General features: G+C 36.5%; 1 protein-coding gene and 1 pseudogene across 1 annotated transcript; both read right to left on the bottom strand.

Moving 5' to 3' along the window:
- Positions 1–42,209: 42,209 nt before the first annotated feature.
- Positions 42,210–43,218, bottom strand: LOC150061413 (uncharacterized; annotated as a pseudogene).
- Positions 43,219–64,435: 21,217 nt separating this feature from the next.
- LOC150061412 (pancreatic alpha-amylase 2a5) lies at positions 64,436–71,877 on the bottom strand. The gene is made up of 10 exons (XM_090333685.1): positions 71,707–71,877; positions 71,227–71,373; positions 69,412–69,609; positions 68,807–69,037; positions 68,001–68,134; positions 66,781–66,903; positions 66,584–66,683; positions 65,804–65,922; positions 65,579–65,704; positions 64,436–64,675 (listed from the first exon to the last, which is right to left on the bottom strand). Exons 1-10 carry the CDS (start codon positions 71,872–71,874, stop codon positions 64,486–64,488), a joined length of 1,536 nt encoding a protein of 511 aa, XP_090189811.1. The 5' UTR covers positions 71,875–71,877; the 3' UTR covers positions 64,436–64,485.
- Positions 71,878–72,089: the final 212 nt, after the last annotated feature.

Raw genomic sequence — 72,089 nt, 5'->3', positions numbered from 1 at the left:
ATTTATCAGACAATTGCCTAATATCCATAATACTCAAAGAGCTCCAGAAACTAAACCAAAAAGAATCAACAACCCAATTAATAAATGGGGAAAGAAAGTAAATAGAGACTTCTCTGAAGAAGTAAAATTGGCCAAAAGACACATGAAGAAATGCTACCTCTCTTGCTATAAAGAAAATACAAATTAACCCATCATTCTTGTCACTAGATGACAATTGTAAATTTCACTGAGAAGGGTAGAGGTTGCTGAAGGTGTTCAAGAGTAGAGAAGTAATCCTGATAGGAAAATATTAGAATTAGAAAATATGAGGAACTTAGCCAGGATTAGTGGCTCACACCTGTAATCCTAGTTTCTCAGGAAGCTGAGATTTGACGATCTGGTTCAAAGCCAGCCCCAGCATTAAAGACCTTGATAATTTATCTCGAATTAACCACTACAAAGCAGGAATTAGTGCTGTAATTCCAGCGGGAGCTCGGGGACACCACCTAGGCCTAGAGTTCACACCCCACAACTGACAAAAAAAATTACATATATCTATATCTATCTATCTATCTATATATCTATCTATATATATATATATATATATATATTTAAAGGGGTTGCCATAATAAAAAAAGTAATTGAAAGACTTATAAAGATGAGTGAGTTTTTGAGATTATTAGTAGGTTTCAATTATTAAATTTCTAAACTTTATAACTTCAGGAGAAAAATCTTATATACGAACTTACATAAAAATCATACATAAAATTTAGCATTGAGTAAAGCTTCCTTTACAAGTCTAAGCTATATATATTTAAATTATTTTATATGCATCATTGTTTTCTAACTTATACAACAGAAAATATTTTGAACAATAAAAAGTGGAAACAATGTGCAACTGATAGAATAGAGTAAGTACTGATGGAAATCCACAGAGAAAACAGTAAAATCAATATGTATATTAAAAAAAGAAAAAAAATAGTCTCAGACAAAACACCTCACTTTATACCTTAATAAATCAAAAAATATATTGCTACTTTGGAGATTAGTTTTGGAGTGATTCAATTTTTTGAGCTGTTGATATATTTTAGATATGAGGCCTTTGTCCATTGTATAGTTGGTGAAGATCTTCTCCCACTCTCTAGGCTTCCTAATTAATTTACTAGCTATGTCCTTTGCCATACAAAAGCTCTGCAGTTCAATGCAGTTCCACTTATCCAGCCTTTCTCTGATTTGTTGTGATTCTTGGTCCTTATTAAGAAAGTTTCGACCTGTGCCAAGGAGGCCTAGTGTATCTCCTATTCCTTCTTGTAAAGTTTTCAGTGTGTCAGCTTCTACCTCCAGGTCTTTGATCCATTTGGAGTTAATTCTAGTGCAGGGTGACAAAGAAGGATCCAACTTTAGTTTTCTGCAGGTGCTTAACCAGTTCTGCCAGCACCACTTGTTGAAGAGGCTATCTTTCTTCCATTCTATTTTTTTGGCTCCCTTGTCAAAGATTAGGTGGCCATAGGTCTGTGGTTTAATATCTGGGTCCTCAGTTCTATTCCATTGGTCTTCAGGCCTGTTCTTGTGCCAGTACCAAGCTGTTTTGATGAGTATAGCTCTGTAATAGAGTCTAAAGTTTGTTATTGAAATTGCTCCTGCGCTGTTCTTTCTGCTAAGAAGTGGTTTTGCTTTATGGGGTCTTTTATTATTCCATATGAAATTTTGGATTGCCTCTTCTATTTCTTTAAAGAATGACATTGGGATATTGATGGGTATTGCATTGAATTTGTAGATAGCCCTTGCAAGATTGTCATTTTCATGATGTTGATTCTTCCAATCCAGGAGCATGGGAGGTTTTTCCATTTCCTTAGTTCTGCTTTAATTTCCTTTTTCAGGGTTTTAAAGTTTTCATCAAAAAGGTCCTTTACATTCTTAGGTAAGCTAATTCCTAGGGACTTTATTTTCTTTGAGGCTATTGTGAAAGTGTTGGGAGCCAGAGTGGAATCAAACTGTACCTTGATTTGCATCAGACAATGGCTTTATTGTCTTATTGTTTTCTGGCCTTATTCTGTTTAAATGACCTGAGATTTACCATATGAATGTAACACCTGGAAGTTCCCTGGGTTTCAAGAAGGGAGATGGGCCTGGAGTTGAATAAAGGAGGCTGCAGTTTTTACCTGAGCTGCAGACCTCCGGACCGATGTGTTTGTCTCTTTTCTATTTTTTCCAGTCCCTGCCCCCTATTTCAGGAACCCCAATTTGCTGCCGGTAGGCCCCGGCAACTGGCGCCTGAACAGGGACCCTGAAAAACTGGGACGAAGGTGGAGGACCCCGCTGTGGTGAGTAACACATCGTAGGACTATTAAGAGAGGATCTTAAGAGAGTGTATAGTCAGGAGTAAAAATTATGGGTCAGACTCATAGCCATAGGTCATATGTGCTGATCTTAACAGGCCTACTTGAAGCCCACGGAACGTGGGTGGAAAAAGGGGTGCTTCAGAGCTTCCTACAGTTTGCGAGGAGGCATGCCCAAGGTCTATAGAGGAGGAATTCCTAAAAATCTGGCAGCGGATAGGAAAAGGAATTGAAGATTATTATAGTGTATATGGCCCCGAAAAGACCCCAGTAGAGGCTATTAATGTATGGAATTTAGTAAGTGAATACATAAATCCTCAACATGAGAATGCTGAACTTAATCTTGAATTAAGGGAAATTTATGAATTAAAGGACCCTTCTGAAAAACCTGAGGCTGAGCCATATGCCGCAGCCCAAGAGAGTCTAAGTGAGATCTTGAAAAGGGAACAACAACCAGTAGATATTGAGTATCAGAATTCAGATCTGAATATCAAGGAGGAAAGTTATGATGAGCCAATGGAGGACCGGATATCTACGATAGAGAAGAAGTTAGAAGAAATCCTACATCTTCTATCGAAAATGGGGATAGAGCAGAGAGCCCCCCCCCGAGAAGTAGGAAAGAAATATGACCCTCAGGCCACTATGGTGTCTGATTCTAATCCTTACCCCTCACACCCACCGCCTCCGGCTGCAGCCTTACGGCCCCAATCCCTTTTTCAACCTTTAGGCAAGCCTAAAGGTCCTAGCAACAAGTGCCTCCTAACAGGCACTACAACCAGGCACAATGCATCCCAACTAAACTTGGCTCAGGCTGCTAAAAGAAGGGAAGATATTTCAGGGCCTCGATGCTTCCTCATTTTAGTTAATCATGATGCACAAGTATACCATCGACCTATTCCTTTTAAACTTTTACGGGACTTAAAGAGTGCCTGTTCCCAATATGGACCAACTGCCCGTTTTACTCAAGTAGCATTGGAGTCCATGCGTACTGACATTTTATGCCCAAATGACTGGAAGCAGCTTGCCAGAGCATGCCTTAGTGGGGGAGATTACTTATTATGGACAACAGCATTTACTAAACAGTGTCAAGCTATAATTGAAGCAAAAAGGACTGAGAATCTGCCTTATACTTTTGATCAATTGGTAGGAGAGGGAACCTATAGAAATACCAAAGATCAACTGGGCTATTCAATGGAAGCCTATATACAAATAAATGCAGCAGCAAAAGAGGCTTGGAAAAAATTACCAAATTCTAACCGTACTAAAAATCTAGTTGAAATTAGACAGGGACCTGATGAACCTTATCAAGAATTTTTGTCTCGATTGATGGAGACTGTCTCTCTTCTATTTTTTCCAGTCCCTGCCCCCTATTTCAGGAACCCCAATTTGCTGCCGGTAGGCCCCGGCATGAAAGGAGTTGCTTTCCTGATTGTTGCCTCGTTCCTCTCCCTGTTGGCGTAGAGGAAGGCAATTGATTTTTGAGGGTTAATTTTATAGCCTGCTACCCTTCCAAAGTTATGAATCAGCTCAAGATGCTTGGGAGTAGAGTCTATAGGATTCTTTACAGAATCATGTCATCTGCAAAGAGGGATAATTTTACTTCCTCTTTAACAACCATCCCATTAAAAGATGGGCCAAAGACTATATAATGAATGATTGTTGTCCTTAATGTACTATGTTATCTCTCATCTCTTTTGCTGTCCCTTGGTTATATCATATTGTTACAGTATCTTACTTTGTTATCTGATATATTGGATATATATGTATTTGGTTATTTGAAATTGTGTAGGGAAGGGGGGAAAACAAGATGAGGGGTGGGGGTGGGGGGGAGTGTAATGGGTACCAAGACATGTGAAAGGGTATCAATGTATGTGAATTAGTGCACCTTCTATTGGGCAAATAACATGTAACCCTTTTGTTAATCACAATAAAAAATATAAAAAAAAGATGGGCCAAAGGCTTAAAGAGAGTCTTCTCTGAAGAAGAAACAAAAATGGCCTATAGACACATGAAGAAATGCTCAACATCTCTGGTCATAAAAGAAATGCAAATCCAAACAATGCTAACATTCCACCTCACTACAGTTAGAATGGCCAGGATCAGGAAAACTAATAACAACAGATACTGGAGGGGATGTGGCCAGGAGGGATCACTACTACACTGTTGGTGGGAGTGCAAACTCATTCAACCACTATGGAAAGCAGTATGGCAATGCCTCAAAAGGCTAAACATAGAGCTCCCCTATGACCCAGCAATTCCACTACTTGGCATTTACCCAACCATCCAGAAACTAGGGCATACTAAATCCACTAGCACAACAATGTTCATTGCAATATTATTCACCACAGCAAAGATATGGAACCAACCCAGATGTCCCTCAGTTGATGAATGGATCAACAAGATGTGGTATACACAATGGAATTCTATGCTGCTGTCAGAAAAAATGACATCGCCCCATTTGTTAGGAAATGGAAAGACTTAGAAAAAATCATATTAAGTGAAGTAACCCAGACTCAAAGGAACACAGGCTCAATGGTTTCCCTCATTTGTCATAATCAGTAGAAACCTTGGGTTCTACTAGCAGAGATCTGCAATAGAGCAAACCCTTGATACATAAGGCCATATAATATGAAGCTAATTGAAAGGACCTCTAGGATATTGAAACAAAAGCCATATAATGAATGATTGTTGTCCTTAATGTACTATGTTATCTCTCATTTCTTTTGCTGTCCCTTGGTTATCTCATATTGTTACAGTATCTCACTTTGTTATCTGATATATTGGATTTATTTGTATTTGGTTTTTTGAAATTGGATACGGAAGGGGGGAAAACCAAGATGGGGTAGAGGGGGGAGGGAAATGGGGACCAAGACATGTGAAAGGTTATCAATATATGTGAATTAATGCACTTCTATCTGGCAAATATCATGTAACCCTTTTATTAATTACAATAATATATTTAAAAAATATATTGTACAAATAAAGCCCCAAATTATTAGCAGAAAGGGAAAATGTTTAGGGCAAAGCTAAAGACAAACAAGAAATAATTAGGAGGAATGGTGAAATGGGAAGCATTAATTTTTCTATCTCTGTTTAGACATCAACTGCACTGGCAGAATCTGACAATCCTTTTGGAATTCTCAAGTCCATTTGAAGGAATGTCACTTTTCAAAGGATAGATGAGAACCGAATATATAATGAACTAAGAGTCCCAGTGACCTGGCATTTGTATAATCAGTTTGTTCCCATCTTAATCCAAGGTTGGGTCCTGTGGATTGCCTTGTCCAGTGGGCCATTTACAAATATGATCCAAGCAGAGAGTTGACAAATATTTGCATGATGGAAGCTACCCTTTTGGAATACTCACAGTTGGCTTAGATATGTAAGACTGTATGGTAGCCTAGTTAAACTAAATTATTAAAGTCAATAGAGATTGGCTTGCTATTTAGGAAAACATTGGGGAAATTCCAGCTTATGTTAACTCCAGGTAAATATGACTACCTATCTAATACGAATACATCATGTAGAGCAAAAAACCATCCAGCTAAAAACAATCAACCCAGAGAGCTACTAGAAGCAATTACTGCTACTTTAAAATCTCTCATGTTTGCAGTGCCTTTTTGAAAAAGATCTAATAATTTATTTTGAGAACAGCTTTTTTTTTTTTACAAAGGTATTACTGGCTATCAAATTGTTTTAAAGAAGTATCAATAGGCAAATACTGTCGGGGTCTTCTTGCAAAGGTTTAAGAAAAAACAAATGCAGTTCCTCATGATATAAAGAGTACTTTCTTTTTTTTCTTGAGCAGCCTACACGAAGAAATTCATTTAATATCCATTATGTAATTACTTTCACTAACTCTACGGATGAATTGTGATCGATATCCCTAAGAGGAATGTTCATCCATCACCTCTTTGAAACACATGCCTAGCTATTCATTTGATCATATTCAGCCTAAATTGTGGTATTGCCATAGGAGGTACTATTGTAACTATATCTATATATTATAATTATTTTTTTAATATTTACTTATCATTTTATTGTACTCAGAAGTTCAGAAATTCACATTCTCTTTCTGCTTGTTTCCTTAGAGCTGGCATTCCCCCATTTAAGCCGAGTATCTTATTTCATAGAAATTTTAAAGAAATATGCTATTTGAAAATAAACAAATCTGTAAGGCAAGGGAAGATGAAAATAATGTTAAGAAGCAAAAGATATTCCCTGATATAAATTTTTTTCATTAGTTTTACTCCAAACATTAGAAAAACTGGGCAAAATACTTTTGTCACCATCCTATATTGTTGAATAGAATTCATTCAAGATGAATTCGGTTTTAAAAGAAGTATTATTGGATATGTTAGTAGACATCAATAATAACTTTCAGAGAAAGGGTAACTTCAGACAAGTGGAGTATTTAACAAATTTTTTGCCATTTCATTCATGTATCTACAAAGCAATTTACAATAAAGTATGTAAATAGTCACATTGCTTCATGCCCTTAATTTCCCTGGTTCCATTTGCACAAAAGTAACTTAAATATTATGACTGCTTTCACTCACCCTTCCTCACTCCACTCATTGGTGACCTCCCTCTTGACCTCATCTCCACGCTAAAATGCAAGTTTCAGGTTCCTGTTGCTCATTTTGTTAAACTGGAAGTTAGTTGTTCAAAGGAGTTAAATTGGAACCCTCCTCTGCTTGAATCATATTTTAGCTAATGTATTTGTGTGTCTATGCTGCTGAGTTTGTGTATGTTTTCATCAACATGTTTGAATAAAGCCCTCCTTCAGTATCCACAAGAAGTCTTTAGCCATTGCCCCAAACCTGTCAGAATCAGCAAGGCTTCCTTGCCGATCACCCGAGGTAAAGATGCCCCCCTTTTGAGGTGCAATTACCTCATGATGGGATATGAGTCTGCCCCTCAATTCAGTAACATTCACATCATGATAGTAACTAAATAATTCCCTCAATTGATAATTTTCCAGGACTTCAAAGAATCAGACCTGTTGCGACAATCAAGTAGACCACAGTTTGACTAGGACTGCTTAATTATAGACCCTTTTCCTCTGCCCCAAATCCTCCGGATTAAAGTAAAAGCTCATGCCATCACCCCATAAAACTGAGCTGACCTCCTTGGATAAGTATTAAAATTCCCTTTTTTTTTTTATAAAATTTTATTATAAAGGTGATGTACGGAGGGGTAACAGTTACAGATTCAGATTATGAGTCTATTTCCTTTTGAACAATGTCACACTCCCCCTCATTCTCTCCCAGTTTTCCCCCTTAAAACTTCTCACTGACATTGTATAGTTCATTCCCAATCTAGTGTCTGGTAGGTTTCACTGCTGAATTGGCTCACCTTTAGTCCCAAAATTTCTGTGCTTCCCCTTGCTCTCGCCAAATCAAATAAATAGATGTTTGAGTGTGTGCATGTGTAAGTGTGTGTGTATGCATATACAAGACAAAGAGGGTAGAAATCAAAAACAGTCAAAGGGTAATTTAAAAAAAGGAAAATAAAAAGTGGGGGAGAAGAACTGCAAACAGTACTTTACTTTATCATTACTATTTTGTGTTTGTTTGTTTGGCACAAGTAGCTTTACCTGGTTCGCTGAGATTCCCCAATTTCAGGCCCCTCTGATTTGGAACTCAGATAACAATAGTAATTTATGTCTCTATTGAGGACAGCATTTTCCATCTTGTATTACCATTGCATGTGTTTTCCTAAATTATAAACTGATATTTTATTTATTACTGAAGTCCAATACCCAAACCCAGCATCTAACACATACAAATGCACACACTTGTTCAATGTATGGACTGAAAAATTTTAATTTATCAGAGCATCTCTGCAAAGTTCCAACTTCCTCCCTTCCATCCATAAAGATAATCCCCATACCAAATGAACTTAATTGAGCAAATCCCTTGGACAACCTTCTGCTTTGCCTACATAACCTTGAGATTAACACTTCCAAGTCATGAAAATTTGGGAAAGCCACATAACCTTCTGTGCATTGCTTTTCTTATACATCTTACAAAAAAAATAACTGTGGCTTATATAATAATTTACATAGTATCCTGGGGGAATTAAATGAGTTATTTATACAAATGAGATAGCATAATTAAGAGACTGCTATCTTATATTAAGTTGGCTATAATTATTACTACATTATCCTCTAACAGAACTGATCCAAGTACAAATTAAATATAAGCAGAATCTTCTACTAGAAAATATATTTTTTTCAATAGATAATTTTTTAATCACAAGGTCTGGGCCATGGTTCCAGTAATGCTGTACCTGTTTGTCTTGACTTCTATCGCCAATATTCCAAAATTACAAAAATCCTGATTTAAAAAAGGTATTCATAAACACATACATGACCAAATGTTCACTTTGAATGAAAAATATATGATATTTAAAACAGAATTCCAAAAACATACCACACTTCAGTAAACTGACATAACTTTATTGGAAAATTAGCACTTTGTTGACATGGGATTAGCCAAAAAAAATCACTTCTATGGTATTTCTCTCAAAACTGTAGAACTTGACTGTAATGAGAAGCTAACAGACAACCAAGACATGAGGATAACTCTACTTCAGAAGTGGCCACTACTTTTTAAGATCATAGAAGTCACAAAGCAAAGGAAAGGTGAAGAATTACTGAAAGGAAACAAGAAAAATCCTAACTATACATACTGTATCTTCTTCTACTAGAAAGCTGGACAGAAAGTACAGTGATCTGAATCATTATGTCTCACCAAGAATGATTTGTTGAAATCCATAAATTAATATGAGACTTTTCAAAGTACCTGAATCATGAGGCTAGAGCATTATCGAGTACACTTTATGTTTCTATAAACTCTTTTGTTATCCCTTGGTTATTCTCATATTATTACAGTATCACAAAATTCCTTGAGATTCTAATCTCCAATTAACCACCAGAAAACAGGAAGTGGCCCTGTAGCTCAAGGGGCAAGGCGGTAGTCTTGAACTGAAGAGCTCAGGAACAGGCAGGACCAGAGTTCAAGCCCTACAACGGACAGAAAAAAAAAAAAAAAAAAAAAAAAAAAACAGAAAAAGAAGGAATAGCAATTTGCAACCCAGATAAAGTCTTTTCACCAGGAAACAAATCACCCTGATATTAGACTTCCTACCATTCAGAATCTTCTACTTTGCAACATTCAGTTATAGATAGAAACTAGCCCACAGGCCACAGGCAGGCATGAATGCATTCAGTATGAAGATGGTTGTTAAGAGAACTGGTGAAATGTGAATAGAGTATATAAATTTGTTGGTGGTATTCATGTTAGTTTTCTGATTTTTATGACTTTTCAACATCATCCTTATTTAGGGGATATTAATTCAAGCATGCAGTAGGAATGCTTATCCAAGCATGCAGAACGAATGCTTATTCAAGCATGCAAGTGGAAGGGTGACATGGCAACTTACTTTTAGTTGTTAAGGAATAAAATACTATATACCTAACTGTATATATTTATATATTTCCACCTATGTATATATGTATATGGATATATAGAGAAAGAAAGGTAAAAATAGGAAAAAAAAGAGGCAAATGGGAGGATAATATATGGCATTTAAGAAAGAGAAAAAGAAAGAGCGCACTGTTACTGGGGCTGGAGCCTGAGCTCTGAGTATTTTTGCTCAAAATCAAAATTCTATCATTTAAGCCATAACTCCACCACTGGATTTATAGCAGTTAAGTGGGTGTGAGTCTTAAAGACTGGGCTGGCTTCCAATCTAATCCTCAGCTCTCAGCCTCCTGAGTAGCAAGGATTACAGGTGTGAGCCACCAGCACTGGGCTTCTTGGATTTTCATTGCTTTGACTGATTTGTGTTTCTTTCTTTTCTTCTTGTACTTTACATGGCTAAATTACTTCAAAACCAAAATATTTATAATTCTTAGAGGAAGACATCTGTGATGGGCAGAAAGCACCTTGTGATACATAAATATTCAGAAAGTCATCAGAGTCCTTAGTTTCCTGTGCTCAAACTCTCTCAAGGCCTTCAGTTATTTCTTGTCTGATCATATGCTAAGACAGAAAAAGCTGCTCTTAAAATATTTTCCTTTCTTCCACTAGAAAAGAGAAAAATCCTACTGAGTTCTTTTCCTTTGATTATTCTCAGTCAATTCAAATGCGAGGAGCCATTTCCCAGGCAAAGAGTGAGGTTGACAGCCCTCAGAACTTTCCTACTGAGCTGCCTGTATTTTGCACTGATTTCCAGTACCTTTCTTTCCATCATCTTTTGAATGACTGCGTGGAGATGGGAAGAAGGGTAAGTGTTCACAGGAGACTAGCTTTTACTTAACTTTGGACATTGCATTTATGGACCCTTTTCTTTTCTAAACATTTTTTTCATGTTGAATTTATACAGGACGGAACCAAATAGCTATACACTGTAATTTTGCATTTTGAGGGAGCTTTCTTTATTACCTCTACTTCACTGCAAGTAAAACATTATCTACAGTGTAGTAGTGATCCCTCCTGGCCACATCCCCTCCAGCATCTGCAGTAATTAGTTTTCCTTATCCTGGCCATTCTAATTGGAATGAGGTGGAATCTTAGAGTTGTCTTGATTGCATTTCTTTTATGACCAGAGATGTTGAGCATTTCTTCATGTGTCTATAGGCCATTTTTCTTTCTTCTTCAGAGAAGACTCTCTTTAAGTCTTTGGCCCATTTTTTAATGGGATGGTTGTTATTTTGGGGATTAGTTTTGGAGTGATTCAATTTTTTGAGCTGTTGATATATTTTAGATATGAGGCCTTTGTCCGCTGTGTGGTTGGTGAAGATCTTCTCCCACTCTGTAGACTTCCTAATGAATTTACTAGCTATGTCCTTTGCCATACAAAAGCTCTGCAGTTTAATGCCATCCCACTTATCCAGCCTTTCTCTGATTTGTTGTGATTCTTGGTCCTTATTAAGGAAGTTTCAACCTGTGCCAAAGAGGCCTAGTGTATCTCCTATTTCTATTGTAAAGTTTTCAGTGTGTTCAACTTTTACCTCCAGGTCTTTGATCCATTTGGAGTTAATTCTAGTGCAGGGTGACAAAGAAGGATCCAACTTTAGTTTTCTGCAGGTGCTTAACCAGTTCTGCCAGCACCACTTGTTCAAGAGGTGATCTTTCTTCCATTCTATTTTTTGGCTCCTTTGTCAAAGATTAGGTGGCCATAGGTCTGTGGTTTGATATCTGGGTCCTCAGTTCTATTCCATTGGTCTTCAGGCCTGTTCTTGTGCCAGTACCAAGCTGTTTTGATAATTATAGCTCTGTAATAGAGTCTAAAGTTTGGTATTGAAATTGCTCCTGCGCTGTTCTTTCTGCTAAGAAGTGGTTTTGCTATACGGGGTTGGTGGGAGTGCAAACTCATTCAACCACTATGGAAAGCAGTATGGCAGTGCCTCAAAAGACTAAACATAGAGCTTCCCTATGACCCAGCAATTCCACTTCTTGGCATCTACCCAACCATCCAGAAACTAGGGCATACTAAATCCACTAGCACAACAATGTTCACTGCAGCATTATTCACCATAGCAAAGATATGGAACCAACCTAGATGTCCCTCAGTTGATGAGTGATCAACAAGATGTGGTATTTTTACACAATGGAATTCTATGCTGCTGTCAGAAAAAATGACATCATTTTCAGTGTGCATCTTTGGAGATAATCCTTCTGTCATTCAATAATTCATTCACAACTTTGAAGAATAGCATATTTGGCAGGACTAGGATTTGAACTCAAGACCTTGTGCTTAAGGCAGATGCTCTACCATTAGAGACATCTTCTCCATCAAACTTAATGCTTTAATTTTCAAAAAAATCTTCCTTTTTATGCCCAGAGCTGGCCTCTGACCCCAATCCTGCTGGTACTATTTATTCTTTGCCCATACAGAGGATGACAGCAAGTGCCACTGAACCCTGTTTTATACTGATTGAAGTGAAATCTTGTGCACATTTGCCTGCTCATAATTTTTACTGCAATTCTCTTAAACTTAAACTCTGTACTAGCTAGAATTATGGGCGTGATCCACCTTACGTGACTTGAATTACATTACTAAGAGAAGCTTATGGAAGAAAAAAATTTCCCTACACCTTAAACTCTAGTAAATAACAAAAATACAGAAATGATTCAGTTGTGGTATTTGTATAGAATGGAATTCTGTGCTGCCATCAGAAAGAATGGCATAGCCCCATTTGTAAGGAAATGGAAAGACTTGTAAAAAATCATATTAAATGAAGTAAGCCAGACCCAGAGGAACACAGACTCAATAGTTTCCCTCATTAGTAATAATTAGTACACAGCTAGGACTCTCCTAGTAGAGGATTACAATAGCTCAAAATGGATGTATATAAGGTCATATAGGATGAGACTAAATGAAAGGAACTCTAGAATATGGAAACAAGAGCTTTATCTTGTGTGATTGTTGTTCTTAATGTACCATGTTATTTCTCTTCTCTTTTAGTTAATCTCGTGTTGTTACTGTATCTGACTTTGTTGCCTGGTATATTATATATACATTTATTTGTTTATCTGAAGTAGGAAATGAAAGGGATGAAAACAAGATGATTGGAAGGGGGTGGGGGAGGGAAACGGGACAAAAATATGAGAAAGGGTATTAATATGGGGAAGGTAATGCACCTACTACCTGAGGAATGGAGCTGCAACCCATCAATAAAAAAGAAAAAGAGGTGGAAAATTCTGGCTCTGTACATAATTGTGAATAGATAATAAAAATACAATATGAGGACTTTGTCTCACATTACCTGGACTTACGACACTAGTTCTTAAGGCTCAAACATTAGCTGAAGAATTACAATAGACTTAATGTTTGTATCTGTTACTCTATAGGAAATAACAAAATTTCCTTAAAATACAATTAAAGGATCCAAATATTTTTTGCTGATAAAGTTTTAACAGATAATATGTAACCTTTATTTAGTCTTCCTTTTTCAAGAAATGAAATTTATGATTTTAGAAAATAAGATATGACTCACATTTTCAGAATGTACTGTACACTCATGACCTACTTATAAAAATGAAACTCTTCTACTATGTGGTCCTCTGTAATTCTAAGATGTCACATGCAGAAAATGTCCTTCATTTCTAATGCACTTTTTTCATATATTTTTATTGTAATTAATAGAAGGTTTACAGTATATTCAACAGATAGAAGGTGCACTACTTCACATACATTGATACCTTTCTCATGTCTTGGTCCCCATTTCCCTCCAGCACACCCCAACCCCTCATCTTGTTTTTCCCTCTTCCCTATCCAATTTCAAATAACAAAATATGCATTTATCCAATATAGCAGATAACAAAGTGAGATACTGTAACAATATGAGATAACCAAGGGACAGTAAAAGAAATGAGAGATAACATAGTACATTAAGGACAACAATCACTCATTATATGGCTTTTTTTTTATATCTAAGAGGTCCTTTCCTTTAGTGTCATACTGTATGGACTTATGTATCTAGGTTTTGCTCTATTGTAAATCTCTGCTAGGAGAGGCCAAGGTTTCTACTGATTATGACAAATGAGGGAAACCTTGAGCCTAGGTTCCTTTGAGTCTAGCTTACTTCACTTAATATGATTTTTTCTAAGTCTTTCCATTTCCTTACAAATGGTGTGATGTCATTCTTTCTGACAGCAGCATAGAATTCCATTGTGTATAAATACCACATCTTGTTGATCCACTCCTCAACTGAGGGACATCTGGGTTGGTTCCATATCTTTGCTATGGTGAATAATGATGCAATGAACATCATTGTGCTAATGGATTTAGTATGGCCTTGTTTCTGGATGGTTGGGTAAATGCCAAGTAGTGGAATTGCTGGGTCATAGCGGGAGCTCTATGTTTAGCCTTTTGAGGCACTGCCATACTGCTTTCCATAGTGGTTGAATGAGTTTGCACTCCCACCAACACTGTAGTAGTGATTCCTCCTGGCCACATCTCCTCCAGCATTTGTTGTTATTAGATTTTTTGATCCTGGCCATTCTAACTGGAGTGAGGTGGAATCTTGGAGTTGTTGTTTTTGAATCATCTTTTCTATCACTTTAACAGAAACACAAGTTAAAATTTCAAACCTCTTCAGAAATAATGGTATTCCTTAGTCAATGTAAAAACCAGTTTTTCACATTTTGTTTCAAAGACAAGAGCAAATGAATGGTTCAGAATAACAGGAGTCATTTCATTCTGTGCCTTCTTCCTAAAACCTAAGAATAAAATGGCAAAAAATCACGTTTGATTTTTCAGTGGTCGCAGTTTCCCACTGTCACATTTTTTTTATCCTCAACTTTAAATTTTTGGATAATTATAGATCCCACACATCATAGAAATGATACAAAGAAACCCTAAGTACTATTTACTCAATGTTTTCTAAAAGGTAACATTTCACCAAAGTTTATTTCATACTTGAAACAGAAGACGAACATTCATATGTCAAGGTCTAAAACATGTCTACAGCCATATGACTAAGCTTGCCATTTCTGTAACCAATTTAACACCTCAGTTGCCTTCTTATAGCCTGTTTTTTAATTTGTAATAAAAATGCTATGCAAATAACAAGACTATAATAGAAATAACTTTTTTCTCCTAGTTTAATTTTTCAGTGGTTTAGTCTGGTCCTGACTTTTGTTTTCAAGTAGTTTTCCATGCCATAAAATACTCTGTTCAATGAGCCCAATAGTCTCCCTCATTTGTCATAATCAGTAGAAACCTTGGGCTCTCCTAGCAGAGATTTACAATAGAACAAAATCTAGAGACATCAGGCCAAATACTACAACACTAAATATAAGGAACTCCAGGGTAAGGAAACAAAAGCCATATGAGTGACTGTTGTCCTTAATGTACTATGTTATCTCTCATCTCTTTTGCCATGCCTTGGTTATTTCATATTGTTACAATTTTTCACCTTGTTATCTGATATATTTTATATGTGCTTAATTGGTTATTTGAAATTGGATAGGGAAGGGAGGAAATCAAGGTAAGCAGGGTGGGGAGGGAAATGGGGACCATGTCATGAGAAAAGGTATCAATGTTTGTGAAGTTATGCACTTTCTATCTGGTGAATATAATGTAACACTTCTATTAATCACAATAAAAAAGTTTGAAAAAAAAAGAATTGGTAGAAATATACAAAAAAAGTATTCTGTTCACCTGTTGGACACTTGGGCATGCTTATACTTTATGAATTTGGGGAATAAATATTTTCTTTCTTTACAATATGTCTGTATAGGATTTGATGTCTCTTTTTCTCTGAATTACATGTGCAACTGCTAAATGGAATTCCACTAACAAAGTAAAGAAACTAGTAAAATAACTTTCCGGGACATTTTATATCCTGCAAATCTATAAGTGACTACTTCCGAATTGTTTCCAGTATTGTCAATAAACTTTATAGGAAAGTAATAGCAACTCATTAACTTTTGAATGTCCATTTCTCTTATGCTAATGATGTTGACCATCTTTTCCTATACTTGCCATTTATGTTCCCCTGGGTGAAATTTCTCTGTATGTCTCTCATCTCCTTTATAGGTCATCATGTTGTCATTTGAGGTAAGAATACTCATTCTTTTTTCCTCTCCTGAGGATGGAATTCTGGGCCTGGTCACTGTGCCTGAACTTCTGTGCTCAAGGCTTCTGCTCTACCACTTGAGTTAAAGCCCCACTTCTGGCTTTTGCTACTTTTGGTGGTGATAACCATGATCCTTAAATCACAGCTTCCTGATAACTAGGTTTATATGTGTGGACCACCGGCTCACTTGCCTATACTTCATTTAATGATGGCATTTTACTTTAGGGAGGTAGTAATAAAGTTTGTATTTGGCCTCTCACATTCTCAACTGGCTCTTTACTACTTGAGCCACACCTCAACATAGGTTTTACTAATTTCTTTGGGCAGAGTCTTCTGATCTTTTCTGCCTAGGCTAGGGTTGAAATACAATCCTTCAAATTTCTCCTTTCTGAATACCTTGGATAATAGATTTGAACCACTGGCACCTGGCTTTAGAAAAAAATCTTTCTTTGGTAGCTGGTCGACAACTATTTTCTGACATTTGTAGTTTCTGCAAATCTTTCCCAGTGTGCACTAGTCAGCTTTCTATCACTATGACAGAGTACCTGAGATAATCCAAAAGGACATATTTTTCATTGTCTTATCGTTTGTAATTCTTGATCATCATACACACACACACACACACACACACACACACTCACACACACACACACACACACACACACACACACACACACACACCCCACACTTTTTCTGAGTCTATAACCAAGCAGTAACATAGTGGGAACATGTGATACATATAGCAAAGTCGTAAGAGAAAAAATACACACAGGAAAAGACTAGAGTCCAAAATCTCTTTGAGAGCATATCCACAATGACCTAAACCTTTCCCATAAGGGCTCTGTCTTCCATAGCATCACCTAACAAGCCATTCCTTTACTGTGTGGTCCTTTAGGGGACATTGAACATACATACAAATCACCTCACAAAGCAAAAGTTGTAAATTTGGGTAAATCACAATTTTTCAAGTTTTATGTTCACAGACTATGCTTTTGGTGTTATGAATAGTAACTTTATGTCAAGCTCTCGATTCTGAAGAATTTTCTCCTTAACATTATCTAATAGACTCAGATGCACATTTTATCATGTGCATATATCATATATCCACATTGAGATTTTTTTATTCATGGATGTCCAATTGTTACAAGACCATTTGTTGAAAAGGGTGTTTATTCTGTTCAATTGCCCTTGCTCATTTAAAAAATCAGCCAAACATATTTATATATGTTTCTGAATCCTTTATTATGTTTTGCCAAAAAGGCATTAAATGTGCCCATTCTTTCTCTAGCTTAACAGAATGTTGATTAATAGAGTACATAAAGTTTCTTGAAGTCAGATAGATAATTATCCCACTTTGTCTTTATCTATCTCATTTGTCTTTCATACAAGTTTAGAATAATCTCATTTATTTCTATAAAATATATTGCTGATGTAGTATTATGTTAGTTTATCAGTTTGCAGAGAGAGGCAGGTTTATTGTTTGCATCTTGTGACCTATGAGTCTGGTGTGACACTTCATTCATTTAGATTTTTTTAAGTTGCTTTTATTTGCACTGTATAATGTTTAGCACCCCAGACTTGGATGTTTTGTTTTATTTATAAATGTGTATTTCTATCCTTATTTTCCTAATAATTATAAATGGAATCTGAAGTGTTATTGTGCACTTGTTTTTTATTAAGATAAAGGGAATAAATGTTTGTGTATTCCGTGTCTTGTTACTTGTTGAAACCATTAGTCGTTCCCAGATGGGAATATTATTTAATATTCCCAAAGCAGAAATAAGGACAATGTGTAAGAAAGAGTAGTTTTAGTTTCTTTTCATTTATGATCTATGTTCTTTTATTTCATGTTTGAATTTTTTAGCATATACTAGTAATACAGAGGGGACTTCATTCTGCAATTGCTACAGATATTCACAATTTATTCAGTCAACCTCACCCCTTCTATCACATTTCTTTCTCTATTTTCTCTTCTTAAACTAATTTTAACAGGTTTCATCATTCCATATTCATACATGCAAATGATCTATTTTGACATATGCATCCACTTTCCTCCTCTTGTTAGCCCAGTACCTTCTCATTGTCACCCCTTCACTAGAGCCTGCTTCTCTTTCTCTACCCATCTCCTGTTAACAAAGAGACTTCACTGAGGTCTATGATGCTTTCAGATATAACTGCAATGCATTTGAAATGACTGACCTTTTTTCTTTGTGCCCATCTATGTTCCTTTCCTTTTTTTGTTTTGTTTTGTTTTGTTTTTGGCCTTTCAAAGTTTCTTGCTTCGCTAAATTCACTAAAATACATACCACCCTCTTGGTAAGAACACCAAGAGTAAACCTAGTTGCCTTTCTCTGATTTAGGAGAAAATATTCTACTGCTTATCTTTAAGTATGTTATCCATGGATTTAGATACATGTTTGATATTAGATTAAAGAAGTTACCAGCTATGTTGTTTCCTGGGAGTTTTTTAACTTTTGTACATTTTTATTATTATTTCTGCATTGATTTGTATGTCTGTTAAGGTCCATGATCAAAGAAATGAGACTGACAGAAAGCAAAAGTTAAGCAAAGCTTTATTTTTTGCCATACATCGAGAATTACACTGACCAGTCAGGGTCCTCTACATGGAAGGAGTGACCCTCTTCCAGCCTCACAGGCTAACTTTTATAGGGCAAAACCACAGACTACAAGTTTATCAAGTTATATACCTGCTAAAGGCTGATTGGTTACAAAATTCACTTACACATATGCTTCTACTGATTGGATATCTCCAGCTGGCCTGACCCTGACCATGTTACTGGGCCTTGTTATTGAAAACTGACTTGTTTTTGGAACTGTTTTGTAAGCAATTTTTAGTCTTTTCATGGTCAGGTCAGTTTGAACTTACATAACAAGCTTTGTTGTGGTTTTCTTTTTCAGGCAAGGCCAGTTTGTACTTTTACATATATAACAGAATGGCAGTTCAAATAAGATGGAGTTACTCAGGATAAGAACTGGTCCTTAACAGGCTGAAGATGACGCCAAGACAATAGGGACGCTGCATAGCTCTCTCACAAAAAAGAGAGAACCAGGGAGTCCCACTAGCCAATTATCTTAAGAAATCCACAACAACAAACTCAAAAAGCAATAGAGAATGACTCAAAAAAATTATGCACTATGATCAAACAGGATTCATCACAGGGAGGCAAAGCTGGTTATCATGCGCAAATGAATTAATATAATGCAACACATCAACAGGAGCAAGGACAAAAATCACATGATTGTCTCAATAGATGCGGAAAAGGCATTTGACAAGATCCAACATCCCTTTTATGTTAAAAGCTCTGGAGAAACTAGGAATCAATGGAACATTCCTCAATGTAATAAAGGCTGTGTATAACAAACCCACAGCTAGTATTATACTTAACGGCGAAAAGTAAAGCCATTCCCTCTAAAATCAGGAATGAGACAAGGATGCCCACTCTCTCCACTCCTCTTTAACATAGTATTAGAATTCCTAGCCAGTTCAATAAAGTAAGAAATAAGCATAAAGGGGATCCAAATAGGGAAAGAGGAAGTGCAACTATCATCTTTGCAGATGACATGATTCTACATTTAAAGAATCCTATAGATTCTACTCCCAAGCTCCTTGAGCTGATTCAAAACTTTGGAAGGGTAGCAGGCTATAAAATTAACACTCAAAAATCAACTGCCTTCCTCTATGCCAAGAGGGAGAGGAACGAGGCAACAATCAGGAAAGCAACTCCTTTCACAATAGCCTCAAAGAAAATAAAGTCCTTAGGAATTACCTTAACTAAGAATGTAAAGGACCTTTTTGATGAAAACTTTAAAACCCTAAAAAAGGAAATTAAAGCAGAACTAAGGAAATGGAAAAACCTCCCATGCTCCTGGATTGGAAGAATCAACATTGTGAAAATGACAATCTTGCCAATGCAATACCCATCAATATCCCAATGTCATTCTTCAAAGAAATAGAGAGGCAATTCAAAATTTCATATGGAATAATAAAAGACCCCATATAGCAAAACCACTTCTTAGCAGAAAGAACAGTGCAGGAGCAATTTCAATAACAAACTGTAGACTCTTACGGAGCTATAATTATCAAAACAGCTTGGTACTGGCACAAGAACAGAACTGAAGACCAATGGAATAGAACTAAGGACCCAGATATTAAACCACAGACCTATGGCCACATAATCTTTGGCAAGGGAGCCAAAAAAATAGAATGGAAGAAAGATAGCCTCTTGAACAAGTGGTGCTGGCAGAACTGGTTAAGTACCTGCTGAAAACTAAAGTTGGATCCTTCTTTGCCACCCCGCACTAGAATTAACTCGAAATGAATCAAAGACCTGGTGGTAAAAGCTTGACACACTGAAAACTTTACAAGAAGGAATAGGAGATACACTAGGCCTCTTTGGCACAGGTTGAAACTTTCTTAATAAGGACCAAGAATCACAACCAATCAGAGAAAGGCTGGATAAGTGGGACTGCATTAAACTGCAGAGCTTTTGTATGGCAAAGGACATAGCTAGTAAATTAATTAGGAAGCCTACCGAGTGGGAGAAGATCTTCACCAACCAAACAATGGACAAAGGCCTCATATCTAAAATATATCAACAGCTCCAAAAATTGAATCACTCCAAAACTAATCCCCAAAGTAACAACCATCCCATTAAAAATGGGCCAAGAACTTAAAGAGAGTCTTCTCTGAAGAAGAAACAAAAATGGCCTATAGACACATGAAGAAATGCTCAACATCTCTGGTCATAAAAGAAATGCAAATCAAAACAACTCTAAGATTCCACCTCACTCCAGTTAGAATGGCCAGGATCAGGAAAACGAATAACAACAGATGCTGGAGGGGATGTGGCCAGGAGGGATCACTACTACACTGTTGGTGGGAGTGCAAACTCATTCAACCGCTATGGAAAGCAGTATGGCAGTGCCTCAAAAGGCTAAACATAGAGCTCCCCTATGATCCAGCAATTCCACTACTTGGCATTTACCCAACCATCCAGAAACTAGGGCATACTAAATCGACTAGCACAACAATGTTCATTGCAGCATTATTCACCATAGCAAAGATGTGGAACCAACCTAGATGTCCATCAGTTGATGAGTGGATCAAAAAGATGTGGTATTTGTACACAATGGAATTCTATGCTGCTGTCAGAAAAAATGACATTGCCCTATTTGTTAGGAAATGGAAAGACTTAAAAAAATTTAAGTGAAGTCAGCCAGACTCAAAGGAACTTAGGCTCAATGGTTTCCCTCATTTGTCATAATCAGTAGAAACCTTGGACTCTCCTAGCAGAGATTTGCAATAGAGCAAACCCTTGATACATAAGGCCATATAGTATGAAGCTAATTGAAAGGACCTCCAGGATACTGAAACAAAAGCTATAAAATGAATGATTGTTTCCTTAATTTACTATGTTATCTCTCATCTCTTTTGCTGTCCCTTGGTTATCTCATATTGTTACCATATCTCACTTTGTTATCTGATATATTGGATATATTTGTATTTGGTTATTTGAAATTGATTAGGGAAGGGGGGAAAACCAAGATGGGGGGGTTGGAGGGAGGGTAATGGGGACCAAGACATATGAAAGAGTATCAATGTATATGAATTAATGCACCTTCTATCTGGCAAACATCATGTAACCCTTTTATTAACTACAATAAAAAATATTAAAAAAAAAAAGAACTGGTCCTTACACCTTACATGTCTGCATGCTTTTCTTCTAGAGTCTTTTTAACCAGATGTCATATATTGATTTTGTTTGAGTTGTATTTGCTAATGCACTCATGTTTTATCCTACTTTAGTTAATGATCTACCCTCTCTGTATGGTGGTGATTCCATTAAATTATAACTGGAGTTGAAATATCCATCTGATCTCAATATGCGTGCATCACAATGCCAGCCTAAATGTATCCCAATTTCTTTCTTCCAATTCCATTCTACTAGGATTGGAGTTACAATATTTGAATTCTGAGGAGATACATTTATTCCAGGGTAATTCTTTTTGTAACTACTACACATGTATGAATGACATGTTTCATACTATTTTAGAACTTAAGTGTTTTTTGTTGTGAAAATATTGTATTAATGCACATGAGAGAAAATATCTTTACCCTCAGAGTTTTACACTGAGTTTGTTTAAAAAAAAATTGAAAGATTTGGAAGATCCAAATTTTGGAAGAAAGGTATGTACATAGGTATTTGAAGTACATAGGTTTATCTAATTGATTTTTCTACCTTTTGCATTATTTAAATATCTGTGCTAATTTTGATAAATGAATCTTATCTGCACTTGAATTATATTTTTCCCAGATCAATATACTCACTTGACACAGTAAATTACAATAAAATATTCATCTCTAAAGGATAATTTATACAGGGATTTCTATAAATACTGGGATATAATCAAAGTATTGTATGTTCAAATAAGTTTTAATAGATAAGTTAAAAAATAAGGATGGTAGGACTGCAAAATAAGAAATCCCAGAAACAAGAAACAAATCCTTATGTGGTTATTTTTCACAAAGTCCTTTTGTTCTTTAATTTACTTTGTCATTTTTTTCTATGTGAGAAATATCAGTATGACAACATAGTTGAGATATATTTAATGTGAACTGAAATCATCTGCTTTCCTTATTAAACTTTCATATAAATGGCCTGTCACCTTCAAATTGATGACCAAAAATGTCACATTGTAGTCTTGAACTTTGTATAAACTCATATTATGGGACATTTTATTATTTATTTATAATTTCTCCTGACCTTCCAAAGTAACAGACTTCCTACTGGCACTTTTTAGGGAATTTGAAAGAATATAGAAGGAATTTTAGATATTTCATCAGTCAAGTAATTGAAAGATCTACTCTTACAGATACAATCTCTGAGTTCCACAGAGACTGAGTGTGTTATTTTTTTCACCGTAGCATCTCCATGAAACTTTTTTGTGTTTTGTTTTGTTTTATTACTAGTAAGGCTTGAACTCAGAGCTGTTTTTGCTCAAGGCTACCATTCTACCACTTTGAGCCACAGTGCTACTTCAAGATTTTTGGTAATTGATTGGAGGTAAATCTCATGGACTTGACTGGCTTTGAACCAGGATCATCAGATCTCAACCTCCTGAGTAACTAGGACTACAGGTACAGACAACCAACAACGGGCTTTTGAGCCTTCTTTAGAAATACACTTCACCCATTCCATCCCAGTGATGTCTCCTTGTTCTTATAGAGTTGTATTTCACTCCAGGTAACAGTTGATTGTTTCAGAAGTGAAGAGTCTTTTGAAAGACTGTTAGTTGTTGTAATAAATTCTAAATTATAAACCATTACAAGTTAAGACTTACATCATGTAGAAAAAAATTTTGGCAGTGAGAGGGAGAAATGAAACCAAGAGAGAGGAGGTATGAGAATTATACTGAAATTTAAGTCTTTGCCTATTGAGTTTGTGAGCCTGTAGCTCCATTCCCACTTATCCCATTTGACATCTCAAATCCTCCAAATGAATTTCTTTTGGCTTTTCAGTAGTGAACAAACTGAAAAGCGGCTTATGTAACGAAAAGTGCTATAAAGTTTAAGTGTATTACCCATGTTTTCAATGGCAGAGAGACTGTTGTTTTCAAAGTCATGTTTTCTTATAACGCAGCAAGCAACAATAATAAATTCTTATTGAAATCAGATAAACTGTCATTCATCAAATATTTTAGGAATGTTTTATGTGTTTCATACCTACATGACATTTATTGGGGTGCAACAGTGACAGTTTCAGCTAATGAGATAGAACAATATATTTGTAACTTAATATTTTTAATACATCTACTGGAAATGACATTGCATCAGATTTGCTTCAATTACAGCAGCACAAAAGGTGGAAAGATGTCAGTATGTAAAAATTCATTAGAGAAAATGTTGATTGGTGATGCTGTGAGTGGGTAATTGGAGAGCATTATGCTTTCTACTCTCTTGCATTTTGGAATTTTTTTTCACTATAAAAATTACCAGTAAGGCTCGACATCTCTGGCCATAGAAGAAATTCAAACCAAAACAACTTTGAGATTCCACCTCACTCCAGTTAGAATGGTCATTATCAAGAAATCTAATTACAACAGATGCTGGCAGGATTGTGGCCAGGAGAGATCACTACTACATTGTTGGTGGGAGTGTAAACTCATTCAACCACTATGGAAAGCAATAAGGCAGTTCCTCAAAAGGCTAAACATAGAGCTCCCTTATGACCCAGCCATTCCACTACTTGGAATTTACCCAATCATCCAGAAACAAGGACACACTGAAGCCACTAGCACAATGATGTTCATTGCAGCACTATTTACCATAGCAAAGATATGGAACCAACCCAGATGCCCCTCAGTACATGATTGGATCACTATGTTAAATTTTTCACAATGGAATTCTATGATGTTTTGTTATCTGATATATGTATATATGCTTTTTTCGTTATTTGAAATCAGATAGGGAAGGAGGGAAAACAAGATGAGGGGCAGGGGTGAGGAGAGGGAAATGGGGACCAAGACATGAGAAAGGGTACCAATGTTCGTGAAGTAATGTACCTTCTATCTGGTGAATATAAAGTAACATTCCTATTAATTAGTGCTGAGGCTCAAGGAGTACAGTGGTAGCCTTGAGCTAAAGAGCTCAGGGACAGTGGGTAGGTCGAGAGTTCAAATCCCAGAACCAACAAAAATAAATAAATAAATAAATAAACTACCAATAAAAGTTAATCACAAAAGCTGCTTTTCCAGGTTGCTCTTTATCAATTTAGGGGAAAAATAAGAACAGTTTTAAGGAACATATTTAATAACCTTGGTTATATATGCTTTCTTGAATGTGTATGATGAAAGAGATTTTATGCTTCAGATATCTTAATAACTTGTTACAAATTCTTTCCATTTTGCATTTCCCATTCATCTGTAGGCCATCTCATCATTAGAGAAATTTCATGTAACTTTTAAAGGGGATTACTTGAACTAAGATTCTTACACACTCATTCATTTTTTTTTCTCTTGTGTTTAGTGCTCTACTACTTGAGGCATGCCTCTACTTCCACACTCTTTTATAAGAACAAGTGAAGGAAATCATTTGTTTGCAAGAATGGAATTTTTAACAATTTGAAATTTTTATCAATTTGCTTTGATACTGTTTTATGTCTATCAACTTTCTTCTTTAAGCTTTTATGTAGAGAAACATTAGTGAAATTGGAGAAATTTGTTGTTCAATTTTGTAGACACTGGAAAAGATAGTTTAGTGCCACATACAAATCATGCTTTATTATTTTTCTTCCATGTTTAATTTTCTTTGCAAGCAGAACTCTTCCTCAAATATTACTTAGGGTTATCAGTCTTATCCAACATATCACAATGTATAATTTAAGCCACTAATCAGGTCATATCATTCTGGAGTATCATCAAAGTGCTTTGATATCTAGATTTCTATTTCTTTCAATCATTCATGTTTTGTGCTGTATACATGTTCTTAAGTGTTATTTGTCAATGGACAATCCTTGCTCCAACTTAGGTTACAGAATCATTTCAGTTGAGAACTATCGAAACACAGCTTAAATTAGGTAGGAATCATCATCATAGAGAACAGAGCCCATTCCATTCTTCAAGAAGAAAGAAGGAAAAGGCCCCATGAACACGTATAGGAGCATTTAAATGCAGCTGACAAATCTTCAAATGCCTTTGATTGGCACAGGTTCTGATCAGGTCACCTCTAAGTTGCCTTGCTGGAATTTCTTCTATTATTACTGTCAACAATGATCACACAGGATATAGGCTCCTTCGTCAAACATGGCTCCTTCATAAGCTGGGAAGAAAATAGAAACGAAATGATACCCACTGAGCAAAAGGTACCAATAACCACACAACTTCTCAAGCAAGACACAGGAATAGACACTGACAATGCCATTTCCCTCATCTTTTTTTTTTCCAGTGGTGGAGCTTGAACTCAGGGCCTGAGCACTGTCCTTGGACTTTTCTCAAGGCTAGAGCTCTACCACTTGAGCCACAGCACCACTTCCAGCTTTTTTCTATGTATGTGGAACTGAACCCCAGTCTTTATGCTAGGGAAGCACTCTACCAATAGCCAAACTCCCGGCTTCCTCATCTCTTAAGCTTGTTGAATTCTGACATCAAAACACACTATTTTTCTAATCTGAGTATTTCCATTTCTTGTTCGAATCACAACCATAGACCAAAAGAACAAAGCCCCCAGTATAATACATAAGACATGGTATGACTATATGTAGAAAAGAGATCCTTATATCCAATTTACTAGCAATAAAATATAATAACAATAATAATAAGTTGAAACTGAAAGTGTGGTTCAAGTGATTGTGTGTCAGGTGTGCAAACAAGCACTTAAAGTTCCAATTTAGGTGCATCTCTGGCCCACACACCCATACACACATAGACACAGAAGATTTTCCAAAGTTGGACACACTTTCATTTGTCTCTCTTTACTCCAGTTATTTTCCTTTCTTTTTGTGTAGAAAAATCAGGTATACAAGGTATATTTTTGATCAGTAAATGCATATTACCATTGAAAAATGAAAGTCTCATACATGGAAACATGACGGAAAAAACCTTTCCCACCAGGGGCATAAAAATAAAGAAAATGGTTTTATATTCTACACGTTAAATATGATGTAATAGTAGCAGAGATACACTAAGATAAAATAAAACATGAAACATTTTTCCTTTGCTATTTGATAATCTGAATACGTGCATATTCTCCAACCTGAATCACTTATTTTTAAATTTATGGAAATAGTTTTCTTGATCCTGCCCATTCTAACTGGAGTGAGGTGGAATCTTAGCATTGTCTTCATTTGCATTTCTTTTATGACCAGAGATGTTGAGCATTTCTTCATGTGTCTATAGGCCATTTTTGTTTCTTCTTCAGAGAAGACTCTCTTTAAGTTTTTGGCCCATTTTGAGTAGGATGGTTGTTACTTTGGAGATTAGTTTTGGAGTGATTCAATTTTTTGAGCTGTTGATATATTTTAGATATGAGGCCTTTGTCCGCTGTATGGTTGGTGAAGATCTTCTCCCACTCTGTAGACTTCATAATTAATTTACTAGCTATGTCCTTTGCCATACAAAAGCTCTACAGTTTAGTGCAGTCCCATTTATCCAGGCTTTCTCTAATTTGTTGTGATTCTTGGTCCTTATTAAGAAAGTTTCGACCTGTGCCAAGGAGGCCTAGTGTATCTCCTATTCCTTCTTGTAAAGTTTTCAGTGTGTCAGCTTCTACCTCCAGGTCTTTGATCCATTTGGAGTTAATTCTAGTGCAGGGTGACAAAGAAGGATCCAACTTTAGTTTTCTGCAGGTGCTTAACCAGTTCTGCCAGCACCACTTGTAGAAGAGGCTGTCTTTCTTCCATTCTATTTTTCTGGCTCCCTTGTCAAAGATTAGGTGGCCATAGGTCTGTGGTTTAATATCTGGGTCCTCAGTTCTATTCCATTGGTCTTCAGGCCTGTTCTTGTGCCAGTACCAAGCTGTTTTGATAATTATAGCTCTGTAATAGAGTCTAAAGTTTGTTATTGAAATTGCTCCTGCGCTGTTCTTTCTGCTAAGAAGTGGTTTTGCTATATGGGGTCTTTTATTATCCCATATGAAATTTTGGATTGCCTCTACTATTTCTTTGAAGAATGACATTGGGATATTGATGGGTATTGCTTTGAATTTGTAGATAGCCCTTTGCAAGATTGTCATTTTCACGATGTTGATTCTTCCAATCCAGGAGCATGGGAGGTTTTTCCATTTCCTCAATTCTGCTTTAATTTCCTTTTTCAGGCTTTGGGAGCTTGGGAGTAGAGTCTATAGGATTTTTTAAATACATGATCATGTCATCTGCAAAGAGGGAATGTTTTACTTCCTCTTTCCCTATTTGGATCCCCTTTATGCTTGCTTCTTGCCTTATTGCACTGGCTAGGAATTCTATGTGGCCAGGAGGGATCACTACTACATTGTTGGTGGGAGTGCAAACTCATTCAACCACTATGGAAAGCAGTATGGCAGTTCCTCAAAAGAAAACATAGAGCTCCCCTATGACTCAGCAATTCCAATACTTGGCATTTACCCAATCATCCAGAAACAAGGACATACTAAATCCACCAGCACAACAATGTTCATTGCAGCACTATTTACCATAGAAAAAATATGGAACCAACCTAGATGTCCCTCAGTTGATGAGTGGATCAGCAAGTTGTGGTATTTGTACACAATGGAATTCTATGATGCTGTCAGAAAGAATGACATCGAGGAAAAGGAAGATGGCGCCGAGACAATAGCGACGTTGCCTAGCTCTCTCTGACGAAAAGAGAGAACCAGGGAGTCCCACGAGCCAACTACCTAAAGAAATCCACAACAACAAACTCAAAAAGCAACGGAGAAGGACTCAAACCGGAAAAGAAATCCAGATAAAGCTCACATCCAACTTTCTCAAAGAATTTGGAACACGAGGACCCGTCCCTCACCTCTCGCCGCCGGATCCAACCCGCGAAAGCCGCAGAAAGCCGCGAAAATCGGCAGCTGGCGCCAGATCAAGCCACGAAAAGCGGCTTGAGCGGGTGCTGGCTCCATGCTGGGAATGCGGCAGCGGGCGCCAGCTCTAATTCATGAAAAGCAGCGGCAGTGGAGGGCGCCAGGCTGGGAGCCCAACGGCTGCAGAAACCAGCACAGAACTGGGCCAGCAAACAGCGGAAGCAGCGGAACCCAGATGAGGAACCAGAACAGCAAGCAGCAGAACCCAGATGCAGAACACAGGCGGCAGCGGAGACCCGAGGGGAGTGAAAGACTCCCCACCACCGTGTAGCACCCGCAGATGGACGCAGAGGCGTGAGTAATACAGCGCGTCCCCAAACACATCGGGAAAGCGGAGCGGGTGCCAAGCAATAGAACTTAACTCAGACCCCAACACCCTGCATGAGAAAGACTGGCGGGAGCAGGGGGGCAAGGAATTTGGAATCCTGTCCCTTCCCTCAACAGCTCCCTCCCTCAGGCCATTGACTGGAGATACAGGCGGGTTACCCATAAGACCCAGCACCCCACCAAGGGAGGCAGGGCTGTCCCAAATCCCCCCCGCCTAACGGGCTCAACCCCCAGCCCTCTGACTGGAGACTGACAAGCGGGCGGACCCTAAGACTCAGCACCCCACCAGGGGAGGCGGAGCTGTCCCAGCTCCCACCATGCTCCTCTCCCAGGCCACTGGATCTGGAGAGTGGAGGGCGTTGGGACCCTGCCTTACAACAGTGGGTAGGGGGTGTGGGTAAATAGGAGCCAGCATCTGCCTCCCCTCAATTCTTGAGCGGGGCATCCTCCAGCTGGGAATCCTGAGCAAGACAGCACCGAGGGGCCCCCCACAGTCACAGACTCTGACAAAGCAGTGGAAACACAGCAGAGATCTGAAGGGCCAACCAGCAGCCAAGCTCCCCTTCTGAGAACCAAGAAGGCGCGGCTCTGACCTTGGAGCCCACGTCACCAGCTGGGCCCTGCCCCTGGGAACAGAGGGGTCTCCTGCTGGTCCTGCTGAGAGCCCCCGAAACTCTCAATCCCCAGACCCTTGGCTTGGGGCCGCCACTGGAAGCAGCACAGGAAAACGTCCGCCAACCGCGCTCAGACCGAAGCTCGCAGATCCATCCCACGGTCCACTGTGAGGCCACTGGTTGGGCTAAGAGCTAGTCATGCAGCAACACATAAGTTTTATTCTAATACTTTTCAAACTTTGTACTCAAATACGCTATCTACTTACCCCCTGACCTCTCTCATTCTATTTTTCTATCTCTGGATCTCTGCTCCTCTTTCAACCCTTATACTGCATGGATCTACACTTGATGGCTGTTGAGCAACACTGAATATCTAGGTGTTTAATTATTCTCTAGGCTCAGAGGGACTTAAAGACAATAGAGATTGGATTGAGAGGCTTATTGTTTTGGGTATAAATTGCTTATCAGTGGATTATTAGACTGGTCGGTAACTGCACAAAAAGAAAGAGTGATAACACCAATCAAAACTTGTGAACATCTAGAGTCTGCCAGCTACAGAGGTCTAGGTTGGTTATATCTGAAAAACAATAATCGTGTTTAGTATTAATCTTGCTCCCATTTTCAAATGGGCAGAACAAGAAACTCAAGAAAAATGTCAAATCAAGAAACAACATCCCCCACCCCCCCCACCCAATGTAAACAGCCAATGGAACAGTCACTGGCAAACCTAGAGGAGAGTCTTCAAGTGCTGTACAAATGCAATTGATAAACATCATTAATGAAAAATGTGAAAATATAAAGAAAGAGATAAGGGAGGAAGCCATAGCCGAACAACAGGAAACCATAAACAAGGTGATAGGTGAAAAAGGAGAAGCCATAAAGGAGGCCATAATAAAGGCTGTTCAAAGAAAGATGGATGAATTCATAGAATCCACAAATAAAAAGGTGACCGAACTCCAGCAAATGTTCAAAGAAAATAAAGCTACTGAGCTAACCACTCAAATGGAAATAAAGGAGCTAAAGAAATCCATACATGATCTAAAAGAAGAGATGCAAGGCATCAAAAATGAGCAATTAGAAGCAAGGGAGATGAAAAATAAAGTAGATAGCTTTGATAGCAGGTTAGACAATGCAGAGGAGAGAATTTCCGGGGCTGAAGATAATTTAGTTATTATAGAGAAAGAACATAAAATGAATCAATCCAAATCTAGGAAAAATGAGAGAGCACTTCAGGAGGTCCAAGATACAATTAGGAAGCCTAATGTAAGGCTAATTGGTATTGAGGAGGGTCTGCAGAAAGAGGTCAATGGGATTGGAAATATACTTCAGGGAATCATCTCAGAGAATTTCCCAAACATCTAGAAGGGTAGACCCATCCAGATACAAGAAGCTTTTAGAACCCCAAACAGACCTGACCAGAAAAGAACATCCCACCGCCACATCGTACTCCGAACTGGAACAATAGAAACCAAAAAAAGGATCCTAAAGGCAGCCAGGGAAAAGGGTTCAGTAACCTATAAAGGAAAACCAATCAGAGTAACCCCAGATTCCTCAGCAGAGACCATGCAAGCAAGAAGTGACTGGAAGCATATATGTCATGCCCTTAAGTCAAATAATTACCAACCAAGAATACTGTACCCAGCTAAGCTCTCATTCATAACTGAGGGAACAATAAAAACATTCCATTCCAGGGAAAAGCTGCAACAATACTTCACAACAAAACCAACACTACAGAGAATTCTGAAAGATGTTCTATACATAGAAAACCAAAATAAATGCAATATAGGGAAAGAAATGGCACCTAAACAGCATACCATCTAAGGACCACAAGAACTGTCAAGACACAGGCCCAAATAAAAGCTTTTAAAAATGGTAGGGCCTAATAAATATCTCTCAATCCCAACTCTCAATATCAATGGACTTAACTCTCCAATTAAACGGCATAGGCTGTCTAGTTGGATCAAAAACCAAGAGCCATCATTCTGCTGTATTCAAGAGACACATCTTACCCAAAAAAACAATCATCTTTTGAAAGTGAGAAGTTGGAATAAACTCTATCAAGCTAACGGCCCCCATAAACAGGCTGGAGTTGCCATCCTCATATCAGATAAAATAGACTTCAAACCAAAATTAGTAAGAAAAGACAAAGAAGGTTACTACATACTACTAAAGGGATCTTTCCGCCAGGAAGACATAATGATCCTAAATATTTACACACCCAATCCCGGAGCTTCAAACTTCATCAAGCAAACTTTACTTACACTGAAACCATACATAGATTGAAATACAGTGATTGTCAGTGACTTTAACACACCACTCTCACCTATGGACAGATCAACAAGGCAAAAACTCAACAGAGAAACCTTAGAACTGAACAACTATATAGACCAACTAGATCTAACAGACATCTGCAGAATATTCCACCCAGAAACAACAGAATATACGTTTTTCTCAGCAGCACATGGAACATTTTCCAAAATAGATCACATCTTAGGCCATAAAACAAACCTGGACAGATTCAGAAACACTGAAATTATTCCATGCACACTCTCAGACCACAAAGGCATCAAACTGGAACTGAACACACATCTCCACCAACGAAAACCCTGTAACTCATGGAGACTGAACAACACATTGTTGAATCACCAATGGGTCATCGAAGAGATCAGAACAGAAATTCAACAGTTTATGAAATTTAACAGTAAGGAGCACACAAATTACCAACTCCTTTGGGACACAGCAAAGGCAGTACTCAGAGGAAAATTTATAGCGCTGAGTGCCTACAACAACAAGTTGGAAAAATTGCAAACCAACAAGTTAATGTGTCACCTTAAGCTCCTGGAAAAAGAGCAACAAACCAACCCAAACCCCAGTAGAAGAAAGCAAATAATTAAAATCACAGCAGAATTAAATGATTTGGAATCCAAAAAAACTATAGAAAGAATCAACAAAACAAGGAGTTGGTTCATTGAAAGAATTAACAAAATTGACAAGCCCTTAGCAAATCTTACCAAAAAAAGAAGAGAGCATATTGAAATAAACAAAATCGCAGATGAAAATGGTAATATCACGACAGAAATTACCAAGATCCAGAATATCATGAGGAAATACTTCTCAAACCTTTATGCCAACAAATTTGAGAATCTAGATGAAATGGATGAATTCCTAGCCAATATTAACATACCCACACTGAACCAAGAAGAACTAAGCCAACTCAACAGGCCTATTTCAAGCTCTGAAATAGAAATGGCAATTAGAGAACTTCCACCAAAGAAAAGCCCAGGGCAAGATGGATTCACAGCTGAATTCTACAAGGTCTTCAAAGCAGAGCTCACACCAATACTCCTCAAGCTCTTCAACGCAATTGAAAATGAAGGTTCCTTACCAAACTCATTCTATGAAGCCAATGTAACCCTCATTCCCAAACCAGACAGAGATTCATCAAAGAAAGAGAACTATAGACCTATATCTTTGATGAACATCGATGCTAAACTTCTCAACAAAATACTGGCCAACCATCTATAACAACACATCAAAAAAATTATACACTATGATCAAACTGGATTCATCACAGGGAGGCAAAGCTGGTTCAACATACGCAAATCAATTAATATAATTCAACACATCAACAGGAGCAAGGACAAAAATCACATGATTGTCTCAATAGACACGGAAAAGGCATTTGACAAGATCCAACACCCCTTTATGTTAAAAGCTCTGGAGAAACTAGGAATCCATGGAACATTCCTCAATGTAATAAAGGCTGTGTATGAGAAACCTACTGCCAGTATTACACTAATGGTGAAAATCTAAAGCCATTCCCTCTAAAATCAGGAATGAGACAAGGATGCCCACTCTCTCCATTCCTCTTTAACATAGTACTAGAATTCCTAGCCAGTGCAATAAGGCAAGAAGCAATCATAAAGGGGATCCAAGTAGGGAAAGAGGAAATAAAACTATCCCTCTTTGCAGATGACATGATTCTCTATTTAAACAATCCTATAGACTCTACTCCCAAGCTCCTTGAGCTGATTCAAAGCTTTGGAAGAGTAGCAGGCTATAAAATCAACCTTCAAAAATCAACTGCCTTCCTTTATGCCAACAGTGAGAGGAACGAGGCAATAATCAGGAAAGAAACTCCTTTCACAATAGCCTCAAAGAAAATAAAGTACCTAGGAATTAGCTTAACTAAGAAAGTAAAGGACCTTTTTGACGAAAACTTTAAAACCCTAAAAAAGGAAATTAAAGCAGAACTAAGGAAATGGAAAAACCTCCCATGCTCCTGGATTGGAAGAATCAACATTGTGAAAATGACAATCTTGCCAAGAGCTATCTACAAATTCAATGCAATACCCATCAATATCCCAATGTCATTCTTTAAAGAAATAGAAGAGGCAATCCAAAATTTCATATGGAATAATTAAAGACCCCGTATAGCAAAAACACTCCTTAGCAGAAAGAACAGCGCTGGAGGAATTTCAATTCCAAACTTCAGACTCTATTACAGAGCAATAATTATCAAAACAGCTTGGTACTGGCACAGGAACAGGCCTGAAGACCAATGGAATAGAACTGAGGACCCAGATATTAAACCACAGACCTATGGCCACCTAATCTTTGACAAGGGAGCCAAAAAATAGAATGGAAGAAAGACAGCCTCTTCAACAAGTTGTGCTGGCAGAACTGGTTAAGCACCTGCAGAAAAATAAAGCTGGATCCTTCTTTGTCACTTTGCACTAGAATTAACTCCAAAGGGGTCCAAGACCTGGAGGTAAAAGCTGACACACTGAAAACTTTACAGGAAGGAATAGGAGATACACTAGGCCTCCTTGGCTCAGGTCGCAACTTTCTTAATACGGACCAAGAATTACAACAAATCAGAGAAAGGCTGGATAAGTGGGACTGCATTAAACTGCAGAGCTTTTGTATGGCAAAGGACATAGCTAGTAAACTAATCAGGAAGCCTACAGAGTGGGAGAAGTTCTTCACCAACCAAACAATGGACAAAGGCCTCATATCTAAAATATATCAACAACTCAAAAAATTGAATCACTCCAAAACTAACCTCCAAAGTAACAACCATCCCATTAAAAAATGGGCCAAAGACTTAAAGAGAGTTTTCTCTGAAGAAGAAACAAAAATGGCCTATAGACACATGAAGAAATGCGCAACATCTCTGGTCATAAAAGAAATGCAAATCAAAACAACTCTAAGATTCAACCTCACTCCAGTTAGAATGGCCAGGATCAGGAAAACGAATAACAACAGATGCTGGAGGGGATGTGGCCAGGAGGGATCACTACTACACTGTTGGTGGGAGTGCAAACTCATTCAACCACTATGGAAAGCAGTGTGGCAGTGCCTCAAAAGGCTAAACATAGAACTCCCCTATGACCCAGCAATTCCACTACTTGGCATTTACCCAACCATCCAGAAACAAGGACATACTAAATCCACTAGCACAACCATGTTCATTGCAGCACTATTCACCATAGCAAAGATATGGAACCAACCTAGATGTCCCTCAGTTGATGAGTGGATCAACAAGTTGTGGTATTTGTACACAATGGAATTCTATGCTGCTGTCAGAAAGAATGACATCGCCCCATGTGTTAGGAAATGGAAAGACTTAGAAAAGTTCATATTAAGTGAAGTAAGCCAGACTCAAAGGAACTTAGGCTCAATGGTTTCCCTCATTTGTCATAATCAGTAGAAACCTTGGGCTCTGCAATAAAGCAAAATCTTGATACATAAGGCCCTATAATGTGAAGCTAATTGAAAGGACCTCCAGGATATTGAAACAAAAGCCATATAATGAATGATTGTTGTCCTTAATGTACTATGTTGTCTCTCATCTCCTTTGCTGTCCCTTGGTTATCTCATATTGGTATAATATCTCACTTTGTTATCTGATATATTGAATTTATTTGTATTTGGATATTTGAAATTTGATAGGGAAGGGGGGAAAACCAAGACGGTTGGGGGTTGTGGGGGTAGGGAAATGGGTACCAAGACATGTGAAAGGGTATCAATGTATGTGAATTAATGCACCTTCTATCTGGCAAATATCATGTAACCCTTTTACTAATTACAATAAAAAAATAAATAAATAAATGAATACAAAAAAAAGAAAGAATGACATCACACCATTTGTTAGGAAATGGAAAGGCTTAGAAAAAATCATATTATGTGAAGTAAGCTAGACTCAAAGGAACTTAGGCTCAATGGTTTCCCTCATTTGTCATAATCAGTAGAAACCTTGGGCTCTCCTAGCAGAGATTTGCAATAGAGCAAAACCTTGATACAAAAGGCCATATAGTATGATGCTAAATGAAAGGATTTTCAGGATATAGAAACATAAGCCACATAATGAATGATTGTTGTCCTTAAGGTACTATGTTATCTCTCATCTCTTTTGCTTTCCGTTGGTTATCTGGTATTGTTACAGTATCTCACTTTGTTACCTGATATTGGATATATTTGTACTTGGTTATTTGAAATTGGATAGGGAAGGGGGGAAAACAAAATGAGGGATGGGGGGAAGGGAAATGGGGACCAAGACATGTGAAAGGGTATCAGTGTATGTGAATTAATGCACTTCTATCTTGCAAATATCCTGTATCCCTTCTATTAATTACAATAAAATATATTAAAAATAACATAAAATAAAATACAAAAAAACTGGTGGAAATATTTGTTATGATGCTTAACTTAAAATAAAAGAAAAACAGCTACCATATTAATTTAAAAAATTTGCTATAACTAAAAAAGCACTGAATAACTCCTAGCCAGTGTGCTGAAGTTTTATCTAATGAAATAAAAAATACTTCAAGAGAATTATCTTTTTTTCATGCAGTAAGTGAAAGAGGCAGATGTTAACCATTATTGTTTGAGTATTTTTCAGAAATATTCTGGTTCAAAATCTTGATATTTTAAATTACAAAAACTTGTATTGGGGGGGGCTGGAAGTTTGGCCTAGTGGTAGAGTGCTTGCATAGCAGGCAGGAAGACCCAGGTTTGATTCCTCAGTACCGCATACATAGAAAAATAGCTAGAAGAGGCAGCACTGAGGCTCAAGTGGTAGAGTGCTAGCCTTGAGCAAAATAAAGTCCTAGGACAGTGCTGAGACCCTGAACTTAAGCCCAGGACTGGCAAAAAAAAAAAAAAGCTTGTTTTGGGGCTGGGAGCATGGCCTAATGGTGGAGTGCTTGTCTAGCATGCACAGGGCCACAGGTTCAAATTCTTTGGTATCACATACACAGGACAGCTAGAAATGGTGTGTGTCTCAAGTGGTAGAGCTCTAGTCCTGAGAAATTCCAAGGACAGTGCTCAGGCCCTGAGTTCAAGGCCCAAGACTGGCCAAAAAAAAATGACCATATTATAGGTATGCACAAAACATCATGACAATATGGAGATAAAGTTTATAAATATATTTAGGGTTTTTTTTCATACCTCATCTGCTCTCTTCTATTTATCTTGTCCACTTGTTGAATATTACTCAGCTGTAAAGCTATTCTTAACAAAATTTCTATTGAATTGAAGCTCAATTATATGGCATCCATAACTGTCTTAGAATTATTTGCCGATATCCCTCATTCCACTTACTTCTATATACTTACTTGTTTATTGGCTTATATTCTACATTTGTCTTGCTATGACTATTTCTAAGGCTCATGACACAGTACTGGGCCTATAACAGGTGAATGGTGAATTAAAATGTGAATTAGTGATTGGATGATGGTTAGACTGATTTGTCAAGATGATCATTACAAGCCCTGTATCTAATGTATATAAAGCCATGGACGCAAGCCAAAATCTACAGAATCATATTCACATAATGGAAAATTCAGAAAATTATCCTAATTCAAAAACCCTTAATACCTTATTAACCAAACTATGAAATTTGCAGACATAATCTTAAAATGTAGTGAACGATTGTAGCTTATATTTTCCAACTCTCTCCATGGAATCAGACAGAGAAAAAGGTTGGCAGCCTTACTTAAGTCATGCCCAAGACAGAAACCTTTGTCTGAGTACATAACTTTCACACTTGTCTCTACTAGCACTGGCTGTAACATTCAGCCTCGCATTCCCATATAAGAAGTTTGAATTGATCATCTCAAGTTCATGTGTAGATACTAAAAATAATATTGTCTTGACTGGAAATATAGATTAAACAGAAGATTACCAACCTAGTAAGTGCTAGGACTTGAGTTTCCCTTAATCCTAATACCAGCAAACAAACTAAAGACAATTGCTGGCTCTATTTGTTGTAAGCGAAGGCTTGGGCGGTACAGCAGCTATCCAGCCACCATGAGACCATCAAGTCCAGTCTCCAGTGCCATGAAATAAATCATCATCTCACTTAATAAAAAGAATCAGTTTTAGTGTGTTTACACTGAAATTTGACCGAAAATACACCAAGTAAATTCTACTCAATAAGTCCTATTGGTATCCACAGCCCAAACATTCTGAAAGTTTCTTCAAATTGAATGTGGTTTCACATGTTCTATGTTGTAAATAAGCTTTATATTGGAAAATAGCACAGTCAAGGTTTCACACATCATCTAATAACACTTCTCAAAATTTATATCTATTCTAGATTGTTTATTTTTATAGAAAAGTAAGAAAGAACAACTGCAAGAAAGAACATGGTATGAGACTTCATCCACTTACTTCTATTGTGTGCTTAAAACATGAAGGAATTCTGTTCCTGTGGAGTTTACAGCCATGTGAGGGAGACAGAAAACATATTGGAAAGTAAAGCTGATTCAAGGGCAGACTCTCTAGCTAGAGGATATCAGAAGTAATCTCAAGATTTGGGAGCTTGCTTTCCCTTTCAGTGTAGAAACATTTAGTCCTCATTTTGTTCTTTTCTTTGTTCTACTAATTTCTAAGTAACTAATTTAATATTCAAGGCACTAGCTCCTTTGCAGATTAACTGAAAAAGATACACTGGTTAGATTTTGGCATCCTTTCTACAAATGATAGCACCAACAAATTTTGTGTTGGATTTAATTACATAAACACATCTATGGCAAGCAGGTTCGTTCAGGATTTGGGGGCTTAATTAATTATTCCTTGAGAACACACAATTTTCAGAGTGTTATTTAGCTGGGAGGCCCCACATACAATATTTTTTATATTAATTCTATATGTGTTCTTAACAGGAAGGTTGCTTTCAGTTTTTATTTTATTTCATTTTTATACCCATGAAGGTGACTGTTTGCCTTTGGCAAACTTTATTTTTATTACTCTCTGTAATAAGTACTACCTCCCAACTTCCAAAGCTCAGAAACTTTATCCGGAGGATTCTCTTAGTGTGTAAAATTTAAAAATGTCTATTATAAGCTACAATTGTAGTTATAGAGCCCACCATGATAAAATTAAAATTCAAAAATATTTATTGCAAGGAATATGAACATGTGATCTTATTATATTCAGTTTTCATTTCAAATTTATATATATGAGGCATACTTTGGTAATAACTTACATGATCCTCCTTTCTTCCCAAAAGGTTGAATCAGAATCTTATCCCCTTTATCTTTAAAGTAAACATGAATCCTCATCTGATGACTAGTTAGCAGACATAAGTTGGTTTTCATAACCAATAATGACAAGGTGTAATAAGAAATGAATAGTTCTCTGAGCACATCAATAACTAAATGACAGTAAAAAATAGAAGTATAATGACATGATATAGTTCTGACTGATTATTCCCCCTAAACTTTAAGAGTTTTAGACTGGATTAGGATATCTCAATGCAGTTGCTTGCTTCATACTGACAAATTCACAGACCTTGGTGGAAGAGAAAACAAAAACCCTATGAAATTATAACCAGTAGATAGTACTAATTGTGACTCCTTCTTGGTGTATATTGATCTGAAATATAAGATGCTTAAGGTACTATGATAGTTTCACAAAAGATTTTGACATTTTCAATAATTATCCTTCAACAAGAAAAACATTGGCATAGCCTCATATTTGAAACATCAGTGCCACCTTGTGACAGATATTTAAATGTAATTCTGCTTCACTTTCTCAGATTCATAGTTCCATTGACCTGGAACATTAAAAAAGTGAAGAGAATAATACTATGATTTTTGTCTTTATGACACTTGAAAATTACTTGTTACACACTAAAATATCAACTTTAACTTATGAAAAATAAGAGCAATGTATCAATATTTTTATTGTAATGTGTAGAAGAGGGGTTACAGTTATATTCACCGGGTGGTAGGTGCATTACTTCTCACACATTTATACCCATTCTCATGTTTTTGTCTCCATTTCCCTCCCCTCTCCCAATCATCTTGTTTTCGTCCATTCCATTTTCTATTTCAAATAAACAAATAAAAGTATATACAACATACCAGGTAATAAAGTCAGATACAGTAACAATATGAGATTAACCAAAGGGCAACAAAAGAGAAGAGAAACAACATAGAACATTAAGAACAAAATCACAGGGGCCGGGAGTTTGGCCTAGTGGTTAAAGTGCTTGCCTTGCATGCATGAAGACCCGGGTTCGATTCCTCGGTACCACATACATTAAAAAAAAAAGCCAGAAGTGGTGCTGAGGCTCAAGTGGTAGAGCTCTAGCCTTGAGAAAGTCCAAGGACAGTGCTTAGGCCCTGAGCTCAAGCCCAGGACTGGCAAAAAAAAAAAAAAAAAGAACAAAATCACACAGATAATGCTCTTGTTTCCATATCCTGCAGATCCTTTCATTTAGCCTCATCATACATGAACTTATGTATCTAGGTTTTGAGATATTGTAATCCTCTGCTAGGATATTCCTAGATGTGTACTAATTATTACAATTGAAGGAAACGTTTGAGCCTATGTTCCTTTGGGTCTGGATTAATTCACTTTAGTATGATTTTTTTTCCAAGTCTTTCCATTTCCTTACAAATGGAGCGATGTCATTCCTTCTGATGGTAGCATAGAATTTCACTGTGTATAAGTATAACATCTTCTTGATCCAGTCATCTACTGATGGGAATCTGGATTGGTTCCATATCTTTGATATGGTAAAAAGAGCTACAATAAACACCATTGTGCTGCTGGCTTTAGTAGGTCCTTGTTTCTGGACATTTGGGTAAATGCCAAGAAGTGGAATTGCTGGGTCATAGGGGAGCTCTACATTTAGTTATTTGAGGAACCACCTTACTGCTTTCCATAGTGGTTGAATGAGTTTATACTCTTATCAACAGTGTAGTAGTGATCCCCCCTGGCCATAATCCTGCCAGCATCTGTTGTTATTAGATTTCTTGATCATGGCCATTCTAACTGGAGTGAAGTGGAATCTCAAAGTTGTTTTGATTTGCATTTCTTTTTTATTTGAAAGTTGCCAAACCGTTTAATATTAACAAGAAACAGTTGTGTAACATTTTCCCCCATAGGACGTCTGTGGCCATTCTCACTTGCCACTATGAGGGTACCTGAGGATTGGTCTCTTCTGGATATTTCTTATAACTCTAACTATATAACATGGTCACTCATATTGTCTTATCTCATTGAGAATAATGTTTTTGAAGGTTTTATCTTTTAAATAATATCTATATTTTAGTAACTTTAAAGATTTTATTTCACAAATTGTAATACAATAGCATGAAAATTGGGGGACTTTTTTCTCTTATGTTCACTGCTCCATGATTTAAAAAAAAAAAAGTAACATGCTAGAGAGAAATACGTTCATGAGGGCATTGTATAGGGAAGGAATTCTGACTCTCCATCCCCAAACTTCTAGCTAGAAATATGACAGAGAAGGCCCAGCCTAGGCAGGTATCAGGCATGGCACTTTCTGAAGATCAGTTTCTTTAGCTTTAAAATACGGCTGGGAAGGCTAACACAGATAAAAGGCACTTGCTTAGCATTAATGGGGCCCTTGAACAGGTCCCCAGCATAACAAATAAATTATGGTTAGATTGTTGGTGGCCCCCACCCTTCTTTCTCAGCAATAACACCCTATGACAGGAGTAACAGGATGGTAAGTCAGAGAATGAGTTCAGTTATACGAAAGGCCCTACCAAATAGAAAATCATCAAAGTGACTTCTCAGTTCAGTTCCTTTTAACCTTTTTTCTAAAAAATGAATACCAAGTTTGAAAGGAACTTCCTTACCTTTATTTAAGCTCTAAAAATTTCTGAGATGAAGATTTACAGAGGTTTTTTTTTGGTTTTACCAAATTTGAAGAATTTCTGTCATATACACTCTCTGATATGCAAGAGTAGAATGTATGCAAGACTTTCCCACATTCAATAATTTCTCAGATTCTAACTAGTAGAAGTTCTCTGGTATTTATAAGGGGATGAGATGTGGCTGAAGGCTCCATATCCACCATATTTACAGGGCTTTTCTCAAGTATGATCTCTCTAGGGAGTGGGCTCTGACTGAAGGCCTTCCACATTTACAGTTTTCATAAGATTTCTTCTAGAATATGTTCCTGACATTTACTAAAGGAAGGTGCTTTCATACTTACAGAATTCTCTCCAGGATGAGTTGTCTGGTTTGTGTTGTTAAGGACAGATTTGAATAGAATAAGCTTATACTATATTCATGCCAGTGATAAGGCAATAAACTTATGTTGAATGTATGACTTCTGCTTGAATGTTTTCTACAACCATGACATGTGCATGGCTTCTCAGTAATATGGCTTCTCCAATGTTTGATAGAAAGGAGTGTGACTAAAAGAGCATCTCTTTAGTATGTACTGTAATTTGAACCAAGATGTATCCACAACTCCAAGTCTTCCAACATAAATTATCCTTCTACTATCTCACTCCAGTAGAATCTCTGAGGTTTGGTGATAGGTATACTCCTACTGAAAGCTCTCCAATATTTACTAAAGGCATAGGGTTTTTCCCAGCATGACTTTTCTCATGCTTAATAAGGGTTGCAGTATGAGCAAAGGTCCTTTCACATTTGTTACATTTGTAGCATTTCTCTCCAGTATGAAATATATAATGTTGAGTAAGATATGAACTCTGGCTAAAGGTGCTCCCACATTTATTACACTTGTAGGGTTCTCTCCAGTATGAAATCTATAATGTACAATGAGAGGTGAACTCTGACTGAGAGTTCTTCCAAATTCATGACCTTCATAGGACTTTTCTCCAGTAGGAGTTCTCTAATATTTAATGAGGGAAGAAGTATGGTCAAAAGCATGTCCACATTCATTACTTTTGTAGGGCTTTCACCAGTATAGAAACTATAGTGGAAAACAAGAAATGAACATTGGCTGAATGGTCTCCCATATTCACTGTAACCATGAGGCTTTTCTGTGGTGTGAATTCTCTGATGTCTACTAAGGGATGAAATAAAGTCAAAACATTTGTGGGGCTTTTCTCAAGAGTGACATCTCTTGATGAGGCTTCAATTCTGACTGGAAATGAAAGGCCTTCCTACAGTTACTATATTTGCAAGATTTCTTCCCTGGGTAGGTTCTCCGAGAATTGCTTTGCTTTGATGTCTGTCAGATCTCTGTAACACATTGGTAAGATTCTTCTCCTGTGGGAACACTGTGTGGAGGTTAGATTTAAGGATTGGTCTTATGTCTAAACTCCCAAATTCACTCCATTCAGGATCTCTTCTAATAGTAATAGTAGTTTAATGAGTGATGGGCATTTCTTTCAGAGATGTCTGTTTTGTAGGCCACATCTCTAACCCATAGTCATCACAATCATAGGCTGCTTTCAGTTTTGAAGACAAGAGTTAATCTCAAATGTATTCTTCTACTGATACTACTTGGAATAATGCTTTAGAAGTTCTCTGCCTTGGCATCAAGTCCTTGGGTTTAAGCCTTCTTTTACAGTCATGTCCCACAAAATCAGCAGCTCCAGCCTCTTTCGGACTTGCAATTCTTTTATGGCCAGAGATGTCAAGCATTTCTTCATGTGTATATAGGCCATTCTTATTTCTTTTTCAGAGAAGTCTCTCTTTAAGACTTTGGCCCATCTTTTAATGAAATGCTGGTTTCTTTGATAATTTGTTTTAGAGAGATTCAATGTATTTTAGATATGAGGCTTTTGTCTGTTGTATGGTTAGTGAAGATCTTCTCCCACTCTGTGGGCTTTCTATTTAACTTGCTAGCTATGTCCTTTGCCATACAGAAGCTCTGCAGTTTAATGTAGCCCCACTTATCCAGACATTCTTTGATTTGTTGTGTTTCTAGGTCCTTATTAAGACAGTTCTAACCTGTGCCAAGGCGACCTCATGTATCTCCTATTCCTTCTTTTAAAGTTTTCAGTGTATCTTCTTTTACCTCCAGGTCTTTGATCCATTTGGAGATAATCCTGGTACATGGTGACAAAGAAGGATCCAACTTTAGTTTTCTGCAGGTGCTTAACCAGTTCTGCCAGCATCACTTGTTGAAGAGGCTGTCTTTCTTCCATTCTATTTTTTTGGCTCCCTTCTCAAAGATCAGGTGGCCATAGGTCTGCGGGTTGGGTATCAAAATTCTGAAGCAACCACTATATTATAATATTTTTTCCTACAGCTTCATAGAAATTTTTAAAAGGTGGTCCTTGGCTTTGCAAACTGCTCTTGAAAATTCATAATCAAGTAGAAAGACTGACAGAACCATGCTAACAATATAAAGTTTTATCCAGTTAATTACTATCCTAAATAGAGGTGGATTTTTCACCCTATCAATCTCCAACTAGGAAGGAAACATGGAGAATGAAAACATAGCCATTTTCTCACAATTCTTTACTTAGAATATCACAAATAGTTTTAGCACAGGCTGGTTGCAGAATTCATTTCTTCAGATTATTTAATATTCTTTCTTGTCTTAATTTTTTTCAGTCCAGAGGCTAAAGATGCAAATATTTTGCAAAGGTCACAGACAGTAGCAGATAAAGCATCTTGGAAGAAAGTTGGTCACAAGAGCTATACTGTGGAAAGTTGTAGGGTTTGGGAATTTAGCTCAGCAGAAGAACTTGCCTGGCAAGAGCAAGGCACTGAGTTTCGTCCTCAGCTCAGGGGGGAAAAAAAGCTATAAAAGACAAAAAAAAAGTCAACTGTGGAAAGTTGTATTCTTATCTCTCTCCCATCCCATTTCTTCCTAGCTACCATTAGTTGAGCATTTTTTAAAAATTTATTAGTGTGTGTGTGTGTGTGTGTGTGTGTGTGTGTGTATGTGTGTGTGTGTGTGTGCGTGTATGTGTGCTGGTCCTGGGGCTTAAAGTCTAGACCTGGCTACTGAACATTTCACTGAAGGCTAGCTCTCCACCACTTGAGTCTCCCCTCCACTTCTGGATTTTTATTTTTTGGATGGTGAAGTGGAGATAAGTTTTTTATACTCTTTCCTGCCCAGGCTAGCTTTGAACCATGATCCTCCAATCTTAGTCTCCCAAGTCGCTGGGATTAGCTCGGGTAGTGATATTGTTTTACCACCCTGTTTTTGCCATTTTGTTTTGCTTCTTCATGACTCTGAAAAAAGAGACAAGTAAATATGAATTGAAACCTCTGAAACAGGGATCCAGTACAAAACCTCCCTCTCAAATGGATGCTCTCAGGCATTTTTTTTACAAAGATGAAAAATGTGACAAACCCAAATGCCCATCATAACATTTAAAAAATAGAAAATTTATTTTGGCTTCTTATATACAGGTTGTTTTGATGAAATTCTGGCTGATAATGTTCTGTTCTTCAGCCCTATAATGCCTCTGATTTTAAGAGTAAAAGGATAGGAAAATAAAAAAATAGTCCTTTTAATTTTTTCCTTAATGTTTAAGGTACTCAAAAATGAAGAATCTTGTTCTCTGTGATCTTGTATACGCCTAAAAACAGAAAGATTCTTTGAATTCAATGTTGTTTTTCCATCAACAGTCTTAGTGTCAGTATAATTCAATATTCTTGAAATCCTTTCATTATGTTGGAAATAGAAATATTCAGCTATCATATGCTTTGAAGAAAATTGTATTACATCTTTTAAATGATTCTCTTACATAGAGAGAAAATGACTTTGTCTTATATTGGGTTGTCTTACAATTCATCCAAGATCATAATTTTAAATAATCTAGGAACACATTTTCCTCTAATGACTATTAAATACCAACTACTTCTCTATATGCTGTAGTATTTTATAAAGGAAAATTAAAAAGAAATATTTTTTTCCTTTAGGCTACATTAAGTAGAAATGAGAGAGATTTAAAAGAATACTCATTAAGAAAAGAGGATATTTTCCTCTAGATATTTATATGAGCCACTGTTTCTCTTGATAGTGCAAGATATTGCAAATTAATGAATAGGGTGAAGAATTGGAACTGAAAAAAAACATATGAATATGGTGAAGAACTAGAACTGAAGAAATATTAGGTATAGTATAATTAATTCATTTCAGAGTTCTCCATTATTCGTTGACTTTTTAACTTATTTCTTCATTATATCAGACAGCATTCCACATGTTTCAAACATAAACAGGCAATGTACAAACTTCAGAATTTTGAAATTAAACTACAATTCAACAAAAGAAGTAAACAAGCCTGGCACAGTGGCTCATGCCTGCGATCCTCCTACTCGGAAGGCTGAGATCTGAGGATTGTGGGTCAAAGCCAGCCCAGGCACTTAGAAGTTCATGAGACTCTTACCTCCAATTAATCACCAGAAAAATGGAAGTGGCCCTGTGATTCAAAGGGTAGGGTGGTAGCCTTGAGCTGAAGAGCTCAAGGACAACACCCAGACCCAGAGTTCAAGCCCCACAACTAACAAAAGAAAAAGAAAAAAAAAGAAGTAGACAAATATTTAGGAGTGTGGCTAAAGAGGTAGAGTGCTTGCCTATTAGGCATAAGGCTCTGAATTCAAACTTCAATACTACCCCCAAAAGATATGATATATATGCAATATAAATTTTAAAACAATACATACTACAAATAACACCAAAATTTAACCAGTCAAAATTGGCAGATGTGAATGATGAATTTGATGTTAATGTGCAGGAGAGTTTAACAGACCTTGAAATCTGTCCATTACGCCACTCTCTGTTCATATTGCTGCTCATGTATCCATCCCAGAAAGCAATTTTACTCATAAAATGAAATTGGGGTGGATAATTTAGTGATAAATTCTTGCTCAAACATAAACAGCATATTAGTTTTGAGTCCCTCAACAAAATGATTGGGAATTAGTATATCTATCCACACACTTTTTAAAAAGTAAATAACAGATTCAAATGCAAGAGGTGGATAAAGCATGATCCTGAAAAAAAAAGAGAGAAAGGGGATGAATAAGTATAAATATACTCAAAGTGTTTCGTTATAGATGTGAAAACAGAATGACATGTTGAAATTCATTCATGGAGTAGCCTGGAGTAGAGTGATAGAGAGTGAAGTGGATTGGGGTATTTTGTGTACAAGTTTTGAAATATCACAGTGTAATATCTCTTCTGAGACTAATGTATGCTAATAACAACTTCATCTTCTGCTCCTACTTTCTGACTGACAACATACTCTTTACTACTATGAAGCGAAGGTTTTCTTTACTAGCAGCTTGCATTGCCAAACTACTAGGATGAATTCTATTTTACTTTATAAGTATATATTAAATAGCTCATATAATTAAAAGTTATTAATTAACTGCAAATCTTCTTATGGAAAATGAAAGCCACTCTAAATAATTCAATGCAGTTGTTGAAAAATAATCAGTAAACTTACAACATGTGAAGAATATGTGAGAGACTTTTATGAACAGTATCAATAAATATATATTGATAAGCTACACATGAACCCTAGTTTCACATTTTAACTTGTAAGAATAAATGGTGAAGTTTGTGCCATAGGCTCACAACTGTAATCCAAACTAGTCAGGAAGCTGAGATCTAAGGATAAGCCAGTCCAAGCAGTAAAATTTGTGAGACTCTCACTCACATTTAACTACTAAAAATCTATAAACAGAGCTATGGCTCAAATGGTAGCATACCATCCTTGAGCAAAATAGTTAAAGACAGCATTCAGGCTCTGAATTCAAGCCCAGCACTGGGTAAAAAGGTGCAAAAGTAAATAAATTTTAGGAGTAAATTATTTGGAGAAAACGATTTTCTTTCAAAGAAGGGGCAATGGATGGAGAAGAAGACACAGCAAACTAGTAAAGGGATAAAAATAAATTTAACCTGTACATTAGAAACAATATTTTTAATGTGAACAAAATGTCTGTTTCATTAGATCAATTTCAGATACAATTTTAGTATATTTTATCTTAAAATTTAATGAGATCCCCAATATTGTAAACTAGAAATTGAATAATTGTTACTTTAGTCATTCTAATATTGCAATGACAAGATTGAATCCATCCATATATATTCTCATGAGTGATTCAATTCTTACTTTTTCCCACTCCTGTATTTAAAATTCATTCAATTTATCAAGAGCACTTAAGATAGTGCATTATTAACACAAATTATGATAGTGCTAATTGTTGAGAAGAACATCAGAAAAGTGCTGTCAGCTAGTACACTGCACAGTTCACTTTGCACTATCACATTCCTGTTTAATTAATTCTGCCATGACAAATATAATGAAGCTCTAAAAGCTAGAACACAACCAAAGTGTTTAGATATTCAGAGTTTTCTTTCCTGAGAATTATCTGGTATTGTAAAGAAAGGAGGAGAGAGCAGGATGTGGGTATAAAAGAAGATCTGAATGCAGAGAAGGAAGGATCGTACCTTCAAAGAAAAAAAAAAGCAAATGAGATTGAAGTTCATAAATTGATATAATAGCATCACATGAGGAATTTGAAAGGTCTTAGACTTAAGATGAATGGTTGAGATACAGGTGTGCCTATTTGTCCTAACTCTGCAGCATTTCAAGTACCAAAGCACAGATTTGCATTTCTCAGACACAATAATCTAAACACTAATGAAGTAAGTGAAGTTATTAAGGTGAGATAGTAAACTACCATCTTGTTGTCTATAACCAGCATCAACTTAGCCTAATATTAATCAGAATTATATAACTATAGGCAGTATGCATTGAAGAAGAAATCTGACCTTGTTATCTGATATATGGTATGCATGTTTATTTGTTTATTTGAAATAGGAAAGGGAAGGGGAAAACAAAATGAGGCGAGTGGGAGAGAGGGAAACAGGACAAAATCATGAGAAGGGGTATCAATGTGTGAGAAGAAATGCACCCTCTATCTGGCTAATATCACTCTAACCCCTCTATTAATTACAATAAAAATGAGAGAGAAAAAAGAAATTATTTTAAAGTATTATAAACAAAGATCATGATTAAAATAAAATGTCTGGGCCTCCATTATCATATTGGACATGTTCGTTGTATTCTAAATGGTTTAGAGCAAGCCTAAATGAGGTTTGTCTTCTCATAGTTTTTCTCCTGAAATAGCAAATGAATGGGACTATGTAGTAGTTCTAGGAGGCTGCAGCCACATCAATATGCTCCTATCCAGTTTACAGTGCACAGTTTCTAGCAAGTTTCTTCTTTACAGAACTAGCAGGAAGGGAATGGGGAGCCTGTATTAACTAAATGTACTTTGTCTTCAGTAAATTTAATTTCAGTCTTGATAGAGGCCATATGGAAAAGTCCCCTATAATATGTTTCTTCAGAATTCAAACTTCCATCACCATGGCAGTACGACCATCACAAAAGCACTTTCTACCATGGTTAACCCATTAGCCCTACACTCCTTAATAGTGCACTGCCTTCACATCCAAATAAACCAAATCATGGAATACAATGGAAATATCGGACAGAAAATACCAAGATACAGAGCACCATAAGGAATACTTTTCAAACCTTTATGCCAAAAAATTTGAGAATCTAGAAGAGACGGATGAATTTCTAGCCAGTATTAACATATCCAAACTGAACCAAGAAGACCTAATCCAAGTAAACAGACCTATTTCAAGTACTGAAATAGAAACGGCAATAAGAGATCTCCCATCCAAGAGAAGACCAGAGCCTGATGGATTCACAGCTGAATTCTTTAAGGCCTTCAAAGCAGAGCTCACACTCCTCAAGCTCTTCAATAAAGTTGAAAGCGAAGGCTCTTTGCCAAACTCATTCTACGAAGCCAACATAACCAGAGAGGGACTCATCAAAAAAAAAAGAAAAAAAAAAAAAAACAGAACTCTAGAACCATTTCCTTGATGAATATTGATCCAAAACTTTTCAACAAAATACTGACCAATGGTCTTCAGCAGCTCACCAAAAAACTTATACACTATGATCAAACAGGAGTCATCACAGGGAGGCAAAGCTGGTTCAACATTATCAAGTCAATTAATATAATTCAACACATCAACAGGAGCAAGGACAAGAATCACATGATTATCTCAATAGATGCAGAAAAGGCATTTGACAAGATACAACACCCCTTTATGCTAAAAGCTCTGGAGAAACTAGGAATCCATGGAATATCCCTCAGTATTATAAAGGCCATGTATGACAAATCCACAGCTAGCATTATACTTAATGGCAAAAAGTTGAAGCCATTTCCTCTAAAATCAGGTACAAGACAAGGATGCCCACTCTCTCCACTCCACTTTAACATAGTATTAGAATTCCTAACCAGAGCAATAAGGTAAGAAGCAAGCATAAAGGGGATCCAAATAGGGAAATAGGAAGTGAAACCTGATTCTCTACTTAAGGAACCCTATAGACTTCTCTCCCAAGTTACTTGAGCTGATTCAAAACTTTTGCAAGGTAGCAGGGTACAAAATTAACCTTCAAAAATCAATCACCTTCCAGGGCCGGGAGTATTGCCTAGTGATACAGTACTTGCCAAGCATGCACGAAGACCCAGGTTTCATTCCTTGGCATGACACACATAGAAAATAGCCAGAAGTGATGCTGAGGTTCAAGTGCCAGAGCTCTGGCCTTGAGAAAGTCCAAGGATAATGGTAAAAACAAATCAACCACCTTCCTATAAGCCACCAAGGAGAGGATTGAGGCAGCAATCTGGAAAGCAACTCCTTTTGCAATAGCCTCAAAGAAAATAAAGTACTTAGGAATTAACTAAGAATGTAAAGGAAATGAAAACTTAAACCTTTCATGCTCCTGGATTGGAAGAATTAACATTGTGAAAATGGCAAACTTGCCAAGGGCCATCTACAAATTCAATGCAATATCCCAATGTCATTCTTTAAGGAAATGGAAGAAGCAATCCAAAAATTCATTTGGAATAATAGAAGACCCATATATCAAAAATAATTCTTAGCAAAAAGAACAGCGCTGTAGATATATCAATATCAAACTTTAGACTCTATTACAGAGCTATAGTAAACAGAGGAGCTTGGCCTAAGGACCAATGCAATAGAACTGAAGACCAGGAAATCAACCTACAGATCTATGGCCACCTAATCTTTGAGAAGGAAGCCAAAAAAAATAGAATGGAAGAAAAATAGCCTCTTCAACAAGAGGTGCTGGCAAAACTGGTTAAGCACCTGCAGAAAACTAAAGTTGGATCTTTCTTTGTCACCATGTACCAGGATTAACTCCAAATGGATCAAAGACCTGGAGGTAAAAGCAGATACGCTGAAAACTTTAAAAAAAGAAATAGGAGATACACTAGGTCTCCTTGGCACAGGCTGAAACTTTCTTAATAAAGACCCAGAAACACAGCATATTAAAGAAAGTTTGGACAACTGGGATAGCATTAAACTGCAGGGTTTCTGTATGGCAAAGGGGATAGCTAGCAAGTTAAATAGAAAGCCGACAGAATGGGAGAAGATCTTCACTACCCATACAACAGACAAAGGCCTCATCTCTAAAATATATTGAGAGCTAAAAAATTTGAATCTCTCCAAAACAAATCATCAAAGAAACCAGCATTTCATTAAAAAATGGGCCAAAGACTTAAAGAGATACTTCTCTGAAGAAAAAATAAGAATGACCTATAGACACATGAAGAAATGCTCAACATCTCTGGCCATAAAAGAAATGCAAATCAAAACAAATTTGAGATTCCACCTCACTTCAGTAAGAACAGCATGATGTGCTTGATTGGTTAATTGAAATTGGGTAGGGAAGGGGGAAATCAAGATGAGCGGGGTGGAGGAGGGGAGGGAAATGGGGACCATGTCATGAGAAAGGGTATCAGTGTTTGTGAAGTTATGCACTGCCAGGGCCAGCCGACAGCAAACCAGGGTTCACAGATTGGGGTTCCTGAAATAGGGGGCAAGGACTAGGAAAAAATAGAAGAGAGACAGATACACCGGGTCCGGGATATCTGCAGCCCAAGTAAAGACTGCCTCCTTTATTCAACTCCAGCTTCTCCCTTCTTGAAACCAGGGAACTTCCAACTGTTACATTCATATGGTAAATCTCAGGTAATTTAAACAGAATAAGGCCATAAAACAGTAGGACAATAAAGCCATGGTCTGATGCAAATCAAGGTACAATTTGATTCTACTCTGGCTCCCAACAATGCACCTTCTATCTGGTGAATATGATGTAAACCTTTTATTAATCACAATAAAAAAATTTTAAAGAAAAAAAAGAAATTAGTAACAACAGATGCTGATGGGGATGTGGCCAGGAGGGATCACTACTGCACTGTTGGTGGAAGTGCAAACTCATTCAACCACTATGGAAAGCATTAAGATGGTGCCTCAAAAGACTAAACATAGAACTCCCCTATGACCCATTCTTTGGCATTTATCCAAATATCCAGAAACAAGGACATACTAAAGCCACTAGCACAATAATGGTCAATGCAGCACTGTTTACCATAGCAAAGATAGGGAGCCAATCTAGATGACCCTCAGTTGATGAGTGAATGAACACGATACGGTATTTATACACAATGGTATTCTATGCTGCTATCAGAAAGAATGATACCGCCCCATTTGTAAGGCAATGGAAAGACTTAGAAAAAAATCATATTAAGTGAAGCAAGCCAGACCCAAAGGAATATAGGCTCAATGGTTCCCCTCATTTGTAATAGTCAGTACATATCTAGGACTCTCCTAGCAAAGGGTTACAATAACTCAAAACCTAGGTACATAAGGTCATATAGGGTGAGACTAAATAAAAGGAACTCTAGGATACTGAAACAAGAGTTTATCTTGTGTGATTGTTGTTCTTAATTTAGTATGTCATTTCTCTTCTCTTTTGTTGCCCTTTTGATTAGTCTCATATTGTTACTTTATCTGACTTTGTTACCTGGTATATTGTATATATGCTTATTTATTTATTTGATATTGGAAAGGGAAGGGGGGAAACAAGATGTTTGGGAGGGGTGGGTGACAAAAACCATGACAAGGGGTAACAATGTGTGAGAATTAATGCACCTACTACCTGGTGAATGTAACTGTAATCCCTCTCTACATTAACCCAATGATAAAAACAATAATGAGCTTCCTTTTAATATTAGTTATATTTCATATTAAATTTACCCAGTTGAAATGACACTGTTTTCATTATCTCTTGAGTATATTCTGGATGATGCAAATACATAGGATAATGAAAATAAACATAAAGCAATCTCTCTACTAGAAAAAAATGATAGCATGTGGGAAAACAAAGACAACATCAGTAGTACCCATGGAAATATAGCGTGCCATTAATAACTTTCCTTTTAGTTTTTTGTTTTGTAGCTACCTGATTTTCTATATATCATCTATCTATAATACATCTTCCATCAATTATTTTTCACCTATCACTTATCTGTATATCTATCTATCTATCTATCTATCTATCTATCTATCTAATCTATCATGTCTGTCTTCATCATCATCATCATCATCATCATCATCATCTATCTCTATCATCTATGGTTTAGGTATTATTTCTTCCCAAAGGATCCACATGTTTTGGTCTCTTCTGTGGTGATGGGGAACTTGCTCTAACCTTGAAGAGGTGATGTGCAGAGTATGAACTTTTTTGAGAATACCAGTACACACACACACACACACACACACACACACACACACACACACACTTCTGAACTCCAATTAGTTTCCAGGAAAGCATTTTTGTCCTAAAAGGGGACTAAGCATTTCTTATGCATCTCCTGGGAGGATTATTATAAAAGCTGAAACCCAGACCCACTCAGCTTCTCTGTATTTTTACTTTTGAGTATCTGTCATATTCTCACATAGTCCTTTATGTCATATTACAAAGTGGTCTGAGCCATACCATCTGAACTTGTCAGCTTCCAAAATGGTTAGATAATAAAACTTTTCAAGATCTAGACTACTTCAGAGCCTTTATATTTTGAGATGGTAATGTAAACTTGACTAATGCAATATCTATTTATCCTTTTTGTAAAGTTGTTACAAAGCTGCCTTTTCCCAAACTTATACTTTGAGAAACTTTGCTTTTTGAAATGACTGTAATGAATCACAACAAAAGTTCAATTGAATTTATTTAACTCTTTTGTTCTTCATAAATTCAGTTGACTACCAATCTCTAAGCCTTTAAATAATAAAAATACTTACTTGAAAAAGAGAACTTATAAATAGCTTCATAACTATACTAATTTATTCTGAGATAATTGATCCTCCCTCTCTCAAGATTTGGCAACAAGTCTTAGTGATAAATTTTTGGTTTTATATGGGAGAATGAACTTCATGAACTCTGACATCTATTTTCAGTAAAATATCTCATCAGGAATAACACTATTTTTTTCCTATTTTTAGTCAAAGATATTTAAAAGTCTTATAAAATCCACTGGTTCTATGCTTCTTAAAAATGATCCCTGTAGCTAAATATGCTAATATTTCAGCCTTGTATGTTTTCATACAAGGAGCTCTGCATTTCATATTGGAGCTCTGCATTTATTACCCCCACTTGTCATGTGTTAATTTTTTTTTCAAATAATTGATTCCTCACCTGAAAAATCATAAGTTTGAGGTTACTAAGAGGAAACCCATAGGTTACATAATACAATCATTATGTCATTAAACCCTGCCTCACCAAAAGTTCAGATGCTTGTTTCGATCTACAATTATCTAAAATTCAATAGATACAGTCAACTACTGCAACTGACTTTTCTGTCACATAATAAAAATATCCAGCAGCAACAACAAAAACAAAAGCAGTTTTCTTTTAGAGTAGTTTTTATGTACAACAGCTTCTATGATTTTTCCTCTTCCCTTTTGCAGTTACCTAAATATATCAAATGTCTGAATATACACTAGCATCATATATCAAGACAAATCACTTTCTTCTGTATTACCTTTCAGGTAAGAGCAAAAAGTAGATTTTAAAGTCACATTTAGTGTGATTAGATATATTCATAGCCAGGCTTCAAATCTCTTAAAGTTATTATAAATCATGCTGTACTACTTCCTCTGACAGGTTGTGGAGCATTTAAATGGAATTATGAGAACTTAAGCTCTCTGTTTCAATTCACCTAGGAATTTTACAAAGCTTAAATATATAAAACCCTTAGGCAGCAGATGCTGGTGGTCCACACCTATAATCCTAGCTACTCAGGAAACTGAGATCTGAGGTTCAGTTTGAAGTCAGACTGAGCTGGAAGTACTTGTGATTCTGATCTCTGATTTACCACCAGGAAAACAAAAACAAAAACAAAAATATAATTGGAGCTGTGGTGCAAAGTGATAGAGTTGTAAGCCTTAAACAAAAAAAAAAAAAAAATCACAGTGACAGTGTTCCAGTCCTGAGTTCAAAACCCTCAATCCACTAGAAAGAAGATAGGAAGATAGACAGACAGACAGACAGACAGATTAAAAAATCATTTTTTCCTAGTCAATCAGATCCTAGTGGCTCACAACTATAACCTTAGATACTCAGAAAGCTGAACTTTGAGAATTGAAGCTCAAAGCCAACTAGGTCAGAAAAGATCTCAAAACTCATGTCTCTAACAACTAAAAAACCAGAAAAGAGGAGATGGATCATGGATCAAGTGGTAGAGCTTCAGACTTGAGAGAGGAAAAGGGCGGGGTGAGGAAGGGTGGCCAAAGTTCAAGCCACAGGACTAGCACACACACAAAAATAATACATAGCCAAGTGCTATGGCTCATGCTTGTAATCTAGCTATTAAGGAGGCTGAGATCTGAGGATCAAGGTTTAAAGCCATCGAAGGCACAAAAGTTCCTAAGACTCTTATTTCCAATTAACCTCTAGAAAACGGGTAGAGGGGCTTTTTCCAAAGGTAGGGTGGTAATCTTGAGCTGAAGAGCTTAGGGACAATGCCGAGGCTTGTTCATGCCCCATGACCCACAAAAAAAAGATGATGCATGGATACATAGACAGACAGATAGATTTTAGATTGATATAGAAAAATATATACTTATCTACTTGCTACTGAATGTCACTATATTTTTAATATTTATTTAATTAGGCTTGTATTCACTGGAATTTATATAATTTCATTACTTTTCTTGTCAGTCAAGATAACATTTGATCTGAATAACTACTATAATTTGTTGCACATTCATTAGTGATTTTCATTTGACTCTACTCCCACAACTTTTCTGTAAGTTAGGTGCTATTACCTAGCATTAGCTAATCAGTATAGAAAAGTTTTAAATTATCCAGAACTACACAATCATATAGGAGAGACTAAATTCTATTCAGTTATGCCCAACCTGGAGCACATATGTTGGTTGCTATGATAAAAATTGAATATTCGGCCAGGAGTTTGGCCTAGTGGTAGAGTGCTTGCCTAGCATGCATGAAGACCCAGGTTCGATTCCTTGGTACCACATACATAGAAAAAAGCCGGAAGTGGTGCTGAGGCTCAAGTGGTAGAGCTCTAGCCTTGAGAAAGTACAAGGACAGTGCTCAGGCCCTGAGCTCAAGCCCAGGACTGGCAAAAAAAAAAATTGAATATTCCAGCTGGGCAAAGGTGGTTCACACCTATAATCCAAGCTACTCAGGAGGCTAACATCTGAGGATTATGGATCAATGGCCTGAAAAAGACTGTGAGACTTGTAATTCCAGTAAGCTACTCAGAAAAAGGCAGAAGTGGCTCTGTGATTCAATGTTGGGAGCCAGAGTGGAATCAAATTGTACCTTGATTTGCATCAGACAATGGCTTTATTGTCTTATTGTTTTATGGCCTTATTCTGTTTAAATGACCTGAGATTTACCATATGAATGTAACAGCTGGAAGTTCCCTGGTTTCAAGAAGGGATATAAGCCTGGAGTTGACAATAAACAAGGCTGCAGTTTTTACCTGGGCAGCAGACCTCCCGGACCCCATGTGTTTGTCTCTCTTCTATTTTTTCCAGGCCCTGGCCCCTATTTCAGGAACCCCAATTTGCTGCCGGTAGGCCCCAGCAATTCAAGTGGTGAGAATGCTATACTTGAGCAAAAGGACCTCAGGGACAGTGCTCCTACATAGAGTTCAACCCCCAAGACTAGCAACAAAGAAAAAGAAAGAACAAAAAGGAATATTTACAGTATTATTGAACTGCTTTTATGAATAAGCTTATTTTCGAAGGCTACATAATAATATCAAAGGAGGACATACATTTTCCTTGCAATTATTCTCTCTTTATTGTGTTCAACTAATTAAAATCCACTTCATAACAGAGAGCAGAGGAGATGTTAAGATTTTAAGTTTCCCTTACAAGGAAATAGCAATTTGAAGAATAAAGAAGTGTCATTGGTAATATTTTTTTAATTTTTTTAAATTACCATAGCATTTATTAAAATAAATAAATTATTATCTGTGTGATAGTACATTTTTTTTTTTTTGCCAGTCCTGGGTTTGAGCTCAGGGCCTGAGCACTGTCCTTGGACTTTCTCAAGGCTAGAGCTCTACCACTTGAGGCTCAGCACCACTTCCGGCTTTTTTTTTCTATGTATGTGGTACTGAGGAATCAAACCCAGGTCTTCATGCATGCTAGACAAGCACTTTAACCACTAGGCCAAACTCCTGGCCGTGATAGTACATTTTTAAAGCACTTTTCTTAAAAAATTCAAGATATGTTTCCCTTTGGAAATTTTGACAGCTTCTCCAATAAGAGTTTGCCTTCAAAATCTTCACAAAATGCGAACATGTATTTTCCTGATCTGTTCATGATTCACAGTTCCAATTACATGGAACAGAGTTTTCTAAGTCCTAGCCCTTCTAACCTTCCTCATTACACTGACCTTATTCAATATTTGACCTTACTCAATATTTCTACTGGCTTAATATTCATCACAAAGCAATAAAATCTAGGACAAGGGTGGTAAGAAAACTGTACTTAATTGGTAGCATTTCAGCATTTTCCTGGGTGCCATGAAATGACTGACATTTCTGACTCAGGAACATGTAAAATACATAATGTGGATTATTTAATTCTATGAGCATCTACTGGCTCCAGAATAAGTGATTTATTTTTCTCAAACTAAACATGCTGCCATATATTAAAATTCCAAATCCCCTTTTGCTAGAATAAAGACTACACTCTATTAATCCGCTAAGTAATATAAGCCTGTTTGGATTTTACTCCAATGAGTTTTCTGGAAGACAGGAAGTCAAAATCAGTAGGCATCCCTTGAATTTACCTTAATTTGTTTGTTTGTTTGTTTGTTTGTTTGCCAGTCCTGGGCTTGAGCTCAGGGCCTGAGTATTGTCCTTGGACTTTCTCAAGGCTAGAGCTCTACCACTTGAGCCTCAGCACCACTTCTGGCTTTTTTTCTATGTATGTGGTACTGAGGAATGGAGCCTGGGTCTTCGTGTATGCTAGGCAAGCACTCAACCACTAGGACAAACTCCCGGCCCTGAATTTACCTTAATTTGTATGTCAGCTTCTAAGTGAATGCAGAGAAAAACTCTGGGAATCAGCAAGGGCCTCCATATTGGGCAGGGCATATACTTTATCTGAGACACATACTAATTCTTACCAATTATTCAGCTTTTTGCTTTATGTCTCTGATTATGTCAGGAATGGCCTTATTTTACAAATCTGTTTGTATCTGATTCTCTATAATTTTAACCTCCTTGTAGTACTGTGAGATTTCAATTTGCCTTGAGCAGCACTTCTAGAGCAGCTGGATAAGGCTTTGTCATAATGTTGGTAGTAGGAAGTAAAGTCTAATAATTCCTACCATCTCCTTAATGAAGTGTTGAATTCTTGATGCAATCTTCCAAATCTCCAATATCAAAGCATTTTAATATTATTTATACAGTTATGGAACAAATGACACATTTGAATTTGTTAGAAAGTAGTCTTTCTCTGGTAAAATAAATTTAAAATTTTGTGTACATAATTGTACCTGACAAGGAAATCTTAGCTTTTTTGTGCCTCTAAACAATATTTGCTGCAATTATTGTTGCAATTAATAATACAAAAATGTAAATAAGAATGTTCCTCTCCTTAATTCCTCAAGTCATTTAACTGTCTCTATTTCCCACTGTGTAGTCAGAGAGCTTTGAGGTTCACTCAATAGAGCTATTTTTTATGGAAGAGAAATTTCAAATTTGTTTATAGCAGTAACCTGAGTTCTAGGCTTCCTACCTCCAAATGGTTCTTCTGGTACTTAACTAGGTTTTCGATAAATAGCACAATTATTTCTCCCAACAAAACGAGTACAATTGTTGTAAAGTGATACTAAAAGAATGTGCAAATTGAGATTTACAATAGAAGAAAACCTAGATGCATAAGGCCATATAGTATAACACTAAATGAAAGGACCTCCAGGATATAGAACCAAAAGCCATATAATCAGTGCTTGTTGTCCTTAAAATTCTATGTTATTTCTCATCTCTTTTGCTGTCCCTTGGTTATCTCATATTGTTACAGTATTTCACCTTGGTCTGTATGATTATTTGGTTATTTGAAATAGGATAGAGAAGGGGGAAAACAAGATGAAGGGCGGGAGTGGGGGAAGGGAAATGGGGAACAAGACATGAGAAAGGGCATCAATATTTGTGAAGTAATGCACCTTTTATCTAGTGAATACAATGTAACCCTTCTCTTAATTACAATAAAAATATATGGGAAAAAAGAATGTGCAAATTATTGTTGTTTTAAAGTTTTGTACCAAACATCAATTAAGCTTTAAGGAGGCCATAAAGAACTCCATTCCCCAGAGCTATATCCTGTATCTTCCAAAACCATCTCTTCAGAGGTAACATACAATTTAAGTCCCAACTATAGTGACTTCATAATTGCTGCATCAAACATTTACAAGGGCTCAACACTGGTGGCTCACATCTGTAATCCAAGGTGGTCAGGAAGAAGAGATCTGAAGATAAACTTCAAAGCCAGCTCAAACATCTGTGCAATTCTTATCTCCAATTAACCAAAAAAAAATAATTCAGAAGTAGAGCTATGGCTCAAATGATAGAGTGCTTGCCTTAAGGTTGAAAATTTATGCAAGTTTGGGAGATACTTATTCCAAGCTCCAGTATCGGTGTGTGTGTGGGGGGGGGCGTTAATGATCTCTCTCTAAGTTTCTTAGATTAAGACAGTAGTGTTCTGTACCAATTGCTTCAACAAGCTCTCTCTCCTAATACCATTATCTCTGAGGGTTGAAGTTTGACATATGAATTTTAGTAGAATGAAAATACTTGGATCATAGAAATGTCTGATTTTGGAATTATCTTAATGACTCTCAGATTTAAAAGTTACTTTTAGGTTCATTGCAAATCCTGAACTATGTTTGTTTACCTATGGAGCACATGCCAGGTTACTTTTTTTTTCATATATTTTTATTGTAACTAATAGAAGGGTTATATTATATTCACCAGATAGAAAGGTGTATTACTTCACATACATTGATACCTTTTCTCATGTCTTAGTCCCCATTTCCCTCTCTCCCCCGCCACCCCTCATCTTATTTTCCTGCCTTCCCTATCCAATTTCAAATAACCAATCAAGCATGTATACAATATATCAGATAACCAGGTGTAATACTGTAACAATATGAGATAATCAAGGGAGAACAAAAGAGATGAGAGATAACATTGTACATTAAGTATAATAATCACTCATTATATGGCTTTTGTTTCTATATCCTGGAGGTCCTTTCATTTAGCATCATTCTATATGGCCTTATGTATCTAGGTTTTGTTCTATTGTAAATCTCTGCTATGAAAGCCCAAGGTTTCTACTGATTATGAAAAATGAGGGAAACCATTGAGCCTAAGTTCCATTGAGTTTGGCTTACTTCACTTAATATGATTTTTTTCTAAGTCTTTCCATTTCCTTACAAATGGGGCAATGTCATTCTTTCTGACAGCAGCATAGAATTCCATTGTGTATAAAATATCACATCTTGTTGATCCACTCATCAACTGAGGGTCATCCGAGTTGGTTCCATATCTTTGTATGGTAAATAGTGCTGCAATGAACATTGTTGTGCTGGTGGATATAGTATGTTCTTGTTTCTGGATGATTGGGTAAATGCCAAGTAGTAGTAGTGGAATTGCTGGGTTATAGGGGAGTTCTATGTTTAGTCTTTTGAGGAACTGCCATACTGTTTTCCATAGTGATTGAATGTGTTTGCACTCCCACCAACAGTGTAGTAGTGATTCCTCTTGGCCACATCCCCTCCAGCATCTGTTTTTATTAGATTTCTTGATCCTGGCCATTCTAATTGGAGTGAAGTGGGATTTTAGAGTTGTTTTGAATTGCATTTCTTTTACATGCCCAGGTTATTTTTTTTTTAATTACAGATACGTCTCATGACTTCCAGCCTGATCCTCAGATCTCAACCTCCTAAGTAGTTAGGATTACAAGTGCGAGCCACCACAATATAGCGTAATGGTATTCTTTACCATGAGAATTTTATCACTCAAAAATTATTTAAATCAATAGCAAAAAATAAATGAGTTGCATTTTGTATATGTGCAATAATCAGGAAAATCAATTTTTACTTGCATTCAAGTCTAAATGACTATTTGTACCTCTCTCTGCACTCTCAACATATTTACTTCTTCCTCAAAAAAGTATGTACAGATCATCTGTGAGCTACACTTTTATTGTTCTAAGATTATGTTCAAGGAAAACATTAGCAAACACACTGTGTATTTGTCCACCTGTTCAAATTCACACAAAATGCCTTCAAAACTCTGTTAAAATTCAACTTACCTGTTTTTTTTTTAAAGTATAGCTTTCATTGAAGCTCTTAAATGCATTCTTCTAAACCTTTATTGTTTGATGAAGTAAATTGGAAGCTACCTCTGTTATATTTCTACACTTTCTCTTACATCAGTATATTGAGGAAACTTGAGAAGGTAAACATAAACAGAAGAAAGTTGTTTTTTTAAACCAAATGATCTCTAATTTTCCCATCATCTTCAAAATAATTAAAATATTTCAGTTTACTTTTTTAAAGACAAGATGGTAATATTCTAAATTTTGGATAATATGATTTAATTAATTTTGGTTGTTTTTGTTTTCTTAGGTGATGACAATGGTGGGAAAGTCAAATATTGGGGTGGTAGCACCCTGTCATCTTTTCAGGATTTTTAAATCATAGAAATAGTCCAAATTTTCATGCACTATGTTCTTGGTAAGTCAACTGTTCTCAAAACAATACTAGAAAAATAATGCCATACTAGATATAATAAGTTTGAAATGCATTTTACTATATCCCTAGAGTTTATAGCACAATCTTGCTTGCAAAATCTTGTTAGCAGTTGACATTTGGAATTTAAGTCTTATTTGTAATTAATATTTTATTTTATTTTATTTATAAATTCTCTCTGCAAAACTGCTGGGTGTCTTAACTTCTCGGTGAAGATGAAAACAAGTACTCATAGTAACAATTATCATCATGCATAATTAAATTTTCATTTACAAGTTAAAAATGATAAATTTGTATTTGTCAATAAATTTGCATTTGTCAACTTTAAAGGTGAGTTGAGACAAAGAGTTTGTGAGCACAAGCAGATTATTCAGTCTAAAATGAAGATGTCTACCAGAAAAAAGCAGAAATTACAGGGAACAGTATTTTTATTCATCGTCATCATATCATCATCATTATCATCATCGTAATCATTTGGCAAACTGAGAGTTTGAACTCAAGAAATTCGAGACTTCATTCTTGCCAGGCAGACGAGTTTAAGAACATCCAGTAAAGTCCTCGAGTTAAAAAATAACGTAGGTTATATGGTTTCCCTCATTGTGGTAACTAGAATATACCAATGAATAAACACATCGATTGGTAAAAGAAAAAAATACTGTATTATGATAAATTATGCAGGTACCTGAATATTCATACAGTAAGACCAAAGAAGGATATTCATAAGATAGGATCACAAAGGCTCAATATCTATGTGCATATGATCATATAACATAATATTTTTCTAAATGAACTCCAAGAAAAGGAAACAGAGTTTTGTTGTTGCTGCTGCTGTTACCTTTTCCTCCATTCTGTGCCATATACAATACATCCTTGTCTACATTCTACTCCCTTCCCCATTCATATTTCTAAGCTGTTTCCCCCATACCTGCCCACGTTTTTGAGCACTCATTTCCTTTTTTTGCCAGTTGTAAACTTTTCTTAAAGCTAGAGCTCTACCACTTGAGCCACAACTCCACTTACAGCTTTTTGGAATGTATGTGGTATCAAGGAATCAAGCCTGGGTCTTCCTGTATGCTAGGCAAACACTCTACCACTGGGCCAAACTCCGAGCCTTTGAGTACCCTTTTCCTGGTACTTATTTTGTTGGATTTTGACTTAGTAGTTCTAAAGGATTATACAATTTGCACCGTCTGTAGAGTCTATTTTACTTCAATTAATTCATTTATAACCACTCTCATGCTATGTACATAGTTCTGTTTACTTATAGAGTTATTAAGCACATTCCAGCTCCCTTTCCTGAGGGAATCCATGAAACCTGTATTTCTCTAGGTCTGACTTGCTTCACTTAACATAATTTTTTTCCAAAATATTTTGAAATATTTTTTATGAATGGTAACATATCATATCATATCCATCATCCAGTTGGATGAGTTGAATTCCATTGTACATAAATGACTAATTTTCCTGATCTATTCTTCCATTTAGGAACATTAGGCAGATCCCATATCTGTACTATGATAAACAAAGCTGCAACAAACACCAACAAACACTGTTTTGTTGGAGGCTTTAGTGTATTCTTAGATAAATGCCCAGAAGTGGAATTCTTGTGTCATAGGTAGTTCTACATTTAGTTTTTTGAGAACACTGTTTTCCAGGGCAGGTCAACAAGCTTACATTCCCAACAGTGTGATAGTGTGCAAGAATGTGATTTCCATTGGGTTGAACACTCACTAGCATTTGTTATTGTTTGGTCTTTTTTTTTTTTTGTCAGTGGTGGGGCTTGAACTCTGGGCCTGGGCAGAACTCTTCAGCTCAAGGTTAATGCTCTACCACTTGAGCCACAATACCACTTCTGGTTTTCTGGTGGCTAACTGGAGATAAGAGTCTTACAGTCTTTTGTGCCTGGGATGGCTTCGAACCCAGGTCTCAGCTTTCTGTGTAGCTAGGATTACAGGCATGAGTCACTAGTGTTTGGCAGATTTCTTTGTAATAGTAATTTCAATAATGGTGAGGTAGAATCTCAGCCTTGTTTTGATTTTCATTTTCTTTATGGCCTGAGATGTGCCTATTGGCTGTATTTGTTGTTTTTTTGTAAGAAGCATCTCCATAAGTGATTAGCCCAATTATTAACTGGGTTGTTGTTTCTTTAGGGATGGATTTTGGAGACTTAATTTTTTGGGATCTAAGTATATTTTGGATATTAGTCCATTGTCTGATATATGGTTGGAAAAATCTTGTCCCATTCTGGGATATTTCTATTGCGTTTGCTAGCTATATCTTTTACCATGCAGAAACTTTTAAGTTTTATGTATTCCCTCTCTTTGACCTGTGTTTCTGGATTTTTACTCAAGAAGTTTAGACCTTTACTCAGGAGGTCTAGTTTTTCCCCTAACTATTTTGTAAAAGTTTAGAAATAGAGTCAAGAAATCTGAAGCCCAAATGAAGAATATTGTAGGAAAGATTCATATGAAGAAAAGAATTTGGGTGAAAATGATCAAAAGGGTTATATTCATCAAAATGTAGCCACAAGCTGATATGTGGAATTGAATTGAAGCTGTGTATAAACATTTAAAAGAAAACTTTTCACAAAAATAAAAGAATTGAGATATACACAAGTTTATTGCTCCTAAGGATTTAATTAATTTGGATTTTATAATTTAGATTCCACATGAATGGCAATAAATGGGTCCTCAGCAGAGTTGCTGATGGAAAACTGAGCTCTGCCATCATTGCCGACATAGATTTTGATTCCTGTGCAATTGCCATTGACTTTATCTCCAGAAATGATGTCACAATAGGTCCCAGCAGGAAGGCCAGTTTGCAAAGATGTTGACAATGACCTGGAAAACAGAGTTTAACATGTTATGTAAATTCAATACACAGAAAAGAATAGGCTCTCTCTAAAACATTGTGATGAAGAATTCCAAGCAGATGAGAACTCAATGTATAGAAAACTCAAACACACAGAGCTATACAATAGATCTGGAAGATTTATGAGGTCAATATTAATATTAAAGATCTAGCAACTGTGAACTGTAAAGAACTATCATCTGTGGTGTTAGTTAAGGAGTTACTAGTTCTTTAATATAGGAGTTACTAGCTCTTTACAACAAACAATGAAAGTGGAAAAAATTGAGTGGAAACAAAGTATTTATATTATATATAAATAAGTATATAGTATATATAGATATATTTAACTTTAAATTGGCTTTATTTTGGCTTCATGAAAATAATGATTAAGTTTTGGATTTGTTTCTATTCAACAAAAAGAAAAATTATTTCTATAACACCAGGAATAATTTGAACTAGACCAAAAAATCATTTCTTTTTTTTTTTTGCCAGTCCTGGGCTTGAGCTCAGGGCCTGAGCACTGTCCTTGGACTTTCTCAAGGCTAGAGCTCTACCACTTGAGCCTCAGCACCACTTCTGGCTTTTTGCTATGTATGTGGGGTAAGGAGGAACCGAACCCGGGTCTTCATGCATGCTAGGCAAGCACTCTATCACTAGGCCAAACTCCCGGCCCCCCAAAAAATCATTTCTATGAAAATGTACAGAGTAAAATACAAAGCTGCTGTTCTGAAAGTAATTTGGTTTTCCCATACCAAAAATGCAAATGGTAGAAAAACTTACCTCTTTTATTATGTGTAGAAGAAAATATCTCAGCGAAATTCCAAATGTCAATAGATACACACAAAAAATGAAAAAATTAGTATAAAGTTGCATTCTTATTAGAAGCCACTTACCAATCATCATTGTTGAAGACAATGAATCCTCTGTTTCCTCTTCCAAAAGCTACTTGGTTGCTCCCATTATCCCACCAGTTGGTAAAAGGCTGGCCATCAACAACATTTCGAAAGGCAACCATGTTCCTACAAATAAATGAGGCATCCTTCAACTTCAGAAGATGAAATCAAATACTAGGGAAGGTTACTACCCAGAATTATCATTAAGTAAGTACACATTCCCACCTGATTTGACGCCAGCGATGCTCACAGACCCAGCCATTGCCGCAGGTGGTGTCAGCGTTAATGGTGACTTCTTTGATAGCTCCATTATTGTTGGGTGGCCCAATCCAGTCATTGACATCCTTAATTAGAGAACAGAAAATTGTCACTATAATAGACATGTGTTAGCTAGCCTCTTCTTTTCCACTATATCAACCCAGACACCTTTGCAACATGTGTCCCTGCTGCATCTTCAATTATAACTCGGATATTCTACATTGTTCTTATTTCCTTACTCAGTATTATCTTTAAGTCTATCTAGAGACAGTTTTTAAAAATAGTAATAAGCGTTTATCCTACAATTTTCTTTCCAAATACTTATTTCCTCTTACCACCATAAACAAATCAATGTCAGTGAAATAATGACAGCATTGTACTTAGGATTAGTAGAGTAATGCAGTTTTTTCAAAATCATTTCTTTCACAATCAAATCAACATATCTAGCTCTTTGTGCCTCAATGAATGCATCTGTAAACAAGAGACTTTATTTGGCTATTTAAAGAAATGAATGAAAAGTATGTGATAATGTTTTGCATATAATATCCCAAAACAATACTAATTGTTTTATAAGCATTTTACTTCTGTGAAAATAAGAAAGTTAAAATTTAGGTATTTCATAAATTTTACATTATTAAATGAATGTTTACCATTATGTTGACACTTAAATAGACACCTAATCAGTACATAATGTGGTCACCAAATGTGGAGATCAGAGAATGATGTTTTCCTAACTGTAAAACTTACTTTTCCATTCTGAAAGTTTCTGTCCCAACGATAGCTTGACATTACTCGTGTAAAGCCATAAGGATGAGCAAGCATGAATCCAACAGCCACTTTATACAGTCTGAAAGTTACAAGATAATGTTTGATGGAAGGTAAGTGAGTGAGTATGATCATCTCTAAAGGCAGGATCACAGGAAGTAGAAGATATTCTTTCCTACCTGGCATCCCAGAAAGTAAGGATGGATGCTCCTCCAGCCCCGTGGCCTCGCTGATTGTCATGGTTGTCCACAAATACCAGGGCTCTGTCAGAGGGCACAAAGCCCCAGCCTTCTCCCCAGTTCCTATTTAAAATAGAAATATGTGTGTGTGTGCAACAGATGGAGTAATCTGATCCACTCTGTTTTCAGACTGTACTTAGCAAGCTGAGCTCCTAACCAAATGAAATCAAGAGGATTTTCAAAGTGTGTGTGTGTGTGTGTGTGTGTGTGTGTGTGTGTATGAACATGAAATAATCTGCACACAATTTCCATGCTCTTGTAGATGGTTGGATGGCTTCCATTTTTGTGAATAATAGAAGAATTTATAATTGGAAAAAAACTTCCAATTATTAATTATTAATAATTCCTTCTACAAGCCACCCGGCAACTAATTTGACCATGAGAGAATTCTTCCACAGACAGGTTGACTCTTTAAGGAACAACTTTACAGCTAATAGTGCTTGAGATAAAATCTAAAAGCGTCAAAAGTCATAAAACTTTACATATAATAGATGAGACATAAAAACTAGATTTCAAAAAATAATGTTTCATAATACCAAATTAATTAATTAATTAAAGAGTAGGGCATAACTACTGTTTTACTATAATTAGGTGGTTAAAATTAATAGAGTGCTATTAGTAATAAATTGTTTTTAACAAACAATAGGATGGCTTTGGAGAGACAAAAATAAACAGTCCCCATTGGACCAAGACATGTGAAAGGGTACCAATGTATGGGAATCAATGCACCATCTATCTGGCAAATATCATGTAACCCTTCCATTAATTACAATAAAAAATATATGAAAAAAATATATAAACAGTCTACATTCTCTTCATAAACTGACAAGTTGAACTAACTCTCCTTTCTTAAAGTACTGAAAGAAATTTATGCAAATTTAAAAACATGAACACAAAAAGAGAAAATGTAAGCATATAATGAAAGCTTAAACACCATCATATAGAGATAAAAATATTTAAGGTACTCTTTTTAGATTCAACAATATTTCCTTGTGATTGATATAACAAATGAAATGAGGTTCACTGAGAACTAAGGAACAGTAACATTGTTATCTACTTAATTGTCTAAATCAGCAGGCTCTAAGAAGATAGCAAGTACTGGAATAAGTGAACTAACAAACATGTAAAATAATTCAAATGACAAATGAAATTATATATACTTTAGGTAAGCCATCTTCTCTCCATTCCACTTGCGGATCACTGTACCCAGCTTGGCGCCAAATTTGAATTCTGTCACGCGGCCATTTCCAAAGTACTCACTGCTTGAAATTGCTTCACCTCCCAGATCAATGACCTAGGAAAACATAAGAAATTGAAAGACAAACATAGGTTTTCTCAGAAAAATTTTAAATATTATATGATAAACCAATTTATATAAGTGACATAGTAAAAAATGTTTTAATTCATATCCAGTTCTTGATTTCTCATAAACTGTTTGGTACAATTTTGAAAGGAATCTAATGAAATGATGATTGGATGACTGACAATATTGATCTAAAATGATTGTGTATATGCATCATAATAACAATCGCTGATGTTTTTCAGCTGGCATTTACTGTCAGGCCAATTATTATTAATTATTAATAATTCCTTCTACAAGCCACCCGGCAACTAATTTGACCATGAGAGAATTCTTCCACAGACAGGTTGACTCTTTAAGGAACAACTTTACAGCTAATAGTGCTTTAGACAAGATTCAAACCAGGACTGGCTTAAGACAAAAATAGCTGAATGATATTTCAAACTCCATGAAGTTATCTACAGATTCCTCATTAAAAGAGTAAAAATTGATCATTCAAAAAGACACCTATAGAAGTGATTTTATGTACTTTACCCAAATACAATAAAATGAAAGAATCCGGTTTTACACAGAGATTCGATCATGAAGTCCCAAAATACATATTTACATGTATCTGTTTTTACTTTTCTGACATGATATTTTATGATGATGTACACATTGCTGTACCTCTTGGAAAATAAAGGGCTTGCTTCCTGCATCAAACCATTTGGTGTTCAGATTATTCAGCTTGTTCAAAATAGCCTTAATATCTCCAGGCCACATGTGCTTAGCTGCATCCAGTCTGAACCCTGCCACTCCAATGCTAATGAGATTGTTCAGGTAGTCTGCAATCTTGGTACGAACATAATCCTTTTCAAGTGCAAGGTCAAGAAGACCAGTCAGTTTGCAGTTTCTGACCTGTTGGAGGAAAAAAATGTGCTTGTTTCAATAAAACATGATCTGTTGGCTATAATGACATTCTACTGCAGATGTGTTTCCTCTTTGCACATATTTGAACCCATGTGGGAGCAGATGTGTATACATGCATATATGTGTTTGTGTCTGATGCAGGATAAGAGTAGCCAATTCTAGGCATGCTGCCAAGTGAAGCCAGAACTTTGCAGGAAGCTCTTCTATACCTATGGAAATTCTTCATTGGATGCAATACATTCAGCTACCATATTTGTTACATGATATACAGTGTTTTAAATAATGTTCAATCAAATATACCTGTGTTAGTCAAGGCCCACATAGTTATTTATTCTAATTAATTAAAAAACAAGCAAACTAACCTCATTAGCATTGTTGTAGTTTTGAATCTCACCATTTGAAGTGGTACATTTACCATCGTTGAAATCCCAGCCAGAGTATGGAACTGCAGGAAAGTCCCTGTTGTTAGCATTGTAGTAGCTTCCACAAGTACTACTTGTTCCTGCACCACCTCCTGCACCACACATGTGATTAATGACAGCATCCACATAAATTCTCACCTGAAGGCAAAGATTATTTCAGCTTCACTTTAGACATAAAGGTAAGGCTGTATTGAATTAACTGAAGCAAGATATCAATAATTCCCCAAAGCAGTCTTTGGTTAACATTCCCTCATTTAATTTTCCAAAGAAGCAAGAGTAATAGGAAATGAAGTCCTGAAGTCATTCTTGGTAGTTATGAGGACACCATCATAAGTCATGAACAGAGAAAGGTCAGAGGTAACATAAATATGAATAAATGGAAAGAGCTGTTTTTGAGCAGACACTATCAGTACAGACAAGAAAACCAGTGTTTTTTAATATCAGTGTGTAAAAAGCAGATGGAAGCAGTGAGCCTCTTCCCTGCTTTTGTCAGCTGGTCTGTTGTTATGATCCTCATTGGAGGCACTGTTTACCATTGCACCAATATAAGGGAGAAGACCAGGGAATAGTATGTGGACACACTAACCACATTAAACTGACAACTATTGTGGCTAGATTTGCTAAATCCTCTACAGAATATAAGAAAATGTGTGTATTGCTAAATAAAAATATTGAATCTCTCAAAAACAATCTTCAAAGAAGCAACCAGTCCATTAAAAGTTTGACTAAAGATTTAAAGAGAGAATACTCTGAAGAATAAATAAGAATGGCCTATGAACATACAAAAGAAATGCAATTCAAAACAATTTTGAGATTCCACCTTTCTCCAGTTAGAATGGCCAGTATCAAGAAATCTAATAACAACAGAAGCTTGTGGGGATGTGGTCAGAAGGGATCACTACTACACTGTTTGTGGGAGTGTTAACTCGTTCAACCACTATGGAAAGCAGTACAGCCATTCCTCAAAAGACCAAACATAGATCTCCACTATGACTCAGCAATTCCTCTCCTTGGCATTTACCCAAATGTCCAGTAACAGGGCATACTGAAGCCACTAACGCAACAATATTCATTGTAGCACCATTTACCATAGGGAAGATATGAAACCAACCCAGATGTCCCTCAGTAGATGACTGGGTCAAGAAGATGTGGTACTTACATACAATTCTATGGAATTCTGTGCTGCCACACTAAAGAATGGCCCATTGATCAGGAAATGAAAAGACTTGGAAAAAATCATATTAGGTGAAGTAAGCCAAGCCCAAAGGCATATAGGCTCAATGTTTTCCCTCATTTGTAGTAATTAGTAAACATCTAGCACTTTCCTAGCAGAGGATTACAATAGCTCAAAGCCTAAGTACAAAAGGTCATATAGGATGAGAGTAATTGAAAGGATTGATAAGATATGGAAACATGAGCTTTATGTTGTGTGATTTTTTTAATGTACTGTCATATTCTTCTCTTTTTTGCCCTTATGATTGATCTCATATTCTTAGTATAGCTGACTTTATTCCCTGGTATATTGTATATATACTTACTTGTTTATTTGAAATAGGAATGGGAAAGGAGGAAAAAAAGACAATTGGAAGAGGGGAGGGAAATGGGGACAAAAACATGAGAAGGGATATTATTTTTTCAGCTATAAAATATGAATTAAAATAGGAGAAACAAATACATGCAAAATATTCCATACAGTAAGAATAGATAAAATTCTTTCCTGAATGATAATTCTGAAGAAAACTAAATTTCACTCACCCCAACATTGTTACACCTTGTCACCATGTCTCTGAACTCATTTTCATTTCCAGATCTCGTGCAGATTTTGTAGCTGATAGGTTGGTATCTTTCCCACCAAGGTCTTGGAGGGTTGTTCACTACAATGTTTTCATTTGGTGGGGAAACCTATAAATAAAACAAGATTAACAAATCCTGATTATGACTTCTTCTGCATCAGTAAATACTCTTCATAGTTGCCTGACAGTCTGAAATCCTTTCTGAATCTCTCTATATCTTCAGGTTCCTACTTTCTAATCCCTTGATTATGCATTTCATATTAAACTTCTGCTGGTCATGTCTTCAAACAAAATGTTCCCTTACTGAAAATTTTATTCTTCAGAAAACCATCTTACAATACTTCCAAGTAAAGTAACAAAGTGTTCTAGTTCACTAAAACTTGATAGAGTACCAACTTCTGTAACCAGAATAAGGTTCATAACATCTCTGGGCAACACTCACCTGCACCCCTCCAAATCCCTTGGGACTTAAGTACCTCTCACATTCCTTGGCAATATCCACCCAGCGCCACTCAAACAGGTGGACTATAGCTGTTCGTCCTGGTTTAGTATTGGGATAATACTGAGCCCAGCAGAGCCCAATGGCTGAAAGCAACAGAAAGAACTTCATTTTGCTGTGGAGCAGTTAGGGTTCTTTCTTAGCAACTATTTATATTCCTGAGAAAGGTCATTGTTTACAAAGTCAACATTTACATGAGTACATATGTAGAGTACAAAGTGTTTATTCATAATCTGGAAAAGATTATCATAGTGTTACCCAACAGGTGGAGAACATTCATAAAATCTCCCAGGAATATAATCTAAGTGGCCTTGGAAATTCTAATA

This window comes from Megascapheus bottae, chromosome 6, assembly GCF_031878675.1.
Source record: "Megascapheus bottae isolate mThoBot1 chromosome 6, mThoBot2.hap1, whole genome shotgun sequence".
NCBI lineage: Eukaryota > Metazoa > Chordata > Mammalia > Rodentia > Geomyidae > Megascapheus > Megascapheus bottae.
The sequence above is the reverse complement of the archived record's forward strand: the minus strand, read 5'-3'. Positions and strand labels throughout refer to the sequence as shown.

Bases quoted from the DNA above. Each gene is read 5' to 3' on its own strand.
- LOC150061412 (XM_090333685.1), bottom strand. From the start codon at position 71,874: ATGAAGTTCTTTCTGTTGCTTTCAGCCATTGGGCTCTGCTGGGCTCAG. The intron at 69,610-71,226 runs GTGAGTGAAATT...CTTTGCCTTCAG, and splicing joins CAAGGTGTAACAATGTTGGG to GTGAGAATTTATGTGGATGC. The intron at 65,923-66,583 runs GTAAGTTTTACA...TCTCTAATTAAG, and splicing joins GAAACTTTCAGAATGGAAAA to GATGTCAATGACTGGATTGG.